At 40.3% G+C, this 62,021-nt stretch overlaps 2 protein-coding genes across 2 annotated transcripts; both read left to right on the forward strand.

The window, feature by feature from the left end:
- The first annotated feature begins 19,610 nt into the window (after nucleotides 1–19,610).
- Nucleotides 19,611–32,190, forward strand: LOC117440296 (SNW domain-containing protein 1-like). Its single transcript, XM_034076599.2, is given in 16 exon segments — nucleotides 19,611–19,662; nucleotides 20,160–20,313; nucleotides 20,473–20,634; nucleotides 21,034–21,129; nucleotides 21,424–21,530; nucleotides 21,991–22,095; nucleotides 22,369–22,438; nucleotides 22,564–22,629; nucleotides 22,824–22,940; nucleotides 23,658–23,799; nucleotides 24,474–24,576; nucleotides 28,295–28,412; nucleotides 28,992–29,155; nucleotides 31,908–31,979; nucleotides 31,981–32,012; nucleotides 32,015–32,190. Coding segments are annotated over 16 exon segments (1,611 nt in total). The 5' UTR covers nucleotides 19,611–19,648; the 3' UTR covers nucleotides 32,104–32,190.
- A 12,208-nt stretch (nucleotides 32,191–44,398) lies between these two features.
- On the forward strand, nucleotides 44,399–57,421 carry LOC117440212 (SNW domain-containing protein 1-like). Its single transcript, XM_034076507.1, is given in 15 exon segments — nucleotides 44,399–44,450; nucleotides 44,947–45,100; nucleotides 45,260–45,352; nucleotides 45,355–45,423; nucleotides 45,824–45,919; nucleotides 46,214–46,320; nucleotides 46,781–46,885; nucleotides 47,159–47,228; nucleotides 47,354–47,419; nucleotides 47,614–47,730; nucleotides 48,448–48,589; nucleotides 49,264–49,366; nucleotides 53,089–53,206; nucleotides 53,783–53,946; nucleotides 56,695–57,421. Coding segments are annotated over 15 exon segments (1,617 nt in total). The 5' UTR covers nucleotides 44,399–44,436; the 3' UTR covers nucleotides 56,894–57,421.
- Nucleotides 57,422–62,021: the final 4,600 nt, after the last annotated feature.

The raw sequence follows: 62,021 nt of genomic DNA on the forward strand, positions 1-62,021 counted from the left end.
AATTGTGTTACGATGTCTAAAGTTACTGATAAGTCACATGTGTCCTGCCTGGCCTTGCCCTTGTATCATTACCCCCTCTCTCTCGTCGTCTGGGCGCTAAGAGAGGAGCCCTCAACCAGTGCAGCAGCAGCAGCCACTAGCAGCTGACTGTTGCTATCTTTATTAAACTATGCCGCCAAAACATAATTTCATCCAATCAGCATCGTCAAATCTGATGTTCACAGGGCGCCTACGTCAGCGCCCGGTGCAGTCTGTGAGTTGTTTGGACTCGTATCCAAGGAGACAAAACAGGAAGCTGTCATTCACTCTGGAAGCTATCATTAGCAGCTAATGAAAACTCCGTTTTTGACATAAAAAGGGAATTATGGATTATCAATACTTTTTTCAGAATGACAGACACATTGGATTAACCTATGGATTAACCTTCAGCCGCGTTTCTTGTTTTTGATCAGAATAACAGCAAAAGGTGAGCCTATCTCCGTGTTTTGCTACCTAAAGCTACGTCATGTGATGTCTGTATTCCCCTGTCGCTAGTTCTGATCGCTCAGTGATGATACTTATATTTCTAGAATCTGTGGAATCTCAGTTTGTTAGCATAAGCTTGTTTGTGCATATCTGATAAGTATATCGATTGATTTATACCTAGAGTGTGTTAGCATTTTTTCGCTAAGGGTTCATTTAGACGCTTCTTGTATTTAGACTTTTGTTTTGTTTCAGTAAACATGGTTCATAAACATGGTTCATATCATCAGTTAGCTGAGTTTCTTCCTAAATGAGCAGGACACATGAATAGTTTATTACATTTTAAGAAGCCCTGAGACACAGTTTAGAGAGAAAATGGGAATGAAATCATTAAGTAATTTTGAGTGTTCCCAAAGCCCCGGTGTTCTGCAGTTTGTGTGGGCCTACTTTACTGTTGCACAGTTTTTACTGTAGAAACTATGTCCAGGACAAGGTGTTTGGAAGTTTTGGAAGATTCAAAGCTAACCACACTGAAGATTATGGAGGTATTGATCTGTCTTCTCATATTTTTAAGCCTCAATTTGTCCCCAAAGCTTTTATCTTATTTAAAAGAAGACCTTAAAGGTGGGGTTTGAGAAACCGGCTCGAGATACACTTTTTGTTATATTCCATGGAATGCTCTTAACATCCCGATAGCAATGAATATCTTAAGTGCTTTGACAAAAGATCCATAAAAAATGTCATCTGTGGAAGCCGTAGTACTGTAAAAAGCACGACCAATCATCTGAGCCGGCTAAAATAACTGGATAGCCTACCTGCCTGTCAGCCTTCCATCTGTGCACAAACTTATCTCGTGCCCTCATTGGTCATGTGCACGTTCGTGTGTGTTGGAGGAGGGGCTCTGTAAGGAAGTGGCAGATGTTTTCCGGTTGTGTATTTTCAAATTCTAGCACACTTGAGCCGGTTTCTCCAAAATTACCTACCCCACCTTTAAGCTAAAGTATTCTTTAATGTGTTAATAAAGGTTAATTTGTTTTTCTGTTTTGCTCAACCTCCTATAATTAATGGACCAGCACCAGAGGCGTTCCCATACACACAGGTGTTGGAGCTGTTCTTCATGAAATCCCAGAAGGATGAAGTGCTCTGACAAACAGTGCCATCTTTGCGCAAAATGATTATACAGGAATGAAAAGTCAATAAATAAACATGTTGTTAAAACTTTTTTTTTTTTTTTTTTTTTTTTTTCTTTTTTTTTCTCCGCGCATTTATTGATTGATTGATCATGATCCTAGTTCAATGTTCGGCCGTTTCCTGATTTATTTTTATAAGAATTCTCCCCTTTTGTCATGTCTGATTTTATTTGTGTTTTTTCCCACCTTTTTTATCTACACTTTTTAGTTCCACATGTTCCCATTATCCCTGTAACCACCTGACTTTCTGTACAACTGCACTTTATTCCCTAATGTGTTCCAGGTTTTTATTCAGTTTTTGTCGGTTTATTATTTTTCTTACTTGGGAAGTTCAATTTAGTTTGCCCTGATTTGCCTTGCTTGGCATTGTCTTGACCAAGCCTTTAAATAAAGGTCACTTTTATTGAGAAAAGCTTAAGTCTTTTGCATGTTGGTCAACCCTCCCACTGTAAAGGGATATATGTCACCGTCATGTATAAAGCTTATAAACATAGTTTTTAAGCATAATATGTAGGTTTTTCACATTCCAGGTAGGTTATTGTGTGCATAGTGTGCTTGCTATACAAGTAGCTGAAACCACCATATCCTCACTGCTTTATCCTCCCCCCCAAAAAGACAGCCCCACTTTTTGTATTACCACCATTATCTCACAGTCAAGACAATCTGTCCAACCCTAAATTACATCTTCTTACTCAGGCTTGCTAGCTGCTCATTTGCACTTCTGTCTTTCCATTTCTCCCTTTTTCTCCCTCTATCTTTCTCTCACACTCTGCCTTTTCTGTGGTGACATTAATTACAATGAAGAGCAAGTGATGGCACTCATTGCTTCAGCATTACAGCGGGAGAATCTGCAAACGCGCAGCCTGATGAAGTGTCCACATCACACTGCACCGTGATTTATCACTTATTTCTGCCACAATGCTTTGGCCGATAACTCTCATTCTACTCCATTTACTGCCACGACATACGTCTCACATGCAGAAAAAGGGACTGTGGCATTTCTATTGGTGTGTGTGTGGTGGTGTGGTGTGTGTGTGTGTGTGTGTTGTGTGTGTGTGTGTGTGTGTGTGTGTGTGTGTGGTGTGTGTGTGTGGGTGTGTGTGTTGTGTGTGTGTGTGTGTGTGTGTGTGTGTGTGTGTGTGTGTGTGTGTGTGTGTGTGTGTGTGTGTGTGTGTGTGTGTGTGTGTGTGTGGTGTGTGTGTGTGTGTGTGTGTGTGTGTGTGTTGTGGAATGACCTCAAATGATGTAAGAATCTGATCTCAAAGAAACACTTATACAACCATTTGAATGGTACGTTGCACAAAAACTTGATATATGAGAAGTAACATTATGCACATGAATGGGCCTTTTTCTTAAAGACACATACTCTATCATATGTATGTGCCTGTGGGCAGTAAGCATGTGTACACAGTCCAGTTGGTCTTTATTTCACAAGCAAAAGTTCAAGGCAAATGCTTTCCTCATACTGCGAGCCAACTTACTTGAGGGTTTTTATTCAGAGTTTAATGCCAATGAATCCCTCCGTACAGCGCCAATGACAATGTTTCATCCATACATTTCTTGTCATATGGATGGGAGATAACAGCGGGAGTAGCCCTGTGAATGCCTTTATAAGTGAGCATAAAATCTGTGAAAATATATAATGCATATCTTATGTCCCTTTCACACCAGCGCCTTTTCAGCTCCGGCTCGGAGCTAGAGCCTGAAAAGCGCCGGGTTTTCCAGTTCACACCGCAGCGGCGCCGGCTCTTAGCTCCGGAATCCGCTTCATTTCCAGCTCCAAAAAATTGTCGGTCCAGAGTCGTGAATGAATCACGTCTCTCTTACGTCGAGGCGTGCAGGAAACTAAACCCACCTCCCCTGAACATGGGGACTGTTATGCCTGCCTACAAGCAGTAGTGCCTATAAACACACTTTATAAAGTCAGGCAACACTAACCAGGCTTCGTGTGATTCTGTTTATTTGTGCCTTACTTTGACCATCCGTTCACTGTTATCGATCATTGTGGAGAGAGGCAGACGTGTTTGTTTTGTATTATTGCAGCTATCGGATGCAAGTAGTCAGTTTAGCTTCGGTTGCTATGCTAACATCACCCGTTTTATACCAGAGAAACTTTCATAACAGCGTTGTGATACCAAACAGTGTCAATTCAGACTGACACACATTCACTTAGGCTAAGGGGAACTGGGGATATGCATCAGCTGCTTGTGTGAGTCGGACACTGAATACTTTAGAGCGGCCGCTGCAGTGTGAGCGGTCGGTAAATGCTGCAGAAACACATTAATAACAATGAATCACAGCACTCTGGAGCAAGGTATAAGGTTGGAGAAGTCGTTATTCAATTTATTCTGGCTTCGTGTGATTAAAAGCAACACGATCATCGACCCGACGCAGTTGTTGTTGTTGTTGTTGATGTTGTTGTGAGCGCCGTAATGGCTGCCGTTAGGGAGCAAATCAGCGATGTAAACGGTGACGTCATGATGCAGCAGGGGCAGCTCTGGGGCGCCAGTGGGCGGTGTGAACAGAGCGGGAGCTGAAAAGGGAAACCGGAGCTGAAACAGAAAAGCTCCCGCTCGGAGCTAGAAACTGAAAAGCACTGGTGTGAAAGCTGCAACAGTCACAGTTTTTGAGGAGGCGTTAAAGGCGAAGATGGTGGAGGAAGAATAGAAAGAAAAAAAGGAGAAGGAGGAGGTGAAATCTAACGAGAGTTCTGGCAGAAGGAACAGACGAAACAACATAAAGAGAATGAATGACACCACAGGTGAGAGGGAAATGAAGCCAAAGGGTGGGAGATTGAGAATCAAACAGAAAGATAACAACAGGAGGAAAGAATAAAAGTTCAGTTTAAATTAGTCTGAACTCGGAGATGGCAGGAGAGTCTCTAATCCGTTTCTCCCTTAGGCTTGAATCACCTGCCATCTACAAAGTCACCGTCCTTCCCACAGGAAAACACTCATTACAGGCTGCCAATTACGTTGACTGCATCTTCTCTCCATAACCTTGAAACACTGTTCACTCAAAAACACTTCAATCCGGCGGGAGAGCCGGGTCAATTGAGTCAATGTCAAGTGACTTCTTCTCCCAAAGGCATCGCCATTGACATATTAGTTTTTTTAGGGGGTGGTTAGAGAATGTTACAAGGACAGGGGTAGGTATGTCACATGCAGACATAAAGCGGTTGTAAATACGGCCATTGATCCTCAGGAAAGCTGGCCAAGGGACTCAGATTAAAGTAAAAATGGTGCCTGGCAAAAGATCCTACAGAGTAAATATCCTTCAAGGGCCTGAACAAAAATGTCCTTTAAATGCTTTGTTATTATGTGTTACCTACTAGCCAAAAACAAGAAAGTAGAAATCAGAAAGATTCTCCATTGTATCCCTTCTTTCTTTCTTTGTGTGATTTTCTACTTTAGTGCAGTTATTTTTAATGATTGGAGATAAGTTTTGTATAGACATTCTAAAGGCATTGCACAATTTTTCTTCAACCTTAAACAATTTCATACTTAAAAACAGCCTTGTCTTTAAATAATTGAAAGAAGACCTCTCGGCTACTGCCAGTTAAACCCCACGGCCCCACGGGCGGGGGAAAAAACGCAACATCTTGCAAGAAACAGCGTCTGAGGGCTTCTTAACATTTAATAAACTATGAATGTGTCATACTCACTTAACGGGAAGAAACTCAGCTTTCAGTCAATATTAACCATTGTTAGCTAAACGAAACAAAAGGGTAATAACAAAGGCTCTGAATTAGCCCTGAGCGAAAAAATGCTAACGCACTTAGCACAGAACTCAAGTTAAATTACCCTTATTACTTATTGGATCTGCACAAACAATATATCGATTAGCAAGCTGAGATTCCACAGATTCCAAACGTATAAGTATCATCACTGATCGATCAGAACTTGAGAAAAATATTATTAATTTACCCCTTTTAGAAGTGAAGATATAGTCAATTGTTCTGGGAATGTCATTTTCGAGCCTGAGGCCTGAAAAACAGGCTCAGGGCTCAACTGGGTAAAAAAGATGTGTACTCATTTTGAAATGCATCACACAATAATCTATTATTTTCTATGGGGGCAAATTATGTAACCACCCGGCAGTGCTGACCCCTAATATTAAGTCTAATGTTTCTGCTGGTTTAATTGTAATGGAAAGTACAGCATAACAATTACAGCATGGGACATGGATGTCTAGGGAGAAAGATCACAGAGGAGGGGAGCTGCAGCCAATTTCATGCCTTGTATTTTTCTGTCATGCATGGCTAATTCACGGTCCAGGCTGGCGCGATGAAATGCATGCCATGTGATCTTCCACAGTCCTCGCATGGACCTCGCATGGTGAAGCCTGAGCTATCTTATACAGGGAAGCCTTGCAAATCCATATTATGGTTTGCTTTCATACGGTCCTAATTCAGAGAGAGCCTGATAAAACCAAAGGGGAGACGGTTGGCATTTCATTTGGGTTCGCAACCCTTGACTGGCTCTGAGATGCAAATGACAAAACACCCACAGCGTCAATGTGCCAGCTCTTCATTTGTAATTCAATACCTTTTACGAATGCGCTGGATGAAAATATTTATATAGGAAAAATCCTCAGCATAATTTTCCTGTAATAAAAATACTATTTTAAAGGAATAGTTAACGGAATATATAATACTTTGTTGCTCTGAGTTAGCTAAAATCATGTGTGTAATACTATGATGCTGGAGTCAGCACACAGTTGGCTTAGCTTAGTGTACTCATTTCAAACTCTAAGTGGATTTTGCTACCTTTGAACGGAGCCAGGCTAGCTTTTCCAATGATTCCAAGTTGGCCATGTCCAGATGCTTAGGGATTATATTTTAGCTTTTTTTTTTTGTAACATTTTCAATTATTCAATACAAATATGTTGTCTAAAACCATATCATTAGCATAAAAGGCCCTAACGTTAGCATGTTTGCTTACACACTGCAACATAAACATTGACATTTCTTGTCCTCTTTTAGAAGCTAAATGCAACATATCCAGCCAGAACTTATTTAAGTCTGCGTCTTAATGCTAAGCTAAAAGCAATCGGCTGCTGATAAGCGACTGGTATCAAGAAAGAAAGTGCCTTCTTATAAGGTAGAAGCATATTTAAAACTTTTTTGGAATATTCATCAGAAGAACCCCAAAACGTTTGACTTGTGCATTTCTCCAAATGTTCTTTAACATAAAAGGTTTTGACAAATGATATTATACCAATGGTTTGTGATGCATGTACCAACGTTATCATTAAACACCAGGTCTCCAAGGTGAAAACAAACCCTGAATGTCGCAGCTGTGTCCCTTCTTCCTCGGGAGACGCGCCAGCTGATCTGCTACCAGGTAGGCTATGTGTGGGGCACAGCTGCACATCCTACCTCCCGTCTCCTTTACCTGTCGCAAGCAGTTAGGGTGGAGTGGCCCCATCGCACCACCCACTACGGAAACATGTCGTCTGGTTGCTGTGGAGAATGCAGCTGTCCCCAGGTAAGGGCTCCACTGGCACTCATTCTGATAATGACGTTGGAACACTGGGTGCCGTTAGTTGGGGAAGTTAAGGGTAGGGTTTATGGAGCATGGCAGAGGAAGGGTGAATACGGATGGGGAACCTCCATGCATAAAGATGAAAGCCACATGGGCCAATGTTGCTCCAACAAATCAATAAGTCAAGACAGTGGTTTGAGGGGCAGCTGTCAGATCCCAAACAATGTGATAGGGAATATGTCCACAGCTCTGTGTGGTGTGTGTGTGTGTGTGTGTGTGTGTGTGTGTGTGTGGTGTGTGTGTGTGTGGGTGTGTGTGTGTGTGTGTGTGTGTGTGTGTGGTGTGTGTGTGTGTGTGTGTGTGTGTGTGTGTGTGGTGTGTGTGTGTGTGTGTGTGGTGTGTGTGTGTGTGTGTGTGTGTGTGTGTGTGGGTGTGTGTGTGGTATAGCATTACTATACTTGTGGGGACCTACATCTGTTTACATAGTCACGTGTGGGGACTGGCTTCCCTTATGGGGACAAATTGGAGGTCCCATAAGGGGAATCATTAATTTTAGGGTGAAGACTTGGTTAGGTTTAGGATTAGGGTTAGGGTAAGGGTTAGGGTTAGGGGTTAGGCATGTGTTGGTTATGGTTAAGGTTAGGATAAGTCTCCAGGAAATGCATGTAAGTCAATGTAATGTCCCCTGAAGTGATGTGTGCATGGTATGTGTGTGTGTGTGTGTGTGTGTGGTGTGTGTGTGTGTGTGTGTGTGTGTGTGTGTGTGTGTGTGTGTGTGTGTGTGTGTGTGTGTGTGTGTGTGTGTGTGGGTGTGTGTGTGGTGTGTGTGTGTGTGTGTGTGTGTGTGTGTGTGTGTGTGTGTGTGTGTGTGTGTGTGTGTGTGTGTGTGTGTGTGAGAGAGATTGAATTTCAAGTTCCTCAATTACTCTGTGAGCCTCAAGTTCCTAATTTAAATTCCCCTTTTCCAGAATTGTGTTACCTTTACAGAACATACAATGGAACCGGATGCTCAAACTTCTCAAACCCTTTGCTTCACTTCGAAGGCTGTGTCTCAAAACTGGAGCGATACATATCTTTACAGCTGGAGACGCCACTGCTTCTCACTATCAGCACCCTTCATCGAGCGACATGCTCTGGGGCCTCATTTATAAATGGATATACGCTCAAAAATGGCGTACGCCAGTTTCTACGCAATGTTTGCGATTTATAAAATACTAACTTGACGGGAAAACGTGTGGTCCTCCACGCAAACTCTAACCCATGCGTACGCACTAAGCACAACAACGGGAGAGACGAGAAACTGCGATACCGTTGGCAGAAGGAAGAATGGAGAGAAATATGTGGAAATAATACCATAAACAAAATGTTACCTCATTTCATATATGAAGAATTCATTTTCAAACATTGATTAAAGCCAATCTTAAAATGATTAAACAAATGCCTGTTTGAGACTCCTCAGTGCACACAAAAACATAACTTGGAGAAATAAATAAATATGGATATGTTATTTAAAACCACCTCGAATATGTTGTGTTAATGTTATGAAATGTTTTCTCATAAATTATGCGGTTTTGCATTTCTATAGGTTGTACGAGCATGGTTTTATATACTATCATGTTTAATCATGTTTTATGCCGTTTGCCAAGACTTGATAAGTCGCTCGTAAAACACAGGATGTATGGAAACTAAGAACACCATATGTGGTAAATTGTACAGCTAATATAACACAACACATTAGTTGTATTTCCTTTAACTGGTGGATATAGAGTTGCGGGGGGGGTTGAGATGCACAGGCTGCAGCGGAGACGCTGCGCACAGCTGATCGACAGCTGGAACACAAACCACCAAATACAAAAACATAATTCAGATCCAGTCGTCATGCCTCCACTCTGGAGGGATTCCCCGATCATTTCTTACAGTCTCTCATCAAGGGGGTGTCTCCTGTCCCCGGTACAAACACACTGCCTGAGGAAGGCTATGTGTATTTTTTTTGTCACAAACCTTTTTCGGACCACTTATTTATTTATGTTGGTGACGATCCGACCTCCATGCTGCTACTCTGGTTCAAACGGCATCCACCAAACAATATGATTTATCTCGACCTCCCCAAAATAACCAAAATCTGACACGGTGTGAGATGTCTTTTTTAGCTGTTCCGTCGTCATTTCCTGCGATCTTCTTCATAAAGTCAGTCAGAATGAATGAATGAATGGGCGTTTCTTCGACTATTTATAGGCAAATATGGGCGTTACGTGAAGCCCGCAAAAGCTGCATTTTGAGTCGATTGTGATTTATAAAGGGAAACCGGCGTAGGAAGTGCTGTACGCACTTTCCTCGCCGGTACGCAATGTTTGGTGAATCGGAAAATGTCGGAACATTTCTGTACCTATTTTTTGGATTTCTACTACGTAAGCAACCTTCCCACGTGAATCCTACGCACGGCGTTATAAATGAGGCCCCTGGTGATTAGCCTAGCCCTGCCTGTATCTTCCCCTTCTCAAGGTCACGGGCCTCATTTATAACGCTGTGCGTAGGATTCACGTGGGAAGGTTGCTTATGTAGTAGAAATCCAAAAAATAGGTACCGAAATGTTCCGACATTTTCCGATTCACCAAACATTGCGTACCGGCGAGAAAAATGCGTACAGCACTTCCTACGCCGGTTTCCCTTTATAAATTACAATCAACTCGAAATGCGGTGCAGCTTTTGCGGGCTTCACGTAACGCCCATATTTGCCTATAAATAGTCAAAGAAACGCCCATTCATTCATTCATTCATTTTGACTGACTTTATGAAGAAGATCGCAGGAAATGACGACAGAACAGCTAAAAAATACATCTCATACCGTGTCAGATTTTGGTTATTTTGGGGAGGTCGAGATAAATCATATTGTTTGGTGGATGCAGTTTGTACCAGAGTAGCAGCATTGAGGTCGGATCGTCACCAAAATAAATAAATAAGTGAAAAGGTTAATGACAAAAAAAATACACATAGCCTTCCTCAGGCAGTGTGTTTGTACCGGGGACAGGAGACACCCCCTTGATGAGAGACTGTAAGAAATGATCGGGGAATCCCTCCGGAGTGGAGTCATGACGACTGGATCTGAATTATGTTTTTGTATTTGGTGGTTTGTGTACCAGCTGTCGATCAGCTGTGCGCAGCGTCTCCACTGCAGCCTGTGCATCTCAACCCCCCCCCCCCCTCCCCGCAGCAACTCTATATCCACCAGTTAAGGAAATACAACCAATGTTGTTGTGTTATATTAGCTGTACAATTTACACATATAGTGTTCTTAGTTTCACGAGCGACTTATCAAGTATTGGCAAACGGCATAACACACGATTAACATGATAGTATAAAACCATGCTCGTATCTACAACCTATAGAAAGGCAAAGCGGCGTCAGTTTAGACGTAATTCTGTCCTCCCTGCTTACCGCATCATTTATGAGAAACATTTCATAACATTAACACAACATATTCGAGGTGGTTTTAAATAATATCCGTATTTATTTATTTCTCCAAGTTATGTTTTTGTGTGCACTGAGGAGTCTCAAACAGGCGTTTGTTTAATCATTTTAGATTGGCTTTAATCAATGTTTGAAAATGAATTCTTCATATATGATAAATGAGAGGTAACATTTTGTTTATTGTATTATTTCCACAATATTTCTCTCCATTCTTCCTTCTGCCAACGCGGTGTCGCAGTTTCTCGTCTCTCCCGTTTTTGTGCTTAGTGCGTACGCATGGGTTAGAGTTTGCGTGGAGGACCGCACATTTTCCGTCAAGTTAGTATTTTATAAATCGCAAACATTGCGTAGAAACTCACATTTTTGAGCGTATATCCCTTTATAAATGAGGCCCCAGATCGCGCCACGTGCGCCAAGGCATGAACGCAGCATGGAATGGGGTTTATCAGAGAGCAACTCCACTTGCTCGTTTATTTGAACACACACAGCAGGCTGGGTAATTGCCTTAAAAGGATGTCGATGTGTGCTGAGAGCATTTTAATTAGCTCTCCTTCGCCCCTCTCAACAACAAGCTCTCTCCGAATGACAAAGCAATTTTGTTTCGATTAGTAATGAATGACTTCCTCTCAAAATTGTGAGTCAGATGATGGGACGGCTGGTGATGATCGCGGTCCAACTCCCCCCCTGGCACTATGAATGGGATGCACAAGTTGGAAAAAGTCCAAACACTGAAGAGGGGAATAGTATCTAAGACAGCCCGCCTGCTGATGTAAAGAGGCCCTGACTGGCCACTGCTGGCTTCCTCGGCTAATGCTTTCTCTGACTTTCACACACAATGGCACTCAAATAGAAAACGCAAACAGTCGCCTAAAAAGCTCAAGCATCATCTCCCCGTTTCAGTGTCTGTTTCTTTCTCATGCAAAGCAGATGCAGTGTAGTAGAGCTCGTGGAAACACCTGCAGGCATCTTTGTTGTCACTTGTGCAAGTGTATGTGTTGGATTCGTGTGTGCAAAACTGACAACCCAGCTTTGAGTGGTGCTGCCATCTAGTGGTGAAAACATGAACTAAAACCCAAACTGCATCTGATGTGTATGACATGGCTCATTCATCATATAATTAGTCGACGGATGAATAAACACATTGCTATATCACATGCTTTTAATGTATTCAAAGAGCAACATGCAATTAAACCAAAACACAATGAACATAGCATTCCTTTAATACATCCTTACATCCAATGAAGCTAATAGATGTCAGTGTAGCTATTACATTTAGATAAAAGGACGTGTTTAACACATGATTCACAACCGCAAGCAGAAATCAAAGAGTATGTGATGTATAAATGCGTGCATGCTGTTTGCATCACTGCCTAAACTACATGGTCACAAACACTGAATCATCCGTTCTGCTGCAGACCTAATCATCCATTCCGTTGACCTAATTATGTCCATAAGACAAATGTAGGCATTTTTCAGAACACAAAATAGCTCCGTGGAATCAGTCAAATCAAACTGACAAAATGCTGGCACACAGATGAAGGGTGACGTTTGTACCTCATGGTGTGTCATGCAACATCAACCCCCCCTTGTCCCTCTCTCTCCTCCTCGGGGCTCTCTTGCTGCTCCCCTTACTTTAGATTAAAGGCTCCGGCACTGCCTGCAGTTTATTTAGCCCTCATAAGCTGTGCAAGCCCTCTACTGACCTTGTTTGGCCATGTCTTTCTCTGAACTCCATCCCAGTGCTGGCAAAGGGGAGCGCTGAGCACTCTGGGAGGAACAGATAGCGTGCACCCCCGGCTTCAACAACACTGGGTTAAGGTCAGTGGTAAAGGTTAAGTTGAATTTAGCAACCATTAAAACAATTTAAAGAACAGATCCTTCAACTGTCAACTTCTGTTAGACTTTGTTTTTATTTTTGGGACTGGTTTCTTTTTTTAACACATACACTTAAAATCAAACCCCAAAGGGAGTATAATAATTATTTATTTTTATAAAATAAGAATTATAATAATAGGATATATAGGATATAATATACATTTGTTATTGGGAGGCTGTGGCGCAGTGGATTAGTGCATTGGTGTTCGAATCAGGGGAGCACAGGTTCAAACCCCACTGCAGTCAGCATGTCGTTGTATCCTTGGGCAAGACACTTCACCCCAAATTGTTCCTGTGGGGATTGCCCACAGTATTGAGTATGTAAGTTGCTTTGGATAAAAGCATCTAACAAGTTACATGTAATATAATGTAAAAATACCATTAAAATCTTGTAATCTCTTTTAAAAATCATCATCATTGTACTTTATTTTTACCAGGGAAAATGGGATTTTGTGACAGTTGCTCCCATAGAATGAAATAAAGGTAAATAAAATAGAATAAAACTATTTATATAAACATATTAAATATAACAATATAGTAATGCTGAATGTTTGTCATCATCGTTTTACCTGGGAATAGCCTAAATGAACCAATGAATTTGAGACATTAAAGAAAATCAAGGCACGGCATTTCAAAGTGCTTCACAAAAAAACATTTAAAGCATTAAGTGGTGCATATATAAAATATATACATTTAAAAACAGTCATTCAAAAGCCAATAAAATAAAGAAAGATACAAAAAATAAGAACAAAATATTCTGTGAAAGCACTATTGGCCAGTGAGAGCTACAGTATCTCATACCTGTCTCCTGGATTTACGAATGTTGTTTTGCCAAATAAACAGCAACACACATCCATGTAATTCAAACTGATCCCCTTCATCACAACAGCTGCAGAGGGAAACAGCAAGGACACTCACTGTGTAACCAAATATGACAAGGAAGAAATTAATGGAGATTATATTATTGTATTATTTTATGCCATTTATAACCTAAGGAGACACGTGGTAGGAAAGCTTGAGAGATTTTTCAGGTGCAGGGCTGCAGTCCAACAATGAATAAGCAAAGTGCCACTGTGGCATTGCTTCACTCTGACAAAACACGCTGTGCCTCATGCAGTAAACGTCCTCTCGAGTATCTCAATTTGTGTGTGTGTGTGTGTGTGTGTGTGTGTGTGTGTGTGTGTGTGTGTGTGTGTGTGTGTGTGTGTGTGTGTGTGTGTGTGTGTGTGTGTGTGTGTGTGTGTGTGTGTGTGTGTGTGTGTGTGTGTGTGTGTGTGTGTGTGTGTGTGTGTGTGTGTGTGTGTGTGTGTGTGTGTGTGTGTGTGTGTGTGTGTGTGTGTGTGTGTGTGTGTGTGTGTGTGTGTGTGTGTAAATTATGCATATGTGTGTTCACCAGACTGGGAACTGGCAGGATGCTGACCCACTTTGAGTTGTTTTCATTTTTCATTCACTCCCCATGTGCAGCCACAAGGCATTTGCTTTCTCTCCACTTATCTCTCTCTCTTCTTCTTCTTTCCTGTTCTCCTCCCAGTATTTACCTGGCAATAATTGTGACAGGAATAATTTCCGACAGGGAGGAGCTCAGATTTGAGAACAAACTCCTCGCTACAAGGGCCAGGGAGAGGAAGAAAAACTTCATTTTGAGTCCCAAAGCTCGAGCAACTGCTGTATTTACAAGCGTTCCTCTTGTCTCATTGTTTAATATTTGAAGCATTTTGATGGAAGACATCAGCATCTGAGGTGGGCAACATGAGATGTAGACTTTGTGTTATTTTTTGTCTTCAAATAAGGGTTTTGATACATGTAAATAACAGTGCAGTCACATTTTAAATTAGGTCTCTCTTCATGTAGGCTTTGCATTCATGTTCATAGACGATGAATAAATGCCGTGAAAAGGCACAGTACATACAGTATAAAACTATGAAAACATGTAAGGCTTAGTGATTCAAAATCATATACCAGGTATGTTAGTGATGCTAACAAGTCTATAAAGATTTCAGCACTTATCTATCTGAGAGCAAAGGTGAGATGTTTCTGTTTCATTCAGATCACACTGTTTTTTTTGTCTTCCCTTGGTTTACAATTTAAATGTATAAATGTAATCACATAAGAACTCACACAGCCCAGCTATTTACAGAAATTGCTGCAGAGGTAAAATTAGTTCAGGTTTAATGTGGTTTGCTAAAATTACTTCTATTCCTCCGTTTTACTGAGGCCTAGGAGGATCCGCCTTTTTGCTTTTCAGTGATGCCTACAAATGCAACATAACATTATTCAGCTTCTCCCTATTCTGCATACAATTTGAAAGTGTGAACACAGCATTTAGCTAACTTTACCTTCAGAAAATGTAAAGAGTTCTAGTTCATTTGATGCTTCATGTAACACAGGATTTACAGTCAACCTGAAGAATGCTAAGCCCTGCAACAAGCTTTCCATGCCACTAGTTGCTAAAAACTTTGTAGAAAGAACACACATGTATAGACAGGCCTCATAGGGTTTTTCGAGTGGCTGTGCTAATGCTAATTAGCTAATTGAAATGTTGCTTTGTTATAACTTTGATAATTGAGTGATTTGCACATCACTAAATAAAAATAGTTTGCACCACTCAAGCTAATACTTATGTATTCACATGCACTCAACATTTCATAATAACTGGGTGAAACTGTTGGCTAGCTAACGGAACCAACAGGCAAAGCTAACATTAGCTTACTGATATATGAACCGTTTAGAACGACGAGTCACATGTTTAAAAGCTATTTAATTAACGTTTTAAGTTACATTTAAATTATAAAGTGTCCCACTATAAACCTTTCGTATTTCAATAGCAATAGTCTAAATGACATGATAGCTTAGCATAATAGGATATTTCAGAGTTTCCCTATGTTGCCAGGGTCCTTTTAAAAAAAATATTAACTAACGTTATAAGAGATTAGTAAAGGCTATCTTCTTCTTTTTACTTGAGTTCTCTTGATTGGATGGCACTTGATATGTTTCCTTGAAACCAATTTACACATTACTGTGAAACACATTTGTTAAATTGAAATGGTGCACTTAGATTTATGGAAAATGTGTGACTGCTTTTGTGACCCCAAACGATCCGCTGGTGCTGATTGCAGGGTCTGATTTGCATTTAACTTGAGATGTGTTAGCAATCAAATCGTAGTTTGACAATGACCAAAGTCTGATAATGTAATTTGTCAGCTTTGGCTTTACATTGAAGACGATTTACTGATACATAGCTGTCGTAACCAAATTCTATCCTGAGAACATGTGGTTACAATAAAGCCACATTAAACTGCTTTTTTCTGCGTTAAGTAGGCCAGTCTACAATTTGTAGCAATTTCCAATTTGTTGGAATGGCGTATGTGTCAGTTCTTCTTACTCTTTTATCTGTCTCTGCCCTTGTCCCTTTGTGCACGGCATAGAGGACACTGGAGTGACAATGAGGGTACCGCAGAGCATGTGTTGCCTTCCTCAGCCACACACACTTCGGTTGCTGGGAGCAATAACATAGCCAGTAGCCCTGGTACCTCTATGTCTGCTCGCATCAAAACTCTCTGTTCGAAACACGTGGAGGCCCCTCCTATTGTTAGTCTGGCGTAGACAAAGAAGGTTTTCCTTGTTGTCACAGCCTGACCTTAAGCTGATGAGTATAATAGTTTATTAGAGAATAAGCCTTGGCCTTAGCCTTTGAGAGTTTTTAAAGGTTTACATTTCAACCTGTGGGGAATTCCAATCAGTTAATCAATAAAGCTGAGGAATATGACCATTGTTAAAGGTATTTTTCCAATAAAATTGAATGTAAACATCTACCACCAATCCTTAAGAAAACATTCAAAAATCTGAAGGGCTGCTTCCCTTGGAGGATGATTTGATTTTAGTGGTGCCCTCTCCATCAGTCATGTTGCAGCAAGTCCAGGGGGGGGCAGACACAATGGTATGGGTCTGCTCAATCCCAAACGCCCTGAACGATCAGAAAAGAGAAGCACCCCGATGATTGGGTTTATTAAAAGCTTTGTTGTCCCGTGCCGTGCCACAGCTCCGTGATTGATCTCCTTTGACGTGTCCTTTTACCCTGTGTCACATTAATAAACGACGTCTCCGCTGAAAGACTGACAGACTGCCTCCTCCGAGAAACAGAGAGCGAGAGGAAGGAAGAAAGATGGAAAGAAAGAACAGAGACAGAGGAGATAGGGAGATGGAAAAGATGCAGATAAAAGCATTATAGTGAATGGAAGAAAGTAAGAAATAAAAAAAGGGAGTGAGTCAGAAACAGCACAGTAGGAAAAGCAATACTCATTTTACGGCAGGAATGTCTATTTCATATTTGTCATTCACCGAGTCTAAGAAATATTGCATAATCCTCCTATTGCATTGCAAGACTCATTTTCAATCTTTTATATCCCCCCGCTCTTTAATGGTCTCAAGTGATACATCATGCCTTACTGGCAACTGAGACTCTAACAGCTTGAGGGTTTCCTTCTAGCCATAGTATACAGTATAATGTCAGCTCTCCTCCCTACTTCTGCTGCTCCCATAACAGCGAGGAAAAAAAGAGTTGCAATGTCACAAAAGCTTAAGAATGCTTTCATTATTTAGAAATGAAACAACTAAATGGAAACCAGTTAAATCTATTGTGCTATTTGTGGTTTTCCCTTTCTTGTAGTGTGTTATATAGGTGTTTTGTATGGAAATGGTCTGCAAAGGCTCAAATCCCAAAGTTCCCTCCAAAGGGAATTTCTCTCCCACAGACTCCACCCTGCCTTTAAAGCCTCAATTGGACTCCTTTGTTTTCTTCCGTAACATAGTGACATCAGAGTGTAACACTCCCGCTTCTATTGGATAGCATTCCAGCACTTTGTATGGGACACATCTCAAAGTGGCTGAACAATCACAACAGAACCGACCAGCTAACCAATCACAGCAGATTGGACTCTGGTTTCAAACAAAGGGTCACAACAAAAAAATTTGCTTTGTGTGTACCGAATGATGGGCAGCACAGTTTAAAAGCCCAGAAGCTCCCCTCACACATCATTTAGTTTAAAGAATGTGTTACTGTATAATTATAGAGATTTTGCTGTTTTCATTTTCCATTAATAACATCATCATTTATAAGAGTTAGATATTATATGCACAAATTAGATGACTGCATTCTAGCCAACCACATTTTCATAGGAAACCATGTAAATATCGTATTTAATGAATATTATTTATCTTCTCACTATGCAAACCCTCAAGATCACCAACGACCTCCTCATTGCTGCTGACTCTGGCCGCCTCAGCATCCTCATCCTCCTGGACCTCTCTGCAGCGTTTGACACCATCTCTCACAACATCCTCCTCACCCGCCTCTCAGACCTCTTGGGTGTCACTGGCACAGCGCTGTCCTGGTTGACATCCTACCTCCACAACAGGAAACAGTTTGTCTCCATCAGTGGCTCAAACTCACCCCCGGCCCCAGTCCACCATGGTGTACCCCAGGGCTCTGTACTTGGCCCCCTCCTGTTCACCATTTACATGCTCCCCCTCGGCCAGATCATCCGACATCATGGACTCAACTTCCACTGCTACGCTGATGATACCCAACTGTATCTCAGCACCACTCCATCCTCCCAGCTCCCCCCTCAGTCTCTCATCAACTGCCTGCATGACATCAAGACATGGATGTCTTCAAACTATCTGAAGCTGAACAGCAGTAAAACAGAGCTCATGGTTGTGGCACCCAAGGCCCTGCTCCAGAAGGTTGGTGACTTCGTCCTTGAGGTCGACGGCTGCTCCATCTCCCCATCTCCTGAAGCCCGCAACCTGGGTGTGATCCTCGACTCCACACTTTCCTACCATTCCCATGTCAAATCAGTGACCAAATCGGCTTTCTACCACCTGCGGAACATTGCCAGACTCCGACCGTCACTCTCGGAGTCGGTTGCCGAGACCCTGGTGCATGCATTTGTCACCACCCGCTTGGACTACTGCAATGGTGTCCCTGGACAGGCTCCAGTATGTCCAAAACTGTGCAGCTCGGGTCCTCACACACACAAAGCCGTGGCAGCACATCACTCCCACCCTCATCCACCTCCACTGGTTGCCGGTCAAGTTCCGCAGAACTTATAAAGTCCTCCTCCTGGCCTACAAGTCCCTCCATGCCCTTGCCCCCCAGTACTTTATTGGGATATATTCTCTCTTACTAAGCTTTTACCCCGGAACCTGCGGTCTTCAGACTCTGGCCTGCTCACCACTCCCCGCACCAAACTGAGAACCTTCGGGGACAGAACCTTCAGTGTGGCAACCCCCACCCTCTGGAACGCTCTCCCTGCGGAGATTCGCAACATCCCCACACTGGACGCCTTCAAAAGGGCCCTCAAGTCCCATCTGTTTATCAAGGCTTTCGGCCCTTAAATCGATCTGTTGTTTTGACCTTTGTTTTGTTTTGTTTTGTTTGTGCTTGACCTTGGGTCCCTTGAAAGGCGCTATAGAAATATCAGTTATTATTATTATTATTATTAACCCTAAACAAATCTTTAGTATAGTTTGAAGGCTTTTTACATATAAAGCCCTCACCTCTTTGAGCTGTTACCAAGTCACTCTGAGACTTTAAATGAACATCTAATTCATCACAAGTATTAATAATCTGTAGTAGAGCCTGACAAATGTTTGCAGCAGGTATTGGCAGCCGCAGACACACAGTTACAGTGTGAGATGTCTAAATGTAAAACAGACATTTGTTTTTCTGCAGTTTCTGCAAGAACTATCCACTAACTCATCAAAATCCAGAATAATGAAATAATAATTACTAACTGCTCTAAAAAACATCCTCAGATTTTTGGGGATATCCAGTCTCTGAAAGATATTTGTTTGAAACTGATAAAACACCTCCAAATTACTTTTGAATTATTTACAAACTGAGGGTGGCCCTAACACCATACTTTATTGGGATATATTCTCTCTTACTAAGCTTTTTTGGCATGTTTAACATTAACATTAATTTAATATAGTTTTATATGACGTAAAAAAAATAAAACAACATTTAATACGAAACATTTTAAACAATAGGGAAGTAAAAACATTAAGAAAACAAATAGACTCACAAAAAAGGCAGAGCACAATCTAATGATAATGTTAGTATGCCACTGCGCATGCTCAGTCCATTGCTAAGGAAGAAAGGGGAAAATGTCTCTAGCGAGGTGAGTAACGCGACGGGGCCTTTTGTGTTTTTATATCACGAAATTATATCATTCATCGTTTCAACTTTGTAGAATCCGATGTAAAGATCTGCTTTAATGTTTCACGTGTATCTTTTTGCTTTGCCCGCTATCGGTTCGTTGTTTATAATCAAAGCTAACGGGACCAGCTAATGCTAGCTAGCCGAAATGCTATCTCGTGAGGTGAACATTTGGCATTAGCTAGTTAGCTTAGCAGCACACATCCATGGTCAACAACACACTTGTATTAACTGTTTACCATTCGTGTGCTCGCTTTATGCTTCGGGTGTGTGCCTAGAACTGTTAACGTGTTATGCGTGTAGCATAAACCGACTGTTAGCTAGCTGGTTTGCAGTTTTTAAAGTAAAGGCGACGTTACTTTGAGCCACTGTCGGCTAACGCTAGCTAGGGCTTAACGTTACATCACCAAATGTACTGTACAAACAATGAGACTTACTCATGTTTTACTTTGTTTCCAGCTTTTTACCGGCGCCGACCCAGCTGTCTCAGGACCAGTTGGAGGCAGAGGAGAAGCTTCGGGCCCAGAAGTGCTACTCCACTGCCCTGGTCTCGTCCCGCAGAGAGCCCCCTCCTTATGGGCACAGAAAAGGCTTGGTGCCTCGTTCACTTGAGGTATATAATGTTAATTTAATCAATACATACATGGTTATCTCAAATATGATAAAACTGTTATTGTCTGATAACTGGGGGGTAATTTATTGTCTGATGTCCCAAGGTTATCAACACCAAGTCCATCTTCTAACTTATGCTGTAACTGTTTTGTTTCTGTAGGACTTTGGAGATGGAGGATCTTTCCCAGAGATCCACGTGGCCCAGTTTCCTCTGGAGATGGGTCGGAAGAAGAAGACATCCAACGCCCTGGCGGTGCAGGTGGATGCAGAAGGAAAGATCAAATATGACGCCATCGCCAGAGCAGGACAGGGCAAGGATAAGGTATACATGTCAAATATGTATCCATGCGCAACTTGAAAAATATCAAGATTATATTAAGAGTGTGATCTAATTCTGTCAAGTGATGGAAAGATAGATCAGTATGATAATGTGTGGATTCTTTAGGATGAGATACAACTGCACACAATGTATAAATGGAATGTAATATATTAGACACTCACAGATCTAAGTCATAATACAACCCTTATTAGTGAGTTGGTTGTTTTATTACCAGTTAATTATTTCAAGACAAAATAAAAGATAAAAGCAAGTCTTTCATTTACAGAACACACACTCGGCAGACTATGAAGAAAAACAACATTATCACAAAAAGAATCCCATTTTCCTTTTCACGCTAGTTAAAAAAAAAAAAAAAAGCATTTCTCGTCATTATTTTTGCAGGTTATCTTCAGTAAGTACACAGACCTTCTTCCAAAGGAAGTTCTGCATGAGGATACTCCAGAACTGCAGAAGCCTGATGAGGAGGCTGTAAAAGAGGTAAGCCATGTTGCAATGTGTATGAATCGAAACATTAAATAACAGATGAAGTTATAGTTGGGACTCTAGATTGAATTAACTAAATAAAATAAAACATTCTTTAAACTATTAGCCCGAAGAAGTCAGTCGATTTTGATATTCTCCGTTGGTGACTGTGAAAATGAAGTTCATTCTATGTGATCAAAAATGCTATTGACAATTAATCAGAAATTGATTCATTTTTCAAACATTTATAAGTCGCTTGACTTGGAATTTGAGTTGTAGTCAGAATCTAAACATGGTGGTTGTTTGTAGCTGACGGAGAAGACCCGCATGGCTCTGGATAAGCAGGTGTCTCAAAAGATTGCTGCTGCCATGCCTGTAAGAGCTGCAGACAAACAGGCCCCCGCACAGTACATCAGGTATGTATGAGTCATTAGAGAAAGTGGGAAACTTGTATGACTCTGCTTTCGTATAATGCTACTTTGATATTGTGTGGGAATGAAGGTGAAGTGGTGATACAGACACTTAAGAAGTACCTACTTTTAATATTTATGTGTAAAGGCAAGATGTACACATCAACAAGGTAGTCTGGTTATAACAATAGCAGCTCACACAACAAAATATATAGAAAAAGACATGACAAAACACAACATGCAGAACATATGAATTGTTCAACATAATCCCACTTAGAGCTTGATTTGTCCCATTTCATGTTGTGTTTTGCCACCGGTTGGTTGCAACATTCCTTTAGCTTCGCAAAGTATATTTTAGATTGTGTATACTGTTAAATGGATTACAATTATTGTCTTTATCTCCCTTATTTGGGTGATGTAAATAGTTGGTTTGGTGACACATTTTTCCTCTCGTTCTCTCCTCCAGATACACCCCATCCCAGCAGGGAGTGGCTTTCAACTCAGGGGCCAAACAGAGGGTGATCCGCATGGTGGAGATGCAGAAAGATCCAATGGAACCTCCACGTTTCAAGTAAGTAACACAGGCACCTGTAAAGGAAGAGAAAGACGCCACTCCCGACTTATCGTGTATAAATGATACATCTTTCATGTGTCTAAATTGCACCACATTTGACACAGCAACCCCTCGAATGCCCAGAGATACACTGCCAAATTTAAGAAATAGCCTCATAGACTTCTTAACAACTATTTTACTGTAAAACAGTTTGGTTTTAAAGTTATTGTTTTTGATTAAAAGAAATAAAGCGTTGACATGAACATTGATGGAAATAATTGTATGTTTCAGGATCAACAAGAAGATTCCCAGAGGACCTCCTTCCCCCCCTGCCCCTGTCATGCACTCCCCAAGCAGAAAGGTACAGCCATCTGAAATAGCAAAAACATTCTGCTTCTTACTACTTTCACACTACAAAAATCCAACTGAATTTATTTTCATTTTTTAAAAGTCTGTATGTTTGATGGTTTCTCTTCCTCTGCTTAGATGACAGTCAAGGAGCAGCAGGAGTGGAAGATTCCTCCATGTATCTCCAACTGGAAGAACGCTAAGGTAGGGAATCACCAGGATTACATTTGATGTTTTTGTGTATGGCAAGAAGGTATTTTGTTTTCCAGGCTTGTTTGTTTAATATTTGACACATTACATAAATATTAGATTATTTGGACTCCAGATGCTCTCGTTGTGATTCCAGTTCAATCGTCTCACTGCCTTTTTCTCATCTCTGTATGCTTAATATCTTTCAGGGCTACACCATTCCTCTTGACAAACGTCTGGCTGCTGATGGCAGGGGGCTGCAGACGGTTCATATCAACGAAAACTTTGCTAAGCTGGCTGAGGCGCTCTACATCGCCGACAGAAAGGTACCATTGATTTGTGGTTCAGAAATACTTTATTTGCCCTAGGTAAAAATGTTTTTGTGAAAGTCTTTCCATTTTATAATAAAATTCAATAAGTTAAATACATTTTTTTTTTAAATAACATAAGAAGTAAGAATACAATGCAATAACAATACCAAAAAATAAAATAAAACGGCAGTATTTAAGGTAAACATTTCCAATACAAGATGAAATAAAACAAAACGGTTGAAATATTTATATTAACATAAAATGTAAGAATGTGCAATAAAAATATGAAATAAAATATTTATATAAACATAAGATTTCAAAGTACAAATTCAAAGATAAAAAAAAGTACAAATTTAGTATTTATATAAACATAAGAACTAAGACTTCAATTAAAGATGAAACAAATAAGAATGTAATGATATTAAATAAACATAAGAATCCAATTCAGGATACTACATGAAATAAGTAAAATATAAAAATTCCAATAAAAATAATTAAATATTTATACAAACAAAAGAAGTAAGAATGTGCAAGAAAAAGTTGAGATAAAATATGACATAAACATGGGAATTTAAAGTAAAAATGTCCCATAAAAAGATTAAATAAATATATTTATACAAACATAAGTCGCTAAGTGCCAGGAAATTGAGTTTAAGAGTCTGATTGTCTAAAACTAATTTAAAAAACGTTTTCGATCATTGAATGACCATGAAATGCTGACTGTTTCCATAGGCCAGAGAAGCAGTGGAGATGAGAGCCCAGGTGGAGAAGAAGATGGCCCAGAAGGAGAAGGAAAAGAAGGAGGAGAAACTCAGGGAACTGGCCCAAATGGCTCGAGACCGCAGGGCGGGGATCAAAAGTCACGGGGACAAAGGTGAGTCCTAAAGACGAGGAACCTAGAAAAAAATGTTCTCCGTTCCTTATTTTCCGGGTGGTTTTCTGAGTTAGTGGAGCAGACTGTGCTGTCAGTGCCGTTGTCCGTTTTCCAAATCTGGAACACGAGGCGCATAAGTGATGGCAGCATTTTTCACCCTGCCGGTGTTGACAGGACCAGCAAGCTGTGAAATGATGTTTCTGCTTCCCTGCTGATCATTCACATGGATTTCCAGAAGAGAAATCCATGTTGCATGACCTGTTTGTGTGCATGCATTTTGAAGGACGGTTTGGATATGTCACATCCTATCGAAGTCTAACATTAAATGTGTTAAAGGGGCCTTAATAATGCTAAGGCTTATGGTTCATATTTGTATTTTGCGCCCGTTTAAAAAAATTCCTATAACTGTAATAAATCAGCGTTGTTTTTGTCTTTCATGTTAACTGTCCACTGACTCTTTCCCATTTCTCTCCCTCCCTTGCTTCCTATTTCTTCAATCACTATCTTTCCCCCCAATTATCCCTCACATCACTTGCACTGTTCCTCATCTATCCACCTTTCTTTTCGTACATCACATCATCTGTCTCCCACTTCTCTCATGTGGTATTTTTTCTCTTTTCCTTGCGCCCTTTTCTCCCTCATTCTATCCATGCCCCCTCCATCTCACGCAGCAGGTGGCGAGGACAGTGAGGTCAGGGAGCGTGACGAGATCCGCCACGACAGAAGGAAAGAGAGACAGCACGACAGGAACATTTCCAGGGCCGCTCCTGATAAGAGGTGCTGGACACGCACTTTAAACACACCCCCCTCCTCCATCTCTCAGTATACACACACACACACTAGGGCTGTACCCGAATATTCGTTCGTTGGAGTACTATTCGGGTTTCAATTTCGTTATTCAGATATTCGTTTTGTTTGTTTTCCCCCCGTTTTTTTTTCCATATTGAATTTATTGAAATCTCCAATATCAACGTAAGAGCTTGTTCGGGGGGAGCTAACACTTAACCATAATCGTTATCGTTTACTTTCTCCGTCTTTATATGTAGATATTACTTTTCTCCGTTAATATCCGTCACGTTGTTTCCATAGCAGCAAAAACTTCCTGTCAACAGCGCTACCTCTCCTTCAAAATAAAAGCATGTCCATAAATAGGAATCCAAGCCAAATTACACTTAAGACATATACAACTGCAACGAAAGTAACAAACACAATGCAATATCCTTTTCAATTTCAAAGAACACAAATTGGGTTAATAACTATAAAACAACAATACTGTAGAACAGGGATGCCCAACCAGTCGATCGCGATCCACCGGTCGATCGCGGGGAGATTCCCAGTCGATCGCGAGATGTGTCTAAAAATAGAACAACAATATTCTGTTTTATCGAAAATGTCCTATAACATAATCTTCCTGTGCCAGAATAATGCACTTGAACGCATCAAAGCTTTGTGATTGGCCGGCGTGACCCCATGTGTCGGGGCGTGGCTGGTGGGCAGTGCACTAGTTAGCTGACGTTGTCCGTATCAACTGGAGTGACAGTCTGCACACACACAAGACCGCAATTATGGCAGAAGCAAAAAAGCCCAAAATATATAATTTTCACTCCGAGTGGGAGGATGATTATTTTTGTATCTATTCCAATTCAAAGTCCATCTGTCTCATCTGCAATGCGAGCGTGGCTTTATCGAAGAAGGGTAATTTAGGAGCGGCATTTCAAAACAGTGCACAAACGCTACGAGACGGAATTCCCTCCTAATTCTGCGTTACGCTCCCAAAAGGGGAGGGGCCTGAAAGGACAGCTAAATGCACAGCAGTCCATTTTCACCAGGCCCAACAACAAGAGCAAGGCTGCTACCATAGCATCTTATCGTGTCAGTCACGTTCTTGCGAAACACATGAAGTCTTTCAAAGACGGCGAAGTTGTGAAAGAAGCATTCCTGGAGGCTGCCGACGCGCTTTTTGGGGACAGTAAAAATAACAGTAGCATTTCAACAGGTTTTTGATATAATAAAAACTCAAGTTAGATACCGTTATTAATCAGCTGTAAGTTTGTTTGAACTTATTCATTATAATTATTGTACAAAATGGTATAAGAATGCAAACTTAAATTGATTATAGTCTATTATCAACTCAGGTTAAGAAACTAGTGTTGCTTGCATCCTATTTTAAAGGCATTTCTTTTATACTCTACTAAAATGCAACAAAAAAAGGGTTTGATTCTATTAATTTTGTCTTTTTTATTGCACTTTGGCTGCAGATTCCTGTGTAGCTTCAGATCTGAGTTGTCTTATTAGTAAGCCTAATTTATACTTTTGTAGCAACACTATTTTTATATAATGGCAAAGAAAGGTCTTTTCTTTTTTCCCTGTGTCATATGTGGCAGCACTGTTCAATGTTTCTTGAAAACATTACCCACTGTAGTGACGTGTGAATAAACTCCAACTCTGTATCAACAACACTGTTGTGTAACTTCAGTTAAATACTTGTATGTGTGTAGATTAGAAAGAGGTAAGATAAAGGATCTGCAGTATTTTATGAAGTATTCATCGTACAAAGGTCAGTGTGTATTCACCTGGTAGTAGGCTGTCAGTAATGGCTACGCCTCTCTATTTGGACTGGTAGATCTCGGCAGACTGGCAACTTTAAAAGTAGCTCTCGGTTCAAAAAAGGTTGGGCACCCCTGCTGTAGAATAACAAAATTAATGCCATGAATACACCAAAATACACGCGCGGGCCGAATATTCGCTGCTGATTACTACCGAATATCCGGTAGTCCGAAAAATGGTATTCGGGACAGCCCTAACATACCAGCAGGGCCAGCAGTGTTATACCGAACACACGCAGCAAGATCCAACAGAGCACTCTGACAGTAGTCCATGTTTGATTGTGTATGCAGGACCAGCGTGTGTGTGTGTGTGTGTGTGTGTTTGTGTGAGTGTGTTCTCACTGCCCGGTTGTCAGTTGATGGAATGGTGGTTCCCCGCAGGAATGAGGGAAGTGGAATTCAGAGGAGTGCTCATTAAAATCACCATTGCAGCATTGCATTGCATTGCGAGCAGAAACCTTGTGATCTAAAAATTACCTTTGGCTTTAAGATGACGCTGGCTGAAAGACATTAAAGTCACTCCAACCTTTTTAACGACGTACAGCATTTCATCCTCGATTTAAGATTTAAAGACAAAATCCTTGAAGTTTTCCAGAAATATGATTTAAGAAGTTATACCCATAGGCATACATCGATATTTCAGGCATGTATCAATATAAAATCCATGCAACACTGCGGTCTATTAGGGGTTTAGGGGTTTCATGCCACAGTACTAAACATAGCATTTTTTCTAGAATTCCCTTATGTTTTTATGTCAGTGGCCCTTTCTCATTTCTCTAACTCCCCTCCTCGACTCCTATCCTCGTGTCTTAGTCCCACCCACAGGAGATGCGAGCGAAGGAGTCGAGGAGGGGAACCGAGGAGAGAGGAGGGGAAGCAGCAGGCGGTTAGAGAAATGAGAACTCCTCTCCTCTGAGTGGTCATTTTAAAGAGACGTCCATTAATGATGACAGGAGGCACAGCAGCCCTCTGTCTGATGGACAGATGTGTTCATGACGACAATATATTTACTTTTAATTCATTCACAGTGCGGTATAATGGGACAATAACAGGCTACAGATGCGGGACACACACACACACACACACACACAAATATATATAAATATATACAATTTCAGAATCAAACAAGTACGAGAGCACTCACAGCATAACACTATTAGAGACTGGATATATCCCCCCCCCCCCCCCCTGGTCGCTACAATGAGGAAATGAAATTACGGGCCAAACGTTTTATTTACAAGTATTAAAGACACCTACACACTGTACCACACGCACCTACACACTGTACCACACGCACCTACAGCTCCTACAGCATATAATATATATCAGGATACAGCTGTTGTGTATTTTATTATGTGAAGCACTAAATGGTTTTAGACAAATATCGACTCTTTGTAGATATCTATTAAACTAAAGCAAATACAGAGAGTAGGCCTTTTATACTAAGTGATATATATTATACACACTGCTCTGCTTTCTGCACGGACCTCACAGCTGTTCTTACTGGAAACATTGCGTTGCAATGAAAGCAGTTAATAAAATAATATCCAGGGGATGCATGCAGAGCTGTCATTGACTGAGATAAGTCCGGCCGTGCGTCACGACTCTTTGAAACATCTCTGTTCCCGGGAAATGCATCCGCGAAGGAGCTGTGGAGGAACCATCAGTGTATCCTCGGTTATAGCTCCTCCAGAGAGCCTCCTCGATGCTCGATCCTCGGTCCTCGAAGTGCATTTAGAGAAATGAGATGTCCTTCAAAATGGCGCGCTGAAATTAATTTCCGGAGGAGTCGAGGAGGGGAAATTAGTGAAATGAGAAAGGCCCAGTGTAATGTCATTATTTTTTTCCATGAATCTTTGCTAAGTGTCTGCCATTTTTCTGTGTCGCAGGTCGAAGCTGCAGAGAGACCAGGACAGGGACATCAGCGAGCTCATCGCTCTGGGCGTGCCCAACCCCCGCTCCGCCAGCGAGGCTCAGTACGACCAGCGGCTCTTCAACCAGAGCAAGGTGAGCATATCAAACATGCCTTCATACAGTTATGATTTGTGTTGACTGGACACAAATATCAACATGTTGTGGACTATTCTTTATTGCTGTTGTTTGAGAAAGAAAACCAGTAGTGGACATTTCTGAGTTGGATTATTTTTTGTGGATTTTGGGGAAAGAGTTATATATTCAATATTGTTTTCAGTTAAAGATTTTCGATTTGTTTATTACTTAAATGTCATACATGATCATGTTTGCGTCATCGATTTGGTGGGTTCGTTGTCCTTTTTTAAAAGTGTTGGGTTGAAGTGGCAAAGTCTCCAGAGTTTTTCTGGAATTTAAAGCCTCAGTCGCAGAACAACCTTGAAAGATAACTTTTTTTTCTTCCAAATGTATATAATGTAAATAATGCTAAACTGAGTAATTTGATACTCAATACAAGGAAGAAACGCATTATGATCATTCATTTTTTTTCTTTTTCAGCACAAAAGAAAACAAATGAATGTTAAGAGATCACCTTAAAAAGTTTGAGCCATTACCTTGTTTTGCAATTTATCTAGAACTAACTGTACCTTATTATCCACTCTCTCTCTCTCTTAGGGTATGGACAGTGGTTTTGCCGGCGGCGAGGATGAGTCTTACAACGTGTACGACCAGCCGTTCCGCGGCGGCAGAGATATGGCTTCCAACATCTACCGGCCCAGCAAGAACATAGACAAGGACGCATACACAGATGACTTCGACACACTCATGAACAGCAACAGGTACTGTACATCACTCTGTTTCCACTATATCTTTAATAACATGTTATACATGTACTCGGAAATGTCAGTAGTATCATAATTATGACACGTAAACAACTGTATGGATAGCAGTGGAAAATGTCAAAGATGTTAAAATGCCAACAAATGAAAACATGAATATGTTTAATCTGTAAGTATGCACTTAAGTGTTTGCATTTTAATTTGTTTCCAAACCTTTTGCAATATTACTTGTTAGATCAAATGTAGTGCGATCCTTTAAAACTATGCTTGATGTCGTGACAATGATAGGTGTAACTGAGCACCTAAACGCTTAATAACTCACATGTAAAGTTATGTAACTCACATGTAAAGTTATGTAACTCACATGTAAAGTTATGTAAACTATCACTATCCTCCCTGCATGATAGGGTCAAATGAACCATGGGGCAATGTCCCCTATTCATCTAACTTGCTTGCATTAATAATATAACTAGCTTAACTGGCCATGTGTTGATGCTGATGATCCCAGTGCATCAGCCAAATAATCCTACAGAGAGATTAAAAAAATAAAATATGATGAAAAACTTTACTTTAAAATATTGATAAATATTCCCTAAAAGTAATTATTTTTACTTAACCGTACTGCTTCCCAAATACTTGTAGGACACTGCTGCTTCACTGCTGAAGTTTTAACTTTCTCAATTATACACCCAATAAAAGCCTGAATAATTTTGGGGGCCTTCTGGCTTGATTCCGAGGCACGAGAGAAGCATGCACATGATGTCCCAGCAGGAGGTCTCCCCCTGGGGCGGCAGCAGCGCCACACACCACTAGCCGAGCAGAGCCTGTCCCATATGTTCAGTCCCCAGCTTGTCACTGTCCTCTAGGAATGTCTGGCCGGCTGCAGAGAGTCACACCACTCAGCAAAACATCGGAAATCTTTGATTGAAGAAAATTCCCTGAGACATGCAAACATATGTTCTTTGGAATAATAAGATATTTTAGACCCAGTGCTGAAAGAGTGCCCTAGGAATGAGTCATAAAAGACTGAAATGACCTAGCATTTGAGCAATTCAGTTCACTCGCCTTGGAAGTCAACCGTTTTTTGGTCAGTCATTTACCAAGTTTTGAATTTCTGAAGCTTCCTTGTGTCATAACAGCAGTGGCTAACAAGTTGACAGCAGATGCTAACAATTGTCTAAGTAAGACTATTGAGCGTCATCACACTGAACTTTAGCCGCCTTTAGCTTAGCGGTGATGATGTGAAATCATGACCGAAATGTACTTGGTTTATAGCCCAACGTTAGTTTTATGGCAATTGCATTTACGCTTCCAAAATTATAAAAGTGGTGCTAAAATCTAGAGATCGTGCTGCGAAACAAAACGGCATCCGTCTGTTCCTTAAGTGTGTGTTTGACCCAGAGCTTACTCTTTCCAACATATCCAATGGGAACATCTTTTTTGTTGAGAGAGCCCAAGCATGGAATACTTCAAGGTCCGCATCCAAAAATATCTCACTTGCGTCAACTCTATATCTTGTAGCAACTTGCTAGCAGTTTTCTTACATTGCAAAAGAAAAAAAAACAAGCCCAAAAGAAGTTGGCAAAAACAGGCAAAAACATCGTTTTTCATGCACTGGTCAATTTTGAGATTTTTTGCTATTTTGATTCCATAACATGTTTTCTTTCAGGCTTTTGGAAGGAAAACGTACAAAATACACATTTAGGTGTTTATTTTTTACTATAGTTTGTCTATTTGAGTCTGTAGATTTCTCCTAAATTCACCAAAAGTTAGCATTCTAACGTAACATAAAGTACCGCGACCGCTGTGTGCACCATGTAATCAGAGATATCGTTGGAAAGCTGTGTCGCTCTTGCACAATCTCATCAGATCCAAATATGGTAGTTTCCTTGGTATCAGCAACCAATCGTGAAAGCACAAAGGGGTCTTAAACCAAAAAAACTCAATCTCATTGGCTGGTGTCAATTTCTGACAACGTGATTCGTTCAGATGCGTCACGTGGTGTGCTAAAACACTTCCTCGTTTTGCTTTCCGCTAGAAATTGAAATCTCAAAATGGCAAAAGAACAGCGGAAAAAAAACGTTCACAGAGAAGACGACAACAATTGTCACTTGCACAAAGCAAGGTTATACAAAAAACAAATGATCCCGAACATGAAATACCTTCACGGAGTTGCGTCGATGTGCAAGCTGTCATCCAAAGAACAGGAGGGTTTAGGTAGCGCCACACAGCAATCTTTAAAGGTCGTTTTCTCAAATTTAGTTTCTCATATTCTGAGTGAGAAATGTCCACTTCAGTAGCACTTACCTGAATTATTGTATACCTAAAAGCATGGCGAAAATGTATATTTTACGGCTGTTGGCAGTATTTTCTGATTTATGGAGTGATTAAAAGAGATATCCAAAATCTCTTCTGTAAAAACGAATTTTGAACCTGGCTTTATCCAATGTTCAGATTTGTGTACCTGAAATGTGTTAAAATATGCGCATATTTAATGAGATGATGGCTCATTTGCATATTTAAACATGGTATTTCATAAAACTTGTATTACAAAAAACAATTATCTTAATGTAAGTAATTAACTGGAGACATTTCTAGCTAATGTCTTTTAAGTTAAAAACATTACCCTATTCACCTGTAGTGTCTCGCCTTAAGTTTACAAACTGTAAAAAAACACAACCAAAACGTTTCTTTTGGAAAGAAACTAAACATATCTTTTAAACTAATTACGTTTTCTTCTTTTTCATCTCAGGTTTGTTCCAGACAAAGAGTTCTCCGGTGCCGACCACGGGCAGAAGCGGGATGGCCCCGTTCAGTTGAGGAGGATCCTTCGGTCTGGACAAGTTCTTGGAGGAGGCCAGCATCACGGCGGCTCCAAGAGGCCGTCCAACAGCAGCAGCAGCCGCTCGAAGGACGACTACCATGACAAGAAGCGCAGGAAGGAGTGAGAGTGCTCCACGAAGGGAAGCTGCTAGCATGATGAGGATAGGGAGGTCGTCTGCACCCTCTCAAAGGCTGAGAGGGGTTTTAATAAGCTCAATTCTATCAGGAATGATCTGTCACATTTTGGTTTTATTTCAGTGTGAAACAAGGCAGATATATTTGCTTTTTCCCCCTCCTTTCTCCCCACATTTGTTGCCCCATTCTGTAAATGCTGAGTCATGCTTGATTTGACTTGGGTAAAGCGCAAGTGCAGCTAATTACAAATATGGACGTTGTATTTTGCCCTGGAAATGTTTCGATTTCTTTTTTTATATCTGTATTAGTTACTCAAACAGAACATGTTCATATTATTTTCCCCTACATTCCCCCTCTTTTTTTGTCCGCTGTGTTTTATTTAAACCATGGTGTATTTGTGAGTTTTATTTGATGGCAGATATGTACAGCATTATAAACTTATCTGTAAGGTGTGAAGCAAACCTGCTTTATAATTCTTGTAAATGACTACCAATGGAATAAATGTCTTATAGTGTATTTCTGGTATCCTCCTCTTCGTTGTTTCTTGTCGAGGTAAACACTTTTGATTGTTATTTACTAATTAAAAAATGATGCTTTTCCCCAGTCAGCTTTTTCAGAGCTGCCCAATCTAAACTTTTACAACATAGTGGGAAGTCCATTAGTTGTGTAATTGTTATAGTTTTCTCGTAGTAGATTTCCATTATTTTAATCACTCCCAGAGTAATGCATCCTATTTACATAGATGATTAAATGCCCAAAATGTATTTGGAGAAGCCATCTATTACAAAGTGTGAGCAGTGACTTTTTTTTTGTACCAGAAATGGGCTCCGTGATTTATACGATGATTAGAACAAAACTGGTTCCATTAATTACAATTAATTATGATTCATGCAGTCTGACAGTTTTATTTTCCCTGGCTTTGGAAAGTAATCAACGCAGCATTACACGGCCCGGCACCCTCACAAATCTCTGCACCGCGCCAACTCTCACTCATGCCCTGAATAGGGCGCAGACACTTGTTATATGCAGTGATTTATGTTTTTCCTCCATGGGCAGTGTTTGCAGTTATGGCCGTGTGAATTAGTGCCCTGGACTCGCATGGTATGTTTTGTTGCTGGTCTTTTTACCATCATCAGAACAAATATAGCCAAAGAAGTGACGGATGAAACAATAACCCCAAAAAAATGCAGACCAAATAAAATAGTTATATTGGGGTATTTAAAAGGAACTTGGCAAATGTTGAAGTTATGTCTCTTTTATTTTCAAACTTTGGCCGCCTTTGCTTTCTTATATCTCAATGGGATTTCATTGGAGAGTTTAGTGGCCCTCAACTTCTGGTTTTATTATCTATAGGTTTACACATTCAAGGAATTCGTTTTTTGTGTATAATGATGCATACATAAACACGATAAGAGGAATTTAGTTGTACATTAAAAAAGGTAAGATGTCTTTACGAGAATCCAAAAGAATATGAATAGAATAGAATTCCTTTGTCATCGCACCAGGTACAACGACATTTAAAAAAGCAATCCTCGCAGTGCATTTCCACATAATTAAAGCGAAAACATATCTATACACATATAGACACATCCATACCAACATGCATACATACCCGCACATAATTTAAATACAGTTCACAATATAAAAAACACGGATGATATTTGGAATCTGATGTTGATCAGCTAATAAATTAATAAAACTATAGGCCCATTTAACATGATCCTTTCTCACATTTCAGTGTTTTATTCCCACGTCTTATTATTCTGCCTTTGATCCTACCCCTGAGCATAAATAAGTGTTGAATGAAGGATGGACCGCTGCTGCCAGTGTGAGGGTGATTTAAGGACAGCGGGGGATATGAGTGTCAGTGTGAAGAAATCCATCTGACATGTACCAGCTTAGCGTCAATGACTCATGAGGGGAATATAATGACTGGGTTTTGAAGGCACATTTATGAACATAAATAAAGTCCTTTTCAATACACAAACATTTTCCAAGTCAACACAATTAATTGTTTCCATTCAGCTCTGTAAGATCCCCTTCAGCCTGCATGTGTGCTCGGACCATTGTTTGGAGGACAGCTTGATAATAGGTCTCCCACTCCTGTCTGCCTTTATACATGTGCACAGAGGAAGATCAATGAGATTCTTATTCATGGAGGGAAAGAGGAAATTGGTTCCCTGGCATGGCTTTTGTGTGCTGTTGGTAGTAAACGCTGGGCGTATTGTGTTGGGCCATAATGGAATCCTCAGGTCGCAGAGGAGGCCATGATGGATCACTTCTTATCTGTGCTCCACAAGGTCACAAACCCAGAAATAATAAACTATATTGAGTTGTTGCCGAGCATCTCTGCACTCTTTGGACTTGACGAGAATTGCTTCGTTTGTTTTCTCTGATGTTATTTGTGATATTTACCCCCCTCCTTCCTCCCTTTCAGCTGCTGCAAAGCAATATGTCTGGTGATAAATGTCCCCTCTGCTGCTGTTGACCTGTCCATGATGGCGGCCACAGAGAGATCTTATCTCCCTCTGTGAGATTTGCTCTTTTCTTCCGTTATTGAAGGCTGCAACAGAGGAAGGCTTTTTGTGTTGTTGAAGAAACACACCCACACCATGGAAAACAATGGCTGCATCTCTGCACTGCCAGGGACAAAACAAGGCACAATAATTCTCCATCCACATAAAGAGATGAGTCATTTTAGGAATAGAAAGACAGAATGACAAGTTAGAAAATGTCTTAGTTCTTATAGGCCGAAAAAATTAAGCAATACCAGCACATACAGAACAGATATAAGTGATGTGAAGAGCATAACATGAGAATTACATAATAACAAATAAGAGTAGGCCTACATACAGATATGAACATATTGAGTGAGAGGTTTTAGGGAATAAGTTCCATGATTTCCCAAAAGCGTATTACTTTTTTGTTGTTTAATAGTTTATTAAGCAAAAAAAAACAATGATTTAGGTAGAGAATCCAGTTCTAGGAGGCACAGTGAAAACAATTGCATTTGATATATATATAATAATATTCAAGAGCGCCATCATCTGGAGCATCATAGATAGGCCTACTAATAATATCTTTAATGTTGAAAATATAGAGTCCAAATTGCTTGGGTTATTTCACAATAAAATAATACATGATCATTGTTTTTCAAAAAACGTATCCATATTGAGAAAAGGTACAATAAATTTAAATGTCTAAATTAGCAACAAGACAATTAACATATATGTTTTTGGAAAATACGGGATCTATTAGCTGTCAGAAGCAACGTTTTGGTGTCTCTAATTATGATAGGGCATCCTTGGTTTTTAAAGAAAAGTCAAATGGAGCTAAAGCTGCACTAATCTTCACACAGTTTGTCACACATTGGATCAAATAACTAATGTAGAAGTGGTCCCTCATGGGAACGAGTCAACCACTAATTATAATATGACTGTGTAGTTTCCCTCATCTCTACCTAGCATTTTAGCATCTTTAAGCTCATTGTTTTGGTTTTAAGGGCAGGGTTACATTTATGAACTCTCTCCTAGTTACAGCCATGGTGAAAATCTCCCCCATTATACTCTGCCGTGCCGATATTCACGTATGTTACCAATATTCCTGTTTGTGTTTTTATCATGTTCTGTTGCCTATTAGCGTTTTTAATTTTTTGGTTATTTTTATTTATTTATTATTTTATTTTTTTAACAAATCGTACGGTGTCCTTGGGTGTCATGAAAGGCGCCTAAAAATAAAATGTATTATTATTATTATTATTATTATTATTATTATTATTATATAAAGCAAGTAGACTCCTTTAGCAAAAAAAGAAATGTCACCGTTTCAGAAGACAATCATCTTTCTACTGCTGCCTCAGTTGGTTACTTTGTGTTATTTTTGACTTTTTTTTAACTCGATACGACCCTTTGTAACACAGAATTAACAAAAAAGGCAGCAGTAGAAAAACAACCCCCTGTTCTACTAGTTAAATCACTATTTGTCAATTGAGTCCGGTATGTTTGAAGAAAGCATCTAAAAAATTCTGTCCATTTAAAATGTAATAATGTCAAAGTTGTTTACAGTTCGTTCTCCAGCCCTTAAGATAAATTAATTAATGCAGCTTTAACACGTAATATATAAATGATTTATATGCATGTTTCAGAACATGTGTGCTATTGCAATCAGCAGATTCCCTTTAGGCCTAGTCATAAGCTTAATATGTTGTTATTTATGTATGCACTGGCACTCTAATTCTTATTGTGGATTTATAGTGTGAATATTGTGTGCAAAGCCTCAGAGTTTGTAAAGTGAATCTGTCAAAGTGACATCCACCATTAGCAGCACACACATGAGCAGCCTGTCTCTCCTCTGTCACTCAGAGAGACTTATCATTAGTTCCTCATCTGTACATATTTAGGCCAGGACTCACTCTTCGTAACACCCAGGGTCTAGAGTCGGACAGAGTCTACTGCTCACTGGAAAACGGTCTGCCTGTCAATCTGTCCATCCTTTCTGCCTCACCTGAATCTCAGATTGCAGAATCCGCCCTCTCGTCAGTAGCTCCCTCTGCAGATAATCTATTATCCTGGAAAGATTTAGACAGGTGAAACAATCTCTAATGGTTGTGTCAGTCAGAAAGCAGCCCACCGGTGGCAGGGCCCGCCCAGGCATGGTGGGAGTGCACGTGGACCGCTCTGGGATCTGCTGTGACGTGAACTGATTGACGTCTAGGCCAATGTCTTCATCTGAGGGGAAGGCTGGGCTAGAAAGAGTGAAGTTTGAATGGAAACGCGTTAGTTAAGTTGGAAAAAGTGATTAATGTTGATGATGGAAGAAAGTAGTCCATAGAGTGGTGAAGGAATGAGTCCTAAAACCCGGAAATTAGTTAGCATTTTAAAACTTCCGGTTCCCTGGCCTCAAAGTTGACTGATTTTCAGATGCCTGAAATAAGGTCTGTGGTTAAAGGTGGGGTAGGTAATTCACTTCAGAAACACTTTTTGTTATATTCCATGGAATGCTCTTCATCCCGATAGCAATGAATACATTAAATGCTTTGACAATAAATACATAAACAAATTCTGTGGAAGCGATGGCGCTGTAAAAGCACAACCAATTATTTTATCAGAATTTTATCAAAAGCTCCTGATAGGAGGGGAAATCCCAGAAATGAGATACCGGCCATAGTGTGTCCGTTTGTCAATGTTTTGCCTGTATTTGTACCCAATGTTGTCTCTGCAATTGCTATGTGCGGTGGTATTTTAACATAATGTGTTTAACTTTTAGGTAACCACTAACATAAAAGGACGATAGGGCAACAGCGGGGACATAATAGAGATGCGACAGGTGAACCATGGTTAGGATCTGTGTTTTGAAACATAGTCGAGCCAAATAAAAATGCCATTTATACAGTCTCATATTAATTAATATTAACAATATGACATGAGACTTGCACTTTGCATTTCTTGTAGCCGTTTAATGTTTTTTTTTTTTATTTTGTAGGGGGGGCACTGCCACTTTGGGCCCATGGGACAGGGGACTATCCATCTAACTTGCCATTTGCAGTGTTACAAGCAGTGATTGACACTTCGTTCTTACATGATTGTTTAAAACATGATTTGAGGAATTATCAGAAACTTGGCAGAAGAGTGGCTTTTTGGTTGGGATGTGACTTGCACTTGTTGTGTTTGTGGCATGAGCGTAATTCCTAGCAATAAGAACGCTCATGTATACTCATTTACATGGTGACTATTGTACTATTGAGATTCCATCATTTGTTATCCACCACATTGAGACGCCACTGAAGTATGAAGAATGGCTGCTTGCCTAGACTTCCTCTCTGGCAGGCAGCGCCAGGTCTTAATAGGCTGCCGGGGGAATAGGAGGAGAGATTGATTCTCCTGATGATTTCATTAGATGACATCAAGCAGGGAAATTGCAACAGAGAGCGGTAATGCATCTTCAGTGAATAGCAAGTCCTCATGTCATTTGAGCGATACAGTGAGAACATCAGCTGTGACATGTCACCATTGTCAGGACACAGTAATTATGATGTTTTCCTCAAAAGGGATATTATGTTGGTGAATCAAATACAGCTAGATAGCCTCATTCATAGATTGTTAATATTAGGCACGAAAACAGTCAACAGACCAATTGAGGAATCAATGTTAGCGGGAATAGTGGCAGTTACAGTTTATATGAGTAAATGTAACGGTTCAGGCACAAAGTCATGTGCATTTGCGGAGTAAGATGCTGTGGTGGCCCTGGGCGTAGATTTGCTATTAAGTGGACAAATTATGCTCGTTATCAGGTTCATTGTATTTTATGCCTCCACTGCGACATGTCTCCATGCTTTAATGTTCAAAAAGCTCTATATTAGTCTCATACTGCCTGTGCGGCAGCACCTCTTTTCACCCTCTGTCTGAAACCAGTGGCCTGATTGGTTAGCTGGCCTACTCTGTGGTGATTGGTCAACCGCTTAGAGATGTCCCGCCCCTTAGCCTCTCATGTACAATGTGTTGGAGCGCTAGCCAATAGAATTGTAGTGTTTCATAGTGATGTCAATTTGTTACAGAAGTAAACCAAGGAGACCAATGGAGGCGTTTCAGGCGGGGGGGGGGACTATAACTACGGTATAGTTAGGCCTTGGTAGGCCAGGCTCACTTCATGCTGCGGAGCCGTGACGTCATCTTCAATGTGAAACACAAAACCAACATCAGCCGTTAGCTCTTAGCACTCAGAGCTCACAGCTCCTCATATCTGTTCAGAAACTAGACAAAAGTTAAACCAGTACAAACCACAGACTGCCTGTGTCATGGCGAATACAGTCGCTGTTTTATTTATGTCTGTATAGGCCGTTGTGTGAGTGTTGACCAGGGATCACCAACTACATTTGTCCAAGGGCCAAAATGTATCCAATAGACACAATCGCGGGCCAGTGATTTTTATATAGTCCACAATGCTAGTGGAGCACGCTCAGGTACTGCGGACCTTTAATGTATTATCTGAAACGATGTAATAACTTTTAAAACTGTTCCAGTCACTTGCCCCATGCATTCAGCAGCAGCAGGCCATTCACTTTGATTTGATCTATGAAATGTCATCATTTAGACAAAGAATTGCTACATAAACGTTTATCTTGCACATTTTATCCAACCATCTCCGTTTCTAACTTTCAATATATTTTAAAAGAGATCTCTCTCATCTGCGTGCGGGGGCGGGGCCTCACAGACACACTGCAGCTCTCTCTCGCTCACAGACATGCTGCAGCGCTGTGCAGTGTGCACACAGTTCTTGGCCGGTAATGAATATTACATTTGTGAGGAAACCTTTCCACCAATAATTCCAATAAGTATTCCAAATGTATTCACTTCAGGTTTACGAAAGTAACTGTAATCATATTACTCGTTTTTGAAATGTAACGCCAGCTGAATACAGTTAGCCTACTTGATTTTTATATTCTGGCGTGACGCCGTTATCATGTATTACGTTACAACCAGTCTATGGTTACAACCCAACCCTGCTTCTAGGCTACTGTCCCGCAGCTCCTGCCTCTCTGTTGGACTCCGTCGCAGCGGGGCTACTGCTGCGACGGAGTGCACAAAGCAGACTCTTCACAACGAAGGGTCACTTCTTCTTGAAGGCCGGGAAGGTTTCGCAGTACGCAGTCTACTGTCCAACAGCTGCTGCCTCTCTGTTGGACTCCGGTACTGCACCTTACTCACGACGTTGTAAAAAAAAAATGGGTGGGAGGCGAAAGCAGTAACCTGTCACCCCCGTCGTGCGGGCCGGATGAGAATGTCTGGCGGGCCGGATGTGGCCCGCGGGCCGCCAGTTGGTGGTCACTGGTGTAGACGGTCGGAGCATATACAACGTTAGCTTAACCGATCTCCATTCAGAAAACAAGCATTTTAAAAGGTTTTCTGTTCTGTCTGCAGACTTGTCAAAGCATTAATTTATGGTTTTTACTAACCGGTATCAGTATGTTGTTACTTCGGACTCATTTTGAAACGTGTATTACAATTAAATCATGGTAAAATATGTTCATTTTGTTGTAGTTGCCAGCGATTCTCCCGCTAGTTTAGCATACTCAGCCTGGTTATTGGCCCGGAAAGAACCTCGATTTTGGAGAGCCAGAAAACTGTGAAAAAGTACCCGCTAGCCGGAACTACGCCTAGTGGAAACGCAACCAAAAACGGGTTTAGAGCCATTAGAGATTTGAGCATTTACATGCATGAAAATGTATACAGTAGAACACACTACAGGAAAGGGAAAACCCCTTTGTCACATGCCAATTGTCACATGGAATTATTGTGTTATTCCTTCTGCCTGTGTTAAGAAAAATAAATGATACTGCAAAGTGTGCATATTTTAAATATAATAAGAGGATGAAACTATTTTCATACATATTTTTGTGAAGACAGCATCTAAGATTCAACCCTTGAGCTGCGGGCTTTCTAGGCTAAAAAAGGAAACATTACACTTCAAATGTATCTCGTGTCTAGACTCATGAATCTTAATCAATGCTGGCTTTGTTTTGTGGTAGCTAGATACATGCCTTTTTTTTTTTGCTTGATCTGTTAGCCATAAGGCCCAAAAAATTAACTCTGTGCATTTTTCGTCAAGTTGCTGAATGTATTCTAAATACTGCGCATGTGTTGTCAAATTGGTGAAGATGTTTCTTCATTGGCATGTATTTTGGCACATTTGTTTTTTGTCGGCCACCGTATTTATGCAGAGAAAAACCAAAAAATTCCTAGTTTAAAATGGTCCATTTGCGTAAAAAAATATGTGGCAATTCTTTGAGATACATTTTTTTTTTCTTGTCAAGACACCATATTTCCTAACTTTGCAAGATTGGATCACATTTTTTTTACCACTTTTATCTCAGAGCATACATTTTTTCTTGTAAATTTACAACTTTATTTTTGGAAATTCCAAGATATTTGTTGGTATTGTACAGGGGGGTAAAAGGCTTAGGCTGCGTAATTTGTTTATCGCCACAGTGAATTATGCAAAGTATTGTAAATGCTTGAATTGAGCTACTACTAAATCAATTTGCATTTGAACAAATGTCCTGAGGCATTTTCAGTTTCCTCTGGGCCATGTAATAGCAGTTGTAAAACCAGGCTAATAATGACATCAAAAGTATCTGAGCGATTCCTTTAATTCCTTGTCACTCCATCAGAAGTCACAAAGCCTTTGATTACTGGAGCAACAGCTTTACACTGTTGCTCTTGTTTTTTACATGCCAGATGCTGCATTATTACTGCATGGCACAGAGGACAACACACAGTAATTGCCAGCAGGTTTTAGAGATCACATCCAGAACATATAAATTGCTTATTCATTTTAAGTCAGCCTGATTTTCACAGTCTCATCAGACTGAATTACTATCATTTTCTAAAGCTCCTTGCAGCGTCTGTATCAATGCGAGCAGATCCTCTTTCCTTTTAACCCTGCCTCTGATCCTATTAAAGCTGGATCCTTATCACCTTTATCAGGTTTGGAATGGATGGGAGCTTAACTGCCTTTGTGCACACTGGCAAAAGCTGGACGCACTAATGTTTAATTATTCCAACATTCAAGGTTGCAACCTTGAGAGGAAACAAAAAACGGAACGGCTTGAAAACCTGATTAGAGAATCAAATCATCAGTTTCCTTCTAGCCATAGTATACAGTATAATGTCAGCTCTCCTCCCTACTTCTGCTGCTCCCATAACAGCGAGGAAAAAAAGAGTTGCAATGTCACAAAAGCTTAAGAATGCTTTCATTATTTAGAAATGAAACAACTAAATGGAAACCAGTTAAATCTATTGTGCTATTTGTGGTTTTCCCTTTCTTGTAGTGTGTTATATAGGTGTTTTGTATGGAAATGGTCTGCAAAGGCTCAAATCCAAAGTTCCCTCCAAAGGGAATTTCTCTCCCACAGACTCCACCCTGCCTTTAAAGCCTCAATTGGACTCCTTTGTTTTCTTCCGTAACATAGTGACATCAGAGTGTAACACTCCCGCTTCTATTGGATAGCATTCCAGCACTTTGTATGGGACACATCTCAAAGTGGCTGAACAATCACAACAGAACCGACCAGCTAACCAATCACAGCAGATTGGACTCTGGTTTCAAACAAAGGGTCACAACAAAAAATTTGCTTTGTGTGTACCGAATGATGGGCAGCACAGTTTAAAAGCCCAGAAGCTCCCCTCACACATCATTTAGTTTAAAGAATGTGTTACTGTATAATTATAGAGATTTTGCTGTTTTCATTTTCCATTAATAACATCATCATTTATAAGAGTTAGATATATATGCACAAATTAGATGACTGCATTCTAGCCAACCACATTTTCATAGGAAACCATGTAAATATCGTATTTAATGAATATTATTTATCTTCTCACTATGCAAACCCTCAAGATCACCAACGACCTCCTCATTGCTGCTGACTCTGGCCGCCTCAGCATCCTCATCCTCCTGGACCTCTCTGCAGCGTTTGACACCATCTCTCACAACATCCTCCTCACCCGCCTCTCAGACCTCTTGGGTGTCACTGGCACAGCGCTGTCCTGGTTGACATCCTACCTCCACAACAGGAAACAGTTTGTCTCCATCAGTGGCTCAAACTCACCCCGGCCCCAGTCCACCATGGTGTACCCCAGGGCTCTGTACTTGGCCCCCTCCTGTTCACCATTTACATGCTCCCCCTCGGCCAGATCATCCGACATCATGGACTCAACTTCCACTGCTACGCTGATGATACCCAACTGTATCTCAGCACCACTCCATCCTCCCAGCTCCCCCCTCAGTCTCTCATCAACTGCCTGCATGACATCAAGACATGGATGTCTTCAAACTATCTGAAGCTGAACAGCAGTAAAACAGAGCTCATGGTTGTGGCACCCAAGGCCCTGCTCCAGAAGGTTGGTGACTTCGTCCTTGAGGTCGACGGCTGCTCCATCTCCCCATCTCCTGAAGCCCGCAACCTGGGTGTGATCCTCGACTCCACACTTTCCTACCATTCCCATGTCAAATCAGTGACCAAATCGGCTTTCTACCACCTGCGGAACATTGCCAGACTCCGACCGTCACTCTCGGAGTCGGTTGCCGAGACCCTGGTGCATGCATTTGTCACCACCCGCTTGGACTACTGCAATGGTGTCCCTGGACAGGCTCCAGTATGTCCAAAACTGTGCAGCTCGGGTCCTCACACACACAAAGCCGTGGCAGCACATCACTCCCACCCTCATCCACCTCCACTGGTTGCCGGTCAAGTTCCGCAGAACTTATAAAGTCCTCCTCCTGGCCTACAAGTCCCTCCATGCCCTTGCCCCCCAGTACTTTATTGGGATATATTCTCTCTTACTAAGCTTTTACCCCGGAACCTGCGGTCTTCAGACTCTGGCCTGCTCACCACTCCCCGCACCAAACTGAGAACCTTCGGGGACAGAACCTTCAGTGTGGCAACCCCCACCCTCTGGAACGCTCTCCCTGCGGAGATTCGCAACATCCCCACACTGGACGCCTTCAAAAGGGCCCTCAAGTCCCATCTGTTTATCAAGGCTTTCGGCCCTTAAATCGATCTGTTGTTTTGACCTTTGTTTTGTTTTGTTTTGTTTGTGCTTGACCTTGGGTCCCTTGAAAGGCGCTATAGAAATATCAGTTATTATTATTATTATTATTAACCCTAAACAAATCTTTAGTATAGTTTGAAGGCTTTTTACATATAAAGCCCTCACCTCTTTGAGCTGTTACCAAGTCACTCTGAGACTTTAAATGAACATCTAATTCATCACAAGTATTAATAATCTGTAGTAGAGCCTGACAAATGTTTGCAGCAGGTATTGGCAGCCGCAGACACACAGTTACAGTGTGAGATGTCTAAATGTAAAACAGACATTTGTTTTTCTGCAGTTTCTGCAAGAACTATCCACTAACTCATCAAAATCCAGAATAATGAAATAATAATTACTAACTGCTCTAAAAAACATCCTCAGATTTTTGGGGATATCCAGTCTCTGAAAGATATTTGTTTGAAACTGATAAAACACCTCCAAATTACTTTTGAATTATTTACAAACTGAGGGTGGCCCTAACACCATACTTTATTGGGATATATTCTCTCTTACTAAGCTTTTTTGGCATGTTTAACATTAACATTAATTTAATATAGTTTTATATGACGTAAAAAAAATAAAACAACATTTAATACGAAACATTTTAAACAATAGGGAAGTAAAAACATTAAGAAAACAAATAGACTCACAAAAAAGGCAGAGCACAATCTAATGATAATGTTAGTATGCCACTGCGCATGCTCAGTCCATTGCTAAGGAAGAAAGGGGAAAATGTCTCTAGCGAGGTGAGTAACGCGACGGGGCCTTTGTGTTTTTATATCACGAAATTATATCATTCATCGTTTCAACTTTGTAGAATCCGATGTAAAGATCTGCTTTAATGTTTCACGTGTATCTTTTTGCTTTGCCCGCTATCGGTTCGTTGTTTATAATCAAAGCTAACGGGACCAGCTAATGCTAGCTAGCCGAAATGCTATCTCGTGAGGTGAACATTTGGCATTAGCTAGTTAGCTTAGCAGCACACATCCATGGTCAACAACACACTTGTATTAACTGTTTACCATTCGTGTGCTCGCTTTATGCTTCGGGTGTGTGCCTAGAACTGTTAACGTGTTATGCGTGTAGCATAAACCGACTGTTAGCTAGCTGGTTTGCAGTTTTTAAAGTAAAGGCGACGTTACTTTGAGCCACTGTCGGCTAACGCTAGCTAGGGCTTAACGTTACATCACCAAATGTACTGTACAAACAATGAGACTTACTCATGTTTTACTTTGTTTCCAGCTTTTTACCGGCGCCGACCCAGCTGTCTCAGGACCAGTTGGAGGCAGAGGAGAAGCTTCGGGCCCAGAAGTGCTACTCCACTGCCCTGGTCTCGTCCCGCAGAGAGCCCCCTCCTTATGGGCACAGAAAAGGCTTGGTGCCTCGTTCACTTGAGGTATATAATGTTAATTTAATCAATACATACATGGTTATCTCAAATATGATAAAACTGTTATTGTCTGATAACTGGGGGGTAATTTATTGTCTGATGTCCCAAGGTTATCAACACCAAGTCCATCTTCTAACTTATGCTGTAACTGTTTTGTTTCTGTAGGACTTTGGAGATGGAGGATCTTTCCCAGAGATCCACGTGGCCCAGTTTCCTCTGGAGATGGGTCGGAAGAAGAAGACATCCAACGCCCTGGCGGGGTGCAGGTGGATGCAGAAGGAAAGATCAAATATGACGCCATCGCCAGAGCAGGACAGGGCAAGGATAAGGTATACATGTCAAATATGTATCCATGCGCAACTTGAAAAATATCAAGATTATATTAAGAGTGTGATCTAATTCTGTCAAGTGATGGAAAGATAGATCAGTATGATAATGTGTGGATTCTTTAGGATGAGATACAACTGCACACAATGTATAAATGGAATGTAATATATTAGACACTCACAGATCTAAGTCATAATACAACCCTTATTAGTGAGTTGGTTGTTTTATTACCAGTTAATTATTTCAAGACAAAATAAAAGATAAAAGCAAGTCTTTCATTTACAGAACACACACTCGGCAGACTATGAAGAAAAAACAACATTATCACAAAAAGAATCCCATTTTCCTTTTCACGCTAGTTAAAAAAAAAAAAAAAAGCATTTCTCGTCATTATTTTTGCAGGTTATCTTCAGTAAGTACACAGACCTTCTTCCAAAGGAAGTTCTGCATGAGGATACTCCAGAACTGCAGAAGCCTGATGAGGAGGCTGTAAAAGAGGTAAGCCATGTTGCAATGTGTATGAATCGAAACATTAAATAACAGATGAAGTTATAGTTGGGACTCTAGATTGAATTAACTAAATAAAATAAAACATTCTTTAAACTATTAGCCCGAAGAAGTCAGTCGATTTTGATATTCTCCGTTGGTGACTGTGAAAATGAAGTTCATTCTATGTGATCAAAAATGCTATTGACAATTAATCAGAAATTGATTCATTTTTCAAACATTTATAAGTCGCTTGACTTGGAATTTGAGTTGTAGTCAGAATCTAAACATGGTGGTTGTTTGTAGCTGACGGAGAAGACCCGCATGGCTCTGGATAAGCAGGTGTCTCAAAAGATTGCTGCTGCCATGCCTGTAAGAGCTGCAGACAAACAGGCCCCCGCACAGTACATCAGGTATGTATGAGTCATTAGAGAAAGTGGGAAACTTGTATGACTCTGCTTTCGTATAATGCTACTTTGATATTGTGTGGGAATGAAGGTGAAGTGGTGATACAGACACTTAAGAAGTACCTACTTTTAATATTTATGTGTAAAGGCAAGATGTACACATCAACAAGGTAGTCTGGTTATAACAATAGCAGCTCACACAACAAAATATATAGAAAAAGACATGACAAAACACAACATGCAGAACATATGAATTGTTCAACATAATCCCACTTAGAGCTTGATTTGTCCCATTTCATGTTGTGTTTTGCCACCGGTTGGTTGCAACATTCCTTTAGCTTCGCAAAGTATATTTTAGATTGTGTATACTGTTAAATGGATTACAATTATTGTCTTTATCTCCCTTATTTGGGTGATGTAAATAGTTGGTTTGGTGACACATTTTTCCTCTCGTTCTCTCCTCCAGATACACCCCATCCCAGCAGGGAGTGGCTTTCAACTCAGGGGCCAAACAGAGGGTGATCCGCATGGTGGAGATGCAGAAAGATCCAATGGAACCTCCACGTTTCAAGTAAGTAACACAGGCACCTGTAAAGGAAGAGAAAGACGCCACTCCCGACTTATCGTGTATAAATGATACATCTTTCATGTGTCTAAATTGCACCACATTTGACACAGCAACCCCTCGAATGCCCAGAGATACACTGCCAAATTTAAGAAATAGCCTCATAGACTTCTTAACAACTATTTTACTGTAAAACAGTTTGGTTTTAAAGTTATTGTTTTTGATTAAAAGAAATAAAGCGTTGACATGAACATTGATGGAAATAATTGTATGTTTCAGGATCAACAAGAAGATTCCCAGAGGACCTCCTTCCCCCCCTGCCCCTGTCATGCACTCCCCAAGCAGAAAGGTACAGCCATCTGAAATAGCAAAAACATTCTGCTTCTTACTACTTTCACACTACAAAAATCCAACTGAATTTATTTTCATTTTTTAAAAGTCTGTATGTTTGATGGTTTCTCTTCCTCTGCTTAGATGACAGTCAAGGAGCAGCAGGAGTGGAAGATTCCTCCATGTATCTCCAACTGGAAGAACGCTAAGGTAGGGAATCACCAGGATTACATTTGATGTTTTTGTGTATGGCAAGAAGGTATTTTGTTTTCCAGGCTTGTTTGTTTAATATTTGACACATTACATAAATATTAGATTATTTGGACTCCAGATGCTCTCGTTGTGATTCCAGTTCAATCGTCTCACTGCCTTTTTCTCATCTCTGTATGCTTAATATCTTTCAGGGCTACACCATTCCTCTTGACAAACGTCTGGCTGCTGATGGCAGGGGGCTGCAGACGGTTCATATCAACGAAAACTTTGCTAAGCTGGCTGAGGCGCTCTACATCGCCGACAGAAAGGTACCATTGATTTGTGGTTCAGAAATACTTTATTTGCCCTAGGTAAAAATGTTTTTGTGAAAGTCTTTCCATTTTATAATAAAATTCAATAAGTTAAATACATTTTTTTTTTAAATAACATAAGAAGTAAGAATACAATGCAATAACAATACCAAAAAATAAATAAAACGGCAGTATTTAAGGTAAACATTTCCAATACAAGATGAAATAAAACAAAACGGTTGAAATATTTATATTAACATAAAATGTAAGAATGTGCAATAAAAATATGAAATAAAATATTTATATAAACATAAGATTTCAAAGTACAAATTCAAAGATAAAAAAAAAGTACAAATTTAGTATTTATATAAACATAAGAACTAAGACTTCAATTAAAGATGAAACAAATAAGAATGTAATGATATTAAATAAACATAAGAATCCAATTCAGGATACTACATGAAATAAGTAAAATATAAAAATTCCAATAAAAATAATTAAATATTTATACAAACAAAAGAAGTAAGAATGTGCAAGAAAAAGTTGAGATAAAATATGACATAAACATGGGAATTTAAAGTAAAAATGTCCCATAAAAAGATTAAATAAATATATTTATACAAACATAAGTCGCTAAGTGCCAGGAAATTGAGTTTAAGAGTCTGATTGTCTAAAACTAATTTAAAAAACGTTTTCGATCATTGAATGACCATGAAATGCTGACTGTTTCCATAGGCCAGAGAAGCAGTGGAGATGAGAGCCCAGGTGGAGAAGAAGATGGCCCAGAAGGAGAAGGAAAAGAAGGAGGAGAAACTCAGGGAACTGGCCCAAATGGCTCGAGACCGCAGGGCGGGGATCAAAAGTCACGGGGACAAAGGTGAGTCCTAAAGACGAGGAACCTAGAAAAAAATGTTCTCCGTTCCTTATTTTCCGGGTGGTTTTCTGAGTTAGTGGAGCAGACTGTGCTGTCAGTGCCGTTGTCCGTTTTCCAAATCTGGAACACGAGGCGCATAAGTGATGGCAGCATTTTTCACCCTGCCGGTGTTGACAGGACCAGCAAGCTGTGAAATGATGTTTCTGCTTCCCTGCTGATCATTCACATGGATTTCCAGAAGAGAAATCCATGTTGCATGACCTGTTTGTGTGCATGCATTTTGAAGGACGGTTTGGATATGTCACATCCTATCGAAGTCTAACATTAAATGTGTTAAAGGGGCCTTAATAATGCTAAGGCTTATGGTTCATATTTGTATTTTGCGCCCGTTTAAAAAAATTCCTATAACTGTAATAAATCAGCGTTGTTTTTGTCTTTCATGTTAACTGTCCACTGACTCTTTCCCATTTCTCTCCCTCCCTTGCTTCCTATTTCTTCAATCACTATCTTTCCCCCCAATTATCCCTCACATCACTTGCACTGTTCCTCATCTATCCACCTTTCTTTTCGTACATCACATCATCTGTCTCCCACTTCTCTCATGTGGTATTTTTTCTCTTTTCCTTGCGCCCTTTTCTCCCTCATTCTATCCATGCCCCCTCCATCTCACGCAGCAGGTGGCGAGGACAGTGAGGTCAGGGAGCGTGACGAGATCCGCCACGACAGAAGGAAAGAGAGACAGCACGACAGGAACATTTCCAGGGCCGCTCCTGATAAGAGGTGCTGGACACGCACTTTAAACACACCCCCCTCCTCCATCTCTCAGTATACACACACACACACTAGGGCTGTACCCGAATATTCGTTCGTTGGAGTACTATTCGGGTTTCAATTTCGTTATTCAGATATTCGTTTTGTTTGTTTTCCCCCCGTTTTTTTTTCCATATTGAATTTATTGAAATCTCCAATATCAACGTAAGAGCTTGTTCGGGGGGAGCTAACACTTAACCATAATCGTTATCGTTTACTTTCTCCGTCTTTATATGTAGATATTACTTTTCTCCGTTAATATCCGTCACGTTGTTTCCATAGCAGCAAAAACTTCCTGTCAACAGCGCTACCTCTCCTTCAAAATAAAAGCATGTCCATAAATAGGAATCCAAGCCAAATTACACTTAAGACATATACAACTGCAACGAAAGTAACAAACACAATGCAATATCCTTTTCAATTTCAAAGAACACAAATTGGGTTAATAACTATAAAACAACAATACTGTAGAACAGGGATGCCCAACCAGTCGATCGCGATCCACCGGTCGATCGCGGGGAGATTCCCAGTCGATCGCGAGATGTGTCTAAAAATAGAACAACAATATTCTGTTTTATCGAAAATGTCCTATAACATAATCTTCCTGTGCCAGAATAATGCACTTGAACGCATCAAAGCTTGTGATTGGCCGGCGTGACCCCATGTGTCGGGGCGTGGCTGGTGGGCAGTGCACTAGTTAGCTGACGTTGTCCGTATCAACTGGAGTGACAGTCTGCACACACACAAGACCGCAATTATGGCGAAGCAAAAAAGCCCAAAATATATAATTTTCACTCCGAGTGGGAGGATGATTATTTTTGTATCTATTCCAATTCAAAGTCCATCTGTCTCATCTGCAATGCGAGCGTGGCTTTATCGAAGAAGGGTAATTTAGGAGCGGCATTTCAAAACAGTGCACAAACGCTACGAGACGGAATTCCCTCCTAATTCTGCGTTACGCTCCCAAAAGGGGAGGGGGCCTGAAAGGACAGCTAAATGCACAGCAGTCCATTTTCACCAGGCCAACAACAAGAGCAAGGCTGCTACCATAGCATCTTATCGTGTCAGTCACGTTCTTGCGAAACACATGAAGTCTTTCAAAGACGGCGAAGTTGTGAAAGAAGCATTCCTGGAGGCTGCCGACGCGCTTTTTGGGGACAGTAAAAATAACAGTAGCATTTCAACAGGTTTTTGATATAATAAAAACTCAAGTTAGATACCGTTATTAATCAGCTGTAAGTTTGTTTGAACTTATTCATTATAATTATTGTACAAAATGTATAAGAATGCAAACTTAAATTGATTATAGTCTATTATCAACTCAGGTTAAGAAACTAGTGTTGCTTGCATCCTATTTTAAAGGCATTTCTTTTATACTCTACTAAAATGCAACAAAAAAAGGGTTTGATTCTATTAATTTTGTCTTTTTTATTGCACTTTGGCTGCAGATTCCTGTGTAGCTTCAGATCTGAGTTGTCTTATTAGTAAGCCTAATTTATACTTTTGTAGGCAACACTATTTTATATAATGGCAAGAAAGGTCTTTTCTTTTTTCCCTGTGTCATATGTGGCAGCACTGTTCAATGTTTCTTGAAAACATTACCCACTGTAGTCGACGTGTGAAATAAACTCCAACTCTGTATCAACAACACTGTTGTGTAACTTCAGTTAAATACTTGTATGTGTGTAGATTAGAAAGAGGTAAGATAAAGGATCTGCAGTATTTTATGAAGTATTCATCGTACAAAGGTCAGTGGTGTATTCACCTGGTAGTAGGCTGTCAGTAATGGCTACGCCTCTCTATTTGGACTGGTAGATCTCGGCAGACTGGCAACTTTAAAAGTAGCTCTCGGTTCAAAAAAGGTTGGGCACCCCTGCTGTAGAATAACAAAATTAATGCCATGAATACAACCAAAATACACGCGCGGGCCGAATATTCGCTGCTGATTACTACCGAATATCCGGTAGTCCGAAAAATGGTATTCGGGACAGCCCTAACATACCAGCAGGGCCAGCAGTGTTATACCGAACACACGCAGCAAGATCCAACAGAGCACTCTGACAGTAGTCCATGTTTGATTGTGTATGCAGGACCAGCGTGTGTGTGTGTGTGTGTGTGTGTGTGTGTGTGTGTTTGTGTGAGTGTGTTCTCACTGCCCGGTTGTCAGTTGATGGAATGGTGGTTCCCCGCAGGAATGAGGGAGTGGAATTCAGAGGAGTGCTCATTAAAAATCACCATTGCAGCATTGCATTGCATTGCGAGCAGAAACCTTGTGATCTAAAAATTACCTTTGGCTTTAAGATGACGCTGGCTGAAAGACATTAAAGTCACTCCAACCTTTTTAACGACGTACAGCATTTCATCCTCGATTTAAGATTTAAAGACAAAATCCTTGAAGTTTTCCAGAAATATGATTTAAGAAGTTATACCCATAGGCATACATCGATATTTCAGGCATGTATCAATATAAAATCCATGCAACACTGCGGTCTATTAGGGGTTTAGGGGTTTCATGCCACAGTACTAACATAGCATTTTTCTAGAATTCCCTTATGTTTTTATGTCAGTGGCCCTTTCTCATTTCTCTAACTCCCCTCCTCGACTCCTATCCTCGTGTCTTAGTCCCACCCACAGGAGATGCGAGCGAAGGAGTCCGGGAGGGGAACGAGGAGAGAGGAGGGGAAGCAGCAGGCGGTTAGAGAAATGAGAACTCCTCTCCTCTGAGTGGTCATTTTAAAGAGACGTCCATTAATGATGACAGGAGGCACAGCACCCTCTGTCTGATGGACAGATGTGTTCATGACGACAATATATTTACTTTTAATTCATTCACAGTGCGGTATAATGGGGACAATAACAGGCTACAGATGCGGGACCACACACACACACACACAAATATATATAAATATATACAATTTCAGAATCAAACAAGTACGAGAGCACTCACAGCATAACACTATTAGAGACTGGATATATCCCCCCCCCCCCCCCCTGGTCGCTACAATGAGGAAATGAAATTACGGGCCAAACGTTTTATTTACAAGTATTAAAAGACACCTACACACTGTACCACACGCACCTACACACTGTACCACACGCACCTACAGCTCCTACAGCATATAATATATATCAGGATACAGCTGTTGTGTATTTTATTATGTGAAGCACTAAATGGTTTTAGACAAATATCGACTCTTTGTAGATATCTATTAAACTAAAGCAAATACAGAGAGTAGGCCTTTTATACTAAGTGATATATATTATACACACTGCTCTGCTTTCTGCACGGACCTCACAGCTGTTCTTACTGGAAACATTGCGTTGCAATGAAAGCAGTTAATAAAATAATATCCAGGGGATGCATGCAGAGCTGTCATTGACTGAGATAAGTCCGGCCGTGCGTCACGACTCTTTGAAACATCTCTGTTCCCGGAAATGCATCCGCGAAGGAGCTGTGGAGGAACCATCAGTGTATCCTCGGTTATAGCTCCTCCAGAGAGCCTCCTCGATGCTCGATCCTCGGTCCTCGAAGTGCATTTAGAGAAATGAGATGTCCTTCAAAATGGCGCGCTGAAATTAATTTCCGGAGGAGTCGAGGAGGGGAAATTAGTGAAATGAGAAAGGCCCAGTGTAATGTCATTATTTTTTTCCATGAATCTTTGCTAAGTGTCTGCCATTTTTCTGTGTCGCAGGTCGAAGCTGCAGAGAGACCAGGACAGGGACATCAGCGAGCTCATCGCTCTGGGCGTGCCCAACCCCCGCTCCGCCAGCGAGGCTCAGTACGACCAGCGGCTCTTCAACCAGAGCAAGGTGAGCATATCAACATGCCTTCATACAGTTATGATTTGTGTTGACTGGACACAAATATCAACATGTTGTGGACTATTCTTTATTGCTGTTGTTTGAGAAAGAAAACCAGTAGTGGACATTTCTGAGTTGGATTATTTTTTGTGGATTTTGGGGAAAGAGTTATATATTCAATATTGTTTTCAGTTAAAGATTTTCGATTTGTTTATTACTTAAATGTCATACATGATCATGTTTGCGTCATCGATTTGGTGGGTTCGTTGTCCTTTTTAAAAGTGTTGGGTTGAAGTGGCAAAGTCTCCAGAGTTTTTCTGGAATTTAAAGCCTCAGTCGCAGAACAACCTTGAAAGATAACTTTTTTTTCTTCCAAATGTATATAATGTAAATAATGCTAAACTGAGTATTTGATACTCAATACAAGGAAGAAACGCATTATGATCATTCATTTTTTTTCTTTTTCAGCACAAAAGAAAACAAATGAATGTTAAGAGATCACCTTAAAAAGTTTGAGCCATTACCTTGTTTTGCAATTTATCTAGAACTAACTGTACCTTATTATCCACTCTCTCTCTCTCTTAGGTATGGACAGTGGTTTTTGCCGGCGGCGAGGATGAGTCTTACAACGTGTACGACCAGCCGTTCCGCGGCGGCAGAGATATGGCTTCCAACATCTACCGGCCCAGCAAGAACATAGACAAGGACGCATACACAGATGACTTCGACACACTCATGAACAGCAACAGGTACTGTACATCACTCTGTTTCCACTATATCTTTAATAACATGTTATACATGTACTCGGAAATGTCAGTAGTATCATAATTATGACACGTAAACAACTGTATGGATAGCAGTGGAAAATGTCAAAGATGTTAAAATGCCAACAAATGAAAACATGAATATGTTTAATCTGTAAGTATGCACTTAAGTGTTTGCATTTTAATTTGTTTCCAAACCTTTTGCAATATTACTTGTTAGATCAAATGTAGTGCGATCCTTTAAAACTATGCTTGATGTCGTGACAATGATAGGTGTAACTGAGCACCTAAACGCTTAATAACTCACATGTAAAGTTATGTAACTCACATGTAAAGTTATGTAACTCACATGTAAAGTTATGTAAACTATCACTATCCTCCCTGCATGATAGGGTCAAATGAACCATGGGGCAATGTCCCCTATTCATCTAACTTGCTTGCATTAATAATATAACTAGCTTAACTGGCCATGTGTTGATGCTGATGATCCCAGTGCATCAGCCAAATAATCCTACAGAGAGATTAAAAAAATAAAATATGATGAAAAACTTTACTTTAAAATATTGATAAATATTCCCTAAAAGTAATTATTTTTACTTAACCGTACTGCTTCCCAAATACTTGTAGGACACTGCTGCTTCACTGCTGAAGTTTTAACTTTCTCAATTATACACCCAATAAAAGCCTGAATAATTTTGGGGGCCTTCTGGCTTGATTCCGAGGCACGAGAGAAGCATGCACATGATGTCCCAGCAGGAGGTCTCCCCCTGGGGCGGCAGCAGCGCCACACACCACTAGCCGAGCAGAGCCTGTCCCATATGTTCAGTCCCCAGCTTGTCACTGTCCTCTAGGAATGTCTGGCCGGCTGCAGAGAGTCACACCACTCAGCAAAACATCGGAAATCTTTGATTGAAGAAAATTCCCTGAGACATGCAAACATATGTTCTTTGGAATAATAAGATATTTTAGACCCAGTGCTGAAAGAGTGCCCTAGGAATGAGTCATAAAAGACTGAAATGACCTAGCATTTGAGCAATTCAGTTCACTCGCCTTGAAGTCAACCGTTTTTTGGTCAGTCATTTACCAAGTTTTGAATGTCTGAAGCTTTCCTTGTGTCATAAACAGCAGTGGCTAACAAGTGACAGCAGATGCTAACAATTGTCTAAGTAAGACTATTGAGCGTCATCACACTGAACTTTAGCCGCCTTTAGCTTAGCGGTGATGATGTGAAATCATGACCGAAATGTACTTGGTTTATAGCCCAACGTTAGTTTTATGGCAATTGCATTTACGCTTCCAAAATTATAAAAGTGGTGCTAAAATCTAGAGATCGTGCTGCGAAACAAAACGGCATCCGTCTGTTCCTTAAGTGTGTGTTTGACCCAGAGCTTACTCTTTCCAACATATCCAATGGGAACATCTTTTTTGTTGAGAGAGCCCAAGCATGGAATACTTCAAGGTCCGCATCCAAAAATATCTCACTTGCGTCAACTCTATATCTTGTAGCAACTTGCTAGCAGTTTTCTTACATTGCAAAAGAAAAAAAAAAACAAGCCCAAAAGAAGTTGGCAAAACAGGCAAACAATCGTTTTTCATGCACTGGTCAATTTGAGATTTTTTGCTATTTTGATTCCATAACTCGTTTTCTTTCAGGCTTTTGGAAGGAAAACGTACAAAATACACATTTAGGCGTTTATTTTTACTATAGTTTGTCTATTTGAGTCTGTAGATTTCTCCTAAATTCACCAAAAGTTAGCATTCTAACGTAACATAAAGTACCGCGACCGCTGTGTGCACCATGTAATCAGAGATATCGTTGGAAAGCTGTGTCGCTCTTGCACAATCTCATCAGATCCAAATATGGTAGTTTCCTTGGTATCAGCAACCAATCGTGAAAGCACAAAGGGGTCTTAAACCAAAAAAACTCAATCTCATTGGCTGGTGTCAATTTCTGACAACGTGATTCGTTCAGATGCGTCACGTGGTGTGCTAAAACACTTCCTCGTTTTGCTTTCCGCTAGAAATTGAAATCTCAAAATGGCAAAAGAACAGCGAAAAAAACGTTCACAGAGAAGACGACAACAATTGTCACTTGCACAAAGCAAGGTTATACAAAAAACAAATGATCCCGAACATGAAATACCTTCACGGAGTGCGTCGATGTGCAAGCTGTCATCCAAAGAACAGGAGGGTTTAGGTAGCGCCACACAGCAATCTTTAAAGGTCGTTTTCTCAAATTTAGTTTCTCATATTCTGAGTGAGAAATGTCCACTTCAGTAGCACTTACCTGAATTATTGTATACCTAAAAGCATGGCGAAAATGTATATTTTACGGCTGTTGGCAGTATTTTCTGATTTATGGAGTGATTAAAAGAGATATCCAAAATCTCTTCTGTAAAAACGAATTTTGAACCTGGCTTTATCCAATGTTCAGATTTGTGTACCTGAAATGTGTTAAAATATGCGCATATTTAATGAGATGATGGCTCATTTGCATATTTAAACATGGTATTTCATAAAACTTGTATTACAAAAAACAATTATCTTAATGTAAGTAATTAACTGGAGACATTTCTAGCTAATGTCTTTTAAGTTAAAAACATTACCCTATTCACCTGTAGTGTCTCGCCTTAAGTTTACAAACTGTAAAAAAACACAACCAAAACGTTTCTTTTGGAAAGAAACTAAACATATCTTTTAAACTAATTACGTTTTCTTCTTTTTTCATCTCAGGTTTGTTCCAGACAAAGAGTTCTCCGGTGCCGACCACGGGCAGAAGCGGGATGGCCCCGTTCAGTTTGAGGAGGATCCCTTCGGTCTGGACAAGTTCTTGGAGGAGGCCAAGCATCACGGCGGCTCCAAGAGGCCGTCCAACAGCAGCAGCAGCCGCTCGAAGGACGACTACCATGACAAGAAGCGCAGGAAGGAGTGAGAGTGCTCCACGAAGGGAAGCTGCTAGCATGATGAGGATAGGGAGGTCGTCTGCACCCTCTCAAAGGCTGAGAGGGGTTTTAATAAGCTCAATTCTATCAGGAATGATCTGTCACATTTTTGGTTTTATTTCAGTGTGAAACAAGGCAGATATATTGCTTTTTCCCCCTCCTTTCTCCCCACATTTGTTGCCCCATTCTGTAAATGCTGAGTCATGCTTGATTTGACTTGGGTAAAGCGCAAGTGCAGCTAATTACAAATATGGACGTTGTATTTTGCCCTGGAAATGTTTCGATTTCTTTTTTTTATATCTGTATTTAGTTACTCAAACAGAACATGTTCATATTATTTTCCCCTACATTCCCCCTCTTTTTTTGTCCGCTGTGTTTTATTTAAACCATGGTGTATTTGTGAGTTTTATTTGATGGCAGATATGTACAGCATTATAAACTTATCTGTAAGGTGTGAAGCAAACCTGCTTTATAATTCTTGTAAATGACTACCAATGGAATAAATGTCTTATAGTGTATTTCTGGTATCCTCCTCTTCGTGTTTCTTGTCGAGTAAACACTTTTGATTGTTATTTACTAATTAAAAAATGATGCTTTTCCCCAGTCAGCTTTTTCAGAGCTGCCCAATCTAAACTTTTACAACATAGTGGGAAGTCCATTAGTTGTGTAATTGTTATAGTTTTCTCGTAGTAGATTTCCATTATTTTAATCACTCCCAGAGTAATGCATCCTATTTACATAGATGATTAAATGCCCAAAATGTATTTGGAGAAGCCATCTATTACAAAGTGTGAGCAGTGACTTTTTTTTTGTACCAGAAATGGGCTCCGTGATTTATACGATGATTAGAACAAAACTGGTTCCATTAATTACAATTAATTATGATTCATGCAGTCTGACAGTTTTATTTTCCCTGGCTTTGGAAAGTAATCAACGCAGCATTACACGGCCCGGCACCCTCACAAATCTCTGCACCGCGCCAACTCTCACTCATGCCTGAATAGGGCGCAGACACTTGTTATATGCAGTGATTTATGTTTTTCCTCCATGGGCAGTGTTTGCAGTTATGGCCGTGTGAATTAGTGCCCTGGACTCGCATGGTATGTTTTGTTGCTGGTCTTTTTACCATCATCAGAACAAATATAGCCAAAGAAGTGACGGATGAAACAATAACCCCAAAAAAATGCAGACCAAATAAAATAGTTATATTGGGGTATTTAAAAGGAACTTGGCAAATGTTGAAGTTATGTCTCTTTTATTTTCAAACTTTGGCCGCCTTTGCTTTCTTATATCTCAATGGGATTTCATTGGAGAGTTTAGTGGCCCTCAACTTCTGGTTTTATTATCTATAGGTTTACACATTCAAGGAATTCGTTTTTGTGTATAATGATGCATACATAAACACGATAAGAGGAATTTAGTTGTACATTAAAAAAGGTAAGATGTCTTTACGAGAAATCCAAAAGAATATGAATAGAATAGAATTCCTTTGTCATCGCACCAGGTACAACGACATTTAAAAAAGCAATCCTCGCAGTGCATTTCCACATAAAGCGAAAACATATCTATACACATATAGACACATCCATACCAACATGCATACATACCCGCACATAATTTAAATACAGTTCACAATATAAAAAACACGGATGATATTTGGAATCTGATGTTGATCAGCTAATAAATTAATAAAACTATAGGGCCCATTTAACATGATCCTTTCTCACATTTCAGTGTTTTATTCCCACGTCTTATTATTCTGCCTTTGATCCTACCCCTGAGCATAAATAAGTGTTGAATGAAGGATGGACCGCTGCTGCCAGTGTGAGGGTGATTTAAGGACAGCGGGGGATATGAGTGTCAGTGTGAAGAAATCCATCTGACATGTACCAGCTTAGCGTCAATGACTCATGAGGGGAATATAATGACTGGGTTTTGAAGGCACATTTATGAACATAAATAAAGTCCTTTTCAATACACAAACATTTCCAAGTCAACACAATTAATTGTTTCCATTCAGCTCTGTAAGATCCCCTTCAGCCTGCATGTGTGCTCGGACCATTGTTGGAGGACAGCTTGATAATAGGTCTCCACTCCTGTCTGCCTTTATACATGTGCACAGAGGAAGATCAATGAGATTCTTATTCATGGAGGGAAAGAGGAAATTGGTTCCCTGGCATGGCTTTTGTGTGCTGTTGGTAGTAAACGCTGGGCGTATTGTGTTGGGCCATAATGGAATCCTCAGGTCGCAGAGGAGGCCATGATGGATCACTTCTTATCTGTGCTCCACAAGGTCACAAACCCAGAAATAATAAACTATATTGAGTTGTTGCCGAGCATCTCTGCACTCTTTGGACTTGACGAGAATTGCTTCGTTTGTTTTCTCTGATGTTATTTGTGATATTTACCCCCCTCCTTCCTCCCTTTCAGCTGCTGCAAAGCAATATGTCTGGTGATAAATGTCCCCTCTGCTGCTGTTGACCTGTCCATGATGGCGGCCACAGAGAGATCTTATCTCCCTCTGTGAGATTTGCTCTTTTCTTCCGTTATTGAAGGCTGCAACAGAGGAAGGCTTTTTGTGTTGTTGAAGAAACACACCCACACCATGGAAAACAATGGCTGCATCTCTGCACTGCCAGGGACAAAACAAGGCACAATAATTCTCCATCCACATAAAGAGATGAGTCATTTTAGGAATAGAAAGACAGAATGACAAGTTAGAAAATGTCTTAGTTCTTATAGGCCGAAAAAAGTAAGCAATACCAGCACATACAGAACAGATATAAGTGATGTGAAGAGCATAACATGAGAATTACATAATAACAAATAAGAGTAGGCCTACATACAGATATGAACATATTGAGTGAGAGGTTTTAGGGAATAAGTTCCATGATTTCCCAAAAGCGTATTACTTTTTGTTGTTTAATAGTTTATTAAGCAAAAAAAAACAATGATTTAGGTAGAGAATCCAGTTCTAGGAGGCACAGTGAAAACAATTGCATTTGATATATATATAATAATATTCAAGAGCGCCATCATCTGGAGCATCATAGATAGGCCTACTAATAATATCTTTAATGTTGAAAATATAGAGTCCAAATTGCTTGGGTTATTTCACAATAAAATAATACATGATCATTGTTTTTCAAAAAACGTATCCATATTGAGAAAAGGTACAATAAATTTAAATGTCTAAATTAGCAACAAGACAATTAACATATATGTTTTTGGAAAATACGGGATCTATTAGCTGTCAGAAGCAACGTTTTGGTGTCTCTAATTATGATAGGGCATCCTTGGTTTTTAAAGAAAAGTCAAATGGAGCTAAAGCTGCACTAATCTTCACACAGTTTGTCACACATTGGATCAAATAACTAATGTAGAAGTGGTCCCTCATGGGAACGAGTCAACCACTAATTATAATATGACTGTGTAGTTTCCCTCATCTCTACCTAGCATTTTAGCATCTTTAAGCTCATTGTTTTGGTTTTAAGGGCAGGGTTACATTTATGAACTCTCTCCTAGTTACAGCCATGGTGAAAATCTCCCCCATTATACTCTGCCGTGCCGATATTCACGTATGTTACCAATATTCCTGTTTGTGTTTTTATCATGTTCTGTTGCCTATTAGCGTTTTTAATTTTTTGGTTATTTTTATTTATTTATTATTTTATTTTTTTAACAAATCGTACGGTGTCCTTGGGTGTCATGAAAGGCGCCTAAAAATAAAATGTATTATTATTATTATTATTATTATATAAAGCAAGTAGACTCCTTTAGCAAAAAAAGAAATGTCACCGTTTCAGAAGACAATCATCTTTCTACTGCTGCCTCAGTTGGTTACTTTGTGTTATTTTTGACTTTTTTTTTAACTCGATACGACCCTTTGTAACACAGAATTAACAAAAAAGGCAGCAGTAGAAAAACAACCCCCTGTTCTACTAGTTAAATCACTATTTGTCAATTGAGTCCGGTATGTTTGAAGAAAGCATCTAAAAAATTCTGTCCATTTAAAATGTAATAATGTCAAAGTTGTTTACAGTTCGTTCTCCAGCCCTTAAGATAAATTAATTAATGCAGCTTTAACACGTAATATATAAATGATTTATATGCATGTTTCAGAACATGTGTGCTATTGCAATCAGCAGATTCCCTTTAGGCCTAGTCATAAGCTTAATATGTTGTTATTTATGTATGCACTGGCACTCTAATTCTTATTGTGGATTTATAGTGTGAATATTGTGTGCAAAGCCTCAGAGTTTGTAAAGTGAATCTGTCAAAGTGACATCCACCATTAGCAGCACACACATGAGCAGCCTGTCTCTCCTCTGTCACTCAGAGAGACTTATCATTAGTTCCTCATCTGTACATATTTAGGCCAGGACTCACTCTTCGTAACACCCAGGGTCTAGAGTCGGACAGAGTCTACTGCTCACTGGAAAACGGTCTGCCTGTCAATCTGTCCATCCTTTCTGCCTCACCTGAATCTCAGATTGCAGAATCCGCCCTCTCGTCAGTAGCTCCCTCTGCAGATAATCTATTATCCTGGAAAGATTTAGACAGGTGAAACAATCTCTAATGGTTGTGTCAGTCAGAAAGCAGCCCACCGGTGGCAGGGCCCGCCCAGGCATGGTGGGAGTGCACGTGGACCGCTCTGGGATCTGCTGTGACGTGAACTGATTGACGTCTAGGCCAATGTCTTCATCTGAGGGGAAGGCTGGGCTAGAAAGAGTGAAGTTTGAATGGAAACGCGTTAGTTAAGTTGGAAAAAGTGATTAATGTTGATGATGGAAGAAAGTAGTCCATAGAGTGGTGAAGGAATGAGTCCTAAAACCCGGAAATTAGTTAGCATTTTAAAACTTCCGGTTCCCTGGCCTCAAAGTTGACTGATTTTCAGATGCCTGAAATAAGGTCTGTGGTTAAAGGTGGGGTAGGTAATTCACTTCAGAAACACTTTTTGTTATATTCCATGGAATGCTCTTCATCCCGATAGCAATGAATACATTAAATGCTTTGACAATAAATACATAAACAAATTCTGTGGAAGCGATGGCGCTGTAAAAGCACAACCAATTATTTTATCAGAATTTTATCAAAAGCTCCTGATAGGAGGGGAAA

The sequence above is a fragment of the Pseudochaenichthys georgianus genome, chromosome 24, assembly GCF_902827115.2.
Source record: "Pseudochaenichthys georgianus chromosome 24, fPseGeo1.2, whole genome shotgun sequence".
Taxonomy (NCBI): Eukaryota; Metazoa; Chordata; class Actinopteri; order Perciformes; family Channichthyidae; genus Pseudochaenichthys; species Pseudochaenichthys georgianus.